Source organism: Oryza brachyantha, chromosome 8 (genome assembly GCF_000231095.2).
Source record: "Oryza brachyantha chromosome 8, ObraRS2, whole genome shotgun sequence".
Lineage (NCBI taxonomy): Eukaryota > Viridiplantae > Streptophyta > Magnoliopsida > Poales > Poaceae > Oryza > Oryza brachyantha.
In genome coordinates, this window is record NC_023170.2 from 5079157 (window position 1) to 5150624 (window position 71468).

The 71468-nt window shown below is 40.6% G+C and overlaps 7 protein-coding genes across 8 annotated transcripts; 2 read left to right on the forward strand and 5 right to left on the reverse strand.

Moving 5' to 3' along the window:
• The first annotated feature begins 8582 nt into the window (after positions 1–8582).
• LOC121055170 (zinc finger protein CONSTANS-LIKE 4-like) lies at positions 8583–9902 on the forward strand. The gene has a single exon (XM_040526973.1). It carries the CDS (start codon positions 8689–8691, stop codon positions 9547–9549), a length of 861 nt encoding a protein of 286 aa, XP_040382907.1. The 5' UTR covers positions 8583–8688; the 3' UTR covers positions 9550–9902.
• Positions 9903–11538: 1636 nt separating this feature from the next.
• Positions 11539–15962, reverse strand: LOC102705550 (probable receptor-like serine/threonine-protein kinase At5g57670). Its single transcript, XM_006659185.3, has 11 exons — positions 15584–15962; positions 15341–15432; positions 14555–14673; positions 14210–14331; positions 13730–14122; positions 13261–13515; positions 13007–13164; positions 12814–12893; positions 12541–12676; positions 12292–12441; positions 11539–12012 (listed from the first exon to the last, which is right to left on the reverse strand). Exons 1-11 carry the CDS (start codon positions 15756–15758, stop codon positions 11893–11895), a joined length of 1800 nt encoding a protein of 599 aa, XP_006659248.1. The 5' UTR covers positions 15759–15962; the 3' UTR covers positions 11539–11892.
• An 8140-nt stretch (positions 15963–24102) lies between these two features.
• LOC102716802 (protein GLUTAMINE DUMPER 5) lies at positions 24103–24731 on the reverse strand. Its single transcript, XM_006659907.3, has one exon. It carries the CDS (start codon positions 24686–24688, stop codon positions 24242–24244), a length of 447 nt encoding a protein of 148 aa, XP_006659970.2. The 5' UTR covers positions 24689–24731; the 3' UTR covers positions 24103–24241.
• A 12402-nt stretch (positions 24732–37133) lies between these two features.
• On the reverse strand, positions 37134–38087 carry LOC102705832 (putative germin-like protein 3-2). Its single transcript, XM_006659186.3, has 2 exons — positions 37933–38087; positions 37134–37856 (listed from the first exon to the last, which is right to left on the reverse strand). The coding sequence occupies exons 1-2, from the start codon at positions 38057–38059 to the stop codon at positions 37306–37308; spliced, it is 678 nt and encodes a 225-aa protein (XP_006659249.1). The 5' UTR covers positions 38060–38087; the 3' UTR covers positions 37134–37305.
• A 10424-nt stretch (positions 38088–48511) lies between these two features.
• Positions 48512–52705, forward strand: LOC102717088 (cell wall integrity protein scw1). Its single transcript, XM_006659908.3, has 8 exons — positions 48512–48835; positions 48906–48981; positions 49803–49935; positions 50024–50135; positions 51015–51106; positions 51218–51287; positions 51379–51461; positions 51572–52705. The coding sequence occupies exons 1-8, from the start codon at positions 48512–48514 to the stop codon at positions 51651–51653; spliced, it is 972 nt and encodes a 323-aa protein (XP_006659971.2). The 3' UTR covers positions 51654–52705.
• Positions 52706–55400: 2695 nt separating this feature from the next.
• LOC102717364 (diacylglycerol kinase 4) lies at positions 55401–64802 on the reverse strand. 2 transcript variants are annotated; one of them, XM_040527208.1, is made up of 12 exons: positions 64170–64802; positions 61226–61348; positions 60842–60979; positions 60671–60756; positions 59677–59779; positions 59197–59272; positions 58636–58718; positions 57435–57505; positions 56888–56965; positions 56483–56570; positions 56227–56343; positions 55401–56058 (listed from the first exon to the last, which is right to left on the reverse strand). In XM_040527208.1, exons 1-12 carry the CDS (start codon positions 64632–64634, stop codon positions 55813–55815), a joined length of 1674 nt encoding a protein of 557 aa, XP_040383142.1. In that variant the 5' UTR covers positions 64635–64802; the 3' UTR covers positions 55401–55812. The 2 variants fall into 2 exon arrangements, with proteins under 2 accessions (XP_040383142.1, XP_015695542.2); XM_015840056.2 differs by having other exon boundaries at positions 55401–55977; positions 64170–64797.
• LOC107304687 (pentatricopeptide repeat-containing protein At5g66520-like) lies at positions 62031–63524 on the reverse strand. Its single transcript, XM_015839961.2, has one exon. It carries the CDS (start codon positions 63494–63496, stop codon positions 62285–62287), a length of 1212 nt encoding a protein of 403 aa, XP_015695447.2. The 5' UTR covers positions 63497–63524; the 3' UTR covers positions 62031–62284.
• Positions 64803–71468: the final 6666 nt, after the last annotated feature.

Below are 71468 nucleotides of genomic sequence, written 5' to 3' on the forward strand. Positions count from 1 at the left end.
ACGTTGCAACAGGCCCAGACCGCTGTCGAACGTTACACCACGTAGCGACAGGGTCAACCCTCTGCCCAACGTTAAACCACATTGCGACGTTACATCACATTGCGCAGGGTCAAACCAGTCCCAAGATTAATAAAATTATTAAAGAGGTTCGACTAATCCCAGTGAGTCTGTCAGTTCGCCCAATAACCGCGGGCACGGCTATTCGAATAGTTTTACTCTGCAGAGGTGTACAACTTTACCCACAAGACATGGCTGCCAAGCATGTTACCATGCCCCAACGTATCACCACGATACCTCAGTACGGAAACCATGATAAGACCTTTCACCCAGCCCTCCCTAGACAATCGCACCACACTTCAGGTTTCACCCCCTCCTTTACACCAAGTCGGGCAGTCCCCTCTTGTGCCTTGGTAGATCCGGAAGCAGGAGAAGCTTTCGTTACACCACGATTGCCCGTCCATACTCCATCACGCCTACCCTTGCCTGGGTATGTCGAATAGGGACAAGCTAGATTACGAGTCTCACCGTTGCCCATTCTGGCTTGTGGTTAGTACGTGTAAGACCTTCAGGGTTTCCTGAGAACCGGTCCTTAATTGCCATGGGCACGACTCTCAAAACCATGCACCCACAGCCCACCATAAGTAATATTTTAGTTGTATTAATCCACATCGGGAGATTAATAATGATCAAAACCATTAAAGGTCTATCAAAGTGTAACAGTAATTAAACAAGAATTGGTGAGCTAGTTGAACTAAGCATGGCTAAGCATTGACTAACCCTAATTCTAGTCAAATTAACCCTGGGGTGACAATAATAAATGGGGATCAACGGATATAATGGTAAATGCCCAATAGATAAATAAAGTAAATACATTGGAATACAATGCTTGTTTGAATGTAAAAGCGGGGGATTTTATAAATATAGGTTCAATATGATCAAAGGAGGGTGCCACTTGCCTTGCTTAGACCCACGAGGAACTTCGGCGACGACTTCGAGAACGAACGGCGCTGCGACGGGGTCAAAACCTACGACAAACAAGGCAAAACAAGAAAAACAGGCTAAAAAACTACTGAAAAAGAGAAAGAAACTATTTTTAATGGATTCTTGGCATTTTTCTGGATTTAATGAAACTTGACTGGACCTAAACGGAGACTAGATGAATTACTTATGAATTTTAGAAGTTTTCTGGGTTTTTTAGCTAAACAGAAAAGTCCTAAATCAATTATTGCGCAATTAATGGGGCTGCTGACGTCAGCGAGGAGAGAGGAAACTGACGGCTGACAGGTGGGGACCACCTGTCGGTGAGAGAAGGGGAGAGGGAGAGACTGACACGCGGGCCTGGGGAGGAGAGAGAGGAAGGGGCTGGCGGGGTGGCGACTAACGAGTGGGTCCCGCTCGTCAGCGAGAGAGGAACAGAGAGGAAGGGAGCAGAGCGCGCGGCTCGCGGCTCGCGGCGCGACGGCGCGGCGGGCGACGACCGGCGGACGGCGGCGTGGACTGGCGGGTATGCAGCAGACGGCGGCGACCCAGTGGGTGGCCACGCGAGAGCTGGCGACGGCGCTAGGAGCGGCGACGCCGAAGGGAGAACCGCGGCGGCTCGGGGAGGACGACGACGACGGCGCGACGGGAGGGCGACGACGGCGTCGGCGAGCGCTGGCGCGAGGCGACGGGGAAGGCGGCGATGGCGAAGGTGGTGACGAGAACGGCGACGACGAGTCAACGCGGAGGAGGCGGAGACAGCGATGGGGTGGCGCGGCTCGGAGCGGCGACGAGCGGCGGGAGGGAAAGACGGTGACGGACGCCGGCAGCGGGACTTGGCGACCGTGCGACGACGGTGACGAAGGGCGGAGATGAAGGTGGTGGTGGGCGGAGGGGCGACGGCGACGCAAAGATGACGATTGCGACGAAGTGGGGAACGACGGCGTGGAGACACGGCCGAGAGGGAGAGGGATCGGGGCGGCGCGGCGGTGAGTCAGCCAGCAGCGCGGCGGGCGGAGGAGCTCAGCGACGGCGTCGCGAGGGAGAGGGGGATGGGATGCGGCGTTCAGCCGGGGAGGCGGCGACGGCGCAGCAACGACGGCGTCGGCGACGACGTCGGGCGGCGACAAGCGGGCGGCGACGGCGACGACGGCGCGACGACGACGACCGGCGTCCGACTACAGCGCGTGGCGCGCGACCGAGCGCGGCGCACGGCGACGACGGCACGGCGGCACGGCGACGGCGGGCGGGCGCGGGAAGCGGCCATGCGGGAAGGCGCGGGTGGCGCGAGGACAGCGTGACGACGGCGGAGCTGGGTGACGGTCTGGCAGGGGCCGCCGGCGACCGGCGGAGTCCGACGACGACGGCGCGGGGGTGAGCTCGGAGGCGATGATAGAGGAAACGGGAGAGGGAGAGGGGAAACGCTCACCGGCGGCGACAAAGAAGGCGGCGCGTCGGCGAGGGTGAGGCGGTGGTGATGACGCAGACGCGCGGCGGCTGGCGACACGCGGTGATGAGATTGGCCGACGGCGTCGAGACGACGGGCACGGCGGCGGGAGGGACGAAGGGGCGGCGACGACGCTCGGGTGCACACCGGTAGCGACGGAGGCCGGCGGGAGATCAGCGAGGTAGGGGCGGCGGTGGTGGCGCGGGTGGGCGGCGACGTCCGACGGCCGACGAGGAGATCGGCGGCTGGCGGCGACGGAGGGAAGCTTCGGGCGGAGGGGGGAAAGTGGTGGCGGGGCGGCGACGCGGGGATTTTATAGGTGCTGGCGCCGGCTAGGGCGGAGCGGCCGGTGGAGACCGAGTCGACGACGCGGCGAACTCGGGGACGGCGGTTGCGGCGGCGGTTGCGGCGCGAGCGGAGGACTCGGGGCGGCGGCGGACTCGGCCGGCGCGGCGCGGCGCGGAGGCGGGGGCGCTGACGAAACCTGGTCGCTGACAGGTGGGCCCCACCTGTCAGTGGCGCGAGGGGAGGAGGGAGGCGAGACGGACTTCGCCGCGAGTGCGGGCGAGCGAGCGGGCGAGCGAGCTGGGCCGACGTCCCAGTCGGAGGGGAGGCGCGCGCGGGAGGGGCGGGAGGCCGGAGCGGAAGGCCGGCTCGGCTGGGCCGGCCGGGCGGGGAAAGGTGGGCCGGCTCGCTGGGCCGGCCCGGGAAGGAGAAAAAGAAAAAGAAAAAGGAAAAAGAAAGAGGGAGGAAAATTGGACTTCGGCCCAATTTGAGAAGGAAGGGAAAAAGAAAGGAAAAAGGAGGGAAAAAGGAAAACCCCACTTTTGCCGAATTTTAAATTAATTTGTTTGGCCAAATTTTATACTTCTGCAATTTGAATTTAAATCCAGTTAGTCGATTTGGAACCTCGATTTAATTGAATTAATTCCTTTTAGAGGGATTTTTCCTGAGTTAATTAAGCCAATTGTTGCTTACGAATTTCTTTTACGATTTTAGGCTTGGGATAAAACTCCGGGCGTGACATATTGTCCAGTGTAAAAACTATAACATGTATATACATGCTGGAATTAGGTGATACCTTCTGGTATGATGTGATATCGCAAAGTAACTACTGATACCAAACTTTATACCGGATGATACTTGATAGTATTATCTGGTATCATATGGTATCTGGCGATACTAAGTGGTAACACATCCTTGCTACGGTTCACATCCTTGTTTCAACTAGAGAAAGTTTTCAATTGTGAACATAATATTATTTTTTGCACATCGATCCCAGACATGTCAGTATGAAAATATATGTGAAAAGACCTAACAATGTCATCTAGTAGTAGTTATTGATGGCTATCGACATGGGGCCCACAAAAACAAATATATCAAGTACTTGTATAGATATGTATGAGGCATATTGTTTCATTCCCTGCTTCGAGTTGTTCACTCTCTATTAAAAACTTAATAATGTATAGTGTAGTGAGATCTGGCAAAGAGAGAGGAGAAACTTCATGTTTGCTGCTGCTCTCACTCTCCTCCTTTCCATGTGCAGCAGCAGCAGCAGACAAAAGCCAAAAGACAATAGCAGACCGGTGCCACCGGGGGGATGCGCTCTGGAGGAGACGTGCGCGGGGATGTGCTTTTTAAGTTTCACTAATCTGTCCCAGGTGCACGTATAACGTGTTATAGTCTCCCTCACGTATACAGTTTGGTCGTCCATCCTGTTGAAAAGTTTTTCTAAATATGTAAGATGGTAAATCATACTTAAAGTTTAAAGTTTATATAGTAATAAGTCTAATTATAATAAAATAATTAACAATAGTATAAATTTTTTAATGAGACGAATGTTCAAACTTATAAAATTCAACCGGTCAAAATGTCAAATAAAAAAGTACCGGAGGTAAGGTCAAAACACTTCCTTTTAGTCACCTTGTGATCACTTTTATTTTTGAAATGATTAGATTATTCAAGCACCTAATTGGGTTTGCACTAACCGGAATGATTGGAATCTTTAAAATCTACCCAATAGTGCACAAACATATTTTACTCATCATCATCACATGACACATATAACGGCTCAAAACATTTGTATACAATTTAACAATCTAGATCATCTTCATTTATGGCAGGTGAAAGTTTTCATTTAGTAGAAACTTTTAATATGGAATGTTAACACCATATCATGGAAGGATTACTAATTGAGATTTTTCCCTTCTTAAGTCTTCTATATTTAATTAATAATCTTTTATATAAGAATCACTAATTTATGATGTATAAAATTTGAGAAACTATTTATCTATCAGTAAGTGTTTATATACAAGACGAACTCTTTTGCGAAATCACTAGGGTTGGCGGATGCTCTCCATATTGTCTGTAACGATAAATGTTGGTAACTAGCTAGCACAACAACACTTCCGTGGCTAACACATTGACACTGTTTGCGGTGTCAATGCACGTTTACAAGCGCTTGGTGCGGCACCACTTCTATAGTCAGAAACACACTGATGTCATATGTAGCAGCAACACATGTTGTCTATAATAGTCTATTTATTTTCTTCACCAATTATATACAAAAAAACATACTAAGCCTGATTAGAGTAGTTATCATGTGTGTATATATGTGCTAAATCATGGAAATATATATACACCTACCGATAAAATAATAAAATGGAAACACAACTAACAAGAAATATCTATATTAATTTCACTTTGTTAAAAACTATCATATTTTTTATAAATTATAAAGAACTCGTGCGATAAATATTTGCTATAAATTATATGATCCCTTAATATTTAATTTAAATATATTGCCATGTAATATAAAAATACACGAGTAAATTTATTTTTAAACTCATAATAGATTTAGACTTTAGAGTTGCCCAACTGGTTTTCATTAAATTTAGCTTTATAGAGTTTAAATTCTATGTTAATATAATATAATGTGAATAAATTATTTAATTAAAATTATCCTTGCAATACGTGAACTTGATATTGTTGTGTTTCTGAAATTGGTGTATCAATTTATTGTTTTAATTTTTCTAAAATTATCATATAAACATGTTCTTACAAGTTTTGCAATTACTATTCAAACTAAAAAACTCTTAATTTATTACAATATGGTCTAACCTACAGTTAATTATGTAAATATGTATTAAGTTACTATTAACTAGTGATTTGCTGGTATTTTTATCGAGAAATTTATGATTATACCACTGTCAACAACTGATTTCACCAAAATACCATTCTCAAATCTCAACAAGGAACACGCTAAAATACCATCATAATCACTCTATATTTGCTCGTTTGGCATTGTGACTTTTTTTTTCAATTTAATTATTTTAACACTTCAAGGGCACGCGAAAAGACTAACGTACCCTTGTTGAACGATCTGTTGTGTTCCGTTCTCTTCGTTCCTCCTCCTTTCATATCTCCCAGCAAGGACGTACAAAGGTTTGATTTATTTGGCATATCAAATGTTACTTTTGAAACAAATCATTTAAGTTATGCTGCCCTGTGTAACCGTGTTTTGTTGGAGCACATGTAAACTATTGTTATTTAAAGTTGCTGTGTTGAAAACTAAAATAATATTAACTAATTGTAGTGTTGTTATGTTGAGGTGGAGCATAAGATTTGTGATTTTTAACTATTGAGATGCTTTGCATAAAAGAGAAAGCCAGACAGCAGATAAATCTGTAAAAAGTAAGATGTGAGGGTTAAAATTGTCTTTTTATAGGGCTATATACAGATTAATCTGTAAATGACTATACCAATGGTAAAAGAACAACCATCCAGTGATTATGATGGTATTTTGGCGTGTCTCATGTTGAAGATGGTATTTTGGCGAATCCTTTTGGCGAATCCAGTTGTTGGCAGTGGTATAATAATAAATTTCCCTTTTTATCATAGTATGTTTAAATAATCAAATTAACAAATGCTTAATAGAGAAACAAATTTGAATGTTTGGTTTATATGTGTTTTCATTAAAAATAATTTATAATATCTTATTTATATTATCAAATCGGATCATAGCGTTAGCACGGGCATATCGTTAGTGAGTGTAGAAATACTTATATTGAGGGTCCTTTCTAGGACTGCTTATATTTTAAAATGGAGAAAATGCATCTTTAATTAATATTTACTTCTCCAAATTATATATTTCTTCCAAGTAAATCTATTTCTACCTAACCACAAAACTTTTTTTTGCTTGTGAAAGAAGAGAGTTATTACTACTACTACACCATCATCACCAGCTCCAAGCTTTTCTAGCTTGTACGGCAGGATTGAACAGTGGAGAAAATAGAAAAAAAAAGATACCATAGCACTCGAATTAAAACCGAGTATTCTGCATTGTTAACCAGCTAAGCCAAAAGGGTTTAACTTTTTCATAAAAAAACTAAACGAAATATTTACAAACGAAAAATAATATATGAATATACATATTCTTAACAATCTAAAAACCCAAGTTTAACATAATTTTCGATGAAAATTTAATAAAGTTAACTCAAAATTTAGAATTAAAAATTTAAATTTTGATCAAACAAGTAAGGCCTTGTTTAATTCCCAAATTATTTTCTAAAAACATCACATCGAATTTTTGGACACCTAAATAAAACATTAAACATAGATGAACCAAAAAACTAATTGCACAGTTATGGAAGAACCTTGGGACGAATCTTTTGAGCCTAATTAGTTCATGATTAGCCATAAATGCTATAGTAACCAACATATGCTAATGATGAATTAATTAGGCTCAAAAGATTCGTCTCGCGGTTTCTAGGCTAGCCGTTGAATTCGTTTTTTCATTCATGTCCGAAAATCTCTTCCGACATCCGATTAAACGTTTGATATGATATTTTTGCCGAAAAATTTTGACAACTAAACATCACCTAAAGCGAAAAGATGGTGTCCACCAGGCGGCCAATCGGATGGCAGTATTATATGCGCGTTGAATTTCCGGTGGGGCCCACCACGAAATAACATCCTGGGCGATTGCACACGCCACGTCATCGTCAGGATCAATTTCCCTCCCTGCTGCGTTTTATTTGTGCGTGGGTGGGCCCTACGTCGGCACAGACCAAAGTGGACAGCTCCCTCCCCCCTCTAATCTCCACCTTCGTCACTTACAGACTTAATCACCCCGGTTTTGATTCAGTGACCAAATGGTACGTCCACCAGGAGTTGTACCCGGATAACTCGGCGGTTGAGTCATTTGAGTGATAGGTCAGCGTTGATCGGCTGCTATTATCTGTGTAGCCGGGTCGAAAGTTCGTGCTGTAAACCTATCCAGGTAACTATGGATATCGTGTTTGATTCTTTTTCATGTAGTAGTAGCTTATGTGGATATTCGTAGAAGTGAGATATAAATTCAAGTTGTGATTAATAGTATGTTTTACTGAATGCGAATACTAAATTGATCATATCAACAATTCTCTTTGTAATTAGACGCATGAACTACATCATTCTTTAAATTCCATGTTGGTCCATATTTCCATCCAACCTAGTAGCAACCTAAACAGAAGCTAAAATATAAGATGACAATTCTATTGGGTTGATATTAATTTTCACTGATCTTAATCATGTTTACCTTGCGTATGAATTCTACACATCTTTGTATGTGCCAATTAAAATACCTCGATTGATTCCTAACAACACTAAGGGTATCTTCGTCTCAAAGAATTTTTATAGGAAAACTGGAGGAATTGAACTGTTTTCTCTGAATTCCTGTAAAATTCCTATGAAACAAAGAGGGCCTAAACAATCACACAATTTCACGATTCGTTAAGACATTTAACATACAATTTTATCGAAAAGTCAAAATAGTCCCATCACACAATTTCACGATGAGCTAAGACATTTGTACTATGCGATTTAATATGGCATATGATCGAAGAAATGATACCAACCATACACTTCCATCGAATCACCGTGTACACTATTCACACCGCGGAAAAAAAAAGAGAGAGAACATGTGTATGTGTGGGTAGGCAAAGAAACAAGGGTACCTACCATAGTACACCTACCATTTTCTCCTGAAATCACACTTGGTGGGCCCAAGTTTAAGCGGCCACTAGAGCTCCACGTGTCCACCCAGGCACTTCACCAACTCCACCTTCACCACGCTCTCTATTTATACAGCTCAGCACCTCACTCCCCTTCTCCCACTCACCCACACACAAAAACACAAACACAATTAGCGCAAGCTTAAGCTGATTGGCGCGAGCTTAATCCCACCATTAGCCAAGGGTAATTAAGCAAGAGAGGAGGAGGAGATGATGGCGAGCGACGGGAGCAGCACGAGCGGCGGGGCGGGGTGCGCGGTGTGCGGGGGCGCGGCGGCGGTGTACTGCGCGGCGGATGCGGCGGCGCTCTGCGTGCCGTGCGACGCGGCGGTGCACGCGGCCAACCCGCTGGCGTCGCGCCACGAGCGGGTGCCGCTCGCAGTCGCCATGGCGGCGGCGAGCTCCGGGGTGTACGACCAGCTGTTCGCGGCCGACGACGACGCCGCCTCGTCCTGGGCGGCGGCGGCGCAGCGCGGGCAGGGGAGCGGGAGCCCCAACAACGATAGCTCGTCGAGCTTCACCACCAACGACAGCGGCGCAGTCGGCGCCGCCGAGAGGAGCCTCTTTGACCTCCTCTCCGACGTCGACGTCATGCCCTGCGGCGCCGGCCTCGCGCCGTCGTTCGACGGCGTCGTGGCCCCGCACGGCGCCGCGCCGCCGCTGTGGCTTCACCCGGGCCAGCTCGCCGCGCTGACCCCGTGGTCCCCGGCCGACGCCGTCGTCGTCGTCCCGACCACCGCGGCCGCGGCCGCGGCGGCGAGGGAGGAGAGGGTGAGGCGCTACCGCGAGAAGCGCAAGAACCGCAAGTTCCAGAAGACCATCCGCTACGCCTCCCGCAAGGCCTACGCCGAGGCGCGGCCGAGGATCAAGGGCCGCTTCGTCAAGCGCGCCTCCACCACCACCGCCTCCTCCTCCTCATCGGAGGACGACAGCACAGCCGCCGCCGCCGCCCTCACCGGCGCCGCCACGGAGGAGGCCAAGTTCTGGCTCTCCTTCTCCGACGACGGCGTAGGGTTCTACATGGACAACGCCGCCGGCGCCGCGGCCTACGGCGTCGTGCCAACCTTCTAGAAAACCAATTCCAAAGAAAACCTCCCCAATGGACGCCATTGGCAATGGCGTTTGCCCGTCTTAAGATTAAGAAAAGGGCAACATGCCATACCTTGCCATCATGCTAATGGTGGCATGGTGTTCATGTCGTCGTCGTTGTCGTCGTCTTCCTCCTCGTCGTTGCTTTCCGCTTCCGTGGTGGAAAACCCGCATCGCTATTTTTAACTGCCGATGCGGGCCGATGGGTGGAATATGAATTTCATTTCCATCGGTTTAAATTAGGGTGATTATTGATGCATTGTACCAATAGCTCGTGTAGTTTGTATGGTCCATTATTCGAAATAATGAAAAAATCCAATGTGATTTTTCTCTTATGAATATTTCACTACAAATTGTGTCGTGTGGTTGTCACATAACTTGCAATCCAAAATTCATGGTGATAAGATGATCTTCCATCGCCGATTTTGTAACTGATGATGCAGGTCTTTGACGGGTATAATCCTTTCTGTGTATATACGTGGCTCCAGGAGTATGAAGTTTCATCGAAAATAAATATGTTTATTATGTTATGTTAGAAAAAGAATACTGGCAAAAATTATGGCTCCCATCGTTTCGCTTTTTATAGGAATAAGCGAAAACACATTTTTGCAAAAGATTAATAATTTGTACGTAAAACTTTTATATACATGTCCATAACGACTTAAAAACGAAACGTGTAAAACAAACCATGATGAAAAAAACCACAAAATCAAGTCCAAAATCAAGTTTTAAAATTCAAATTTTAGCTTATATGTAGTTGCAACCGTAAAATGATGGGAAATTAATGCATAGCTAGGCATGTTCAATATTAATGGCGAAAACCCGCAATCCTGTTGTACTATCCAATGGTAGATCCCCTCATTTCCTTCATGGAATTAGCAGATTAATGTATTGTAAGGTAGCTTGTATAGTTGTTCACCTGTAGTTTTCGTGGTGCAATTATCTGTCCTAAGATAACAAATCCTATGTCATTTCTTATTAACAATAGCATGATGACTGCATCCTTTTTTTTTAAAAAAAAGAAATGGTTTTGAGCTTTGAGGTGATGCCTGATCATGGTGGTTTTGTTTAGGTTTTTGGGTGGTGATGGGATGACGCAAGCAAGGAGTTCTATCTGTTTTGGGCCGGTGGAATGTTTTCCTTATCAGGAACCCTTATTGGGAATATTCAGTTCTTCGGTTCTCTGGTGGATTAATGCTCCACCTCATTCCAGTTGCAACAAAATAATAATATGACAGGATATTGTTTTCCCCTTTGTAAAATCATTTGATTGCTTTCAAGTGCTAAAGTTTTGTATAAATTCGACCCATTTTTTCATCAAAATTGTGATGCCACAGTATTACCATCACTACAAGATTTATAGGATTCTTTTGTTTATTTTTTATATTTTTCAATTCAAATTTGATTGGTTTTGAATCCTCCCTCAGCTTACTGGTTCACGGATTGACAGACTTTGGTCGCATTTTGGAACCCCAAGACGGATAGTTATTGTGGGGAATGAACTGTTTGATGTGAAATTGCTGCTCAGTCCCTTGCTGAAGTGAATTATGGACATCTCTGGTGTCAAACCTGTGTATCTGCAGTTTTGCAAAATTTTATCTACGTAGATCACATCCTCCAATATACAGCATGTTCCTTCTGTTTTATGGCAATACCCAGATACATCCCTGCGGCATAATCTGTTGCATTTGTCATTTGTTCCTTAATTTTGTATGCAAACATACATTCCTGTTGTTTATGAACTGGTCATGATAGCCTTACATCCTTCACTAAGATATTAACTGCATTACTCATGTGACGGATTCAGGATCTGAAGGGAGGGGCTAGTTACATTCTTCCTCCTTTCCTTCCTATTTTTCTTCCTCCCCTCTTCTTCCCCCTCCTCTCTCCTCTATTTTACACAGGGCATCCGGCGTATAGGGGAATGGAGCCCCGCCAGCTCCCCCGGTAAATCCGCCAGTTCTATAATGTGCATGAATATTCCCATAAAGGTGGTTCTACTTGTCACTTTATCAGTGATTGTTTGGAGACAAATTTACAAATGAACATTTTACTGGTGGACATGGTATATGCTTGGATCAACGGCGCCAACTTTTCTCATGGATAATTTACAGGAAAATTTATGTTCGTCCGTACTCTATTTGATCAACTGATACACTCGAACCTGCACTGAATATATATCTTCAAAATCTTCTCTCTAAATTACATGATTACATACCAGAGTCACTAATATTCCAAAACCAAGAGAAGAAACAGATAAGACAGCACATGGCATCACCATGAAGAGAAGCCATGCCAAAGACCAAATAATATTAGAGCCTGTCTTCATGGAGAAAATGATTCAGAAAACATAGGGGAATCATCCATGTCGTCAACCTCATCCTCCGGAATGTTCCAATTCTCCGGCTCCTTCAGACACTCGTCAGTAGACAGAAAATGCAGCACCTGAAATTTTGATAGCAAAGCAGAGAAGGGGAAGGTTGGTCATTACTCGTTAGGTCCTTCCTCCGTTTCATATTGCAAGACTTTTTACCTTTTTAGCTATCTAGATTAATCTATTGATCAATATATATTATCTGTATATATTTCTAGATTCATTAGTATCCAGACGAATCTGGACAATGCCAGAAAGCCTTACATCGTGAAATGGAGGTAGTCGCATTTTAATTTCAGAAACTCTAACAGTTTGATCAGCTCAATATCTACTGAATTGATGAATGGTACCTCAGACATCGAGGGCCGCCACATCGCCGGTCGCATGATGCAGCGTGACGCGACCGCGACCATCCTCTTCAGCTGATCCTTGTCGTAGTCGTTGCCAAGGTTTGGGTCTGCAAGTTCAGTCACTTGTCCAGCTTCAAGAAGAGGTTTTGCCTGTCGACAGGAAGATCAGCTAAGTTATACATGTTAAAACTGCTGCTTTGTAATTGTTATGCTACTTGCATTTTTGCAGTACTATACTCAGTTCCTCACCCACTGAAGAAGGCTCAGCTTGGAGCAGTCAATAGGCCTCCTTCCAGTGACAATCTCCAGCAGAAGAACTCCGAATGCGAATATGTCGGTCTTCTCATCGACAATGCCATGCATGAAGTACTCTGGTGCCAAGTACCTGCTCACAAATCATTGAATTCCTTTAAGGGGAAGAAGCTTTAATTCACATAAACAAAATGTTAACTTTGTACTAGTTAATTGGAATATGTATTTCTACTTCTATAGTGGCTCTTCAGACATTAGTACTGTGCTCACCCAAATGTGCCTTCTATAGGTATGACAGAGTGATGAGTCCACTGCTTGGGGAGCCACTTTGCTAATCCAAAGTCTGATATCTGTCACAGACACAACACTTGTTATTAAATTGCAACATGCTTCATTCAATATGATTGCATTGTTGCACAAAGTGTGGAGAAAATCATTTTTTCAGCATGAAAATGGAGGTTACCTGAGGCTCAAAATCATCACCAAGTAGCACATTGGATGCCTTGATGTCGCGATGGATGATCCGGTGCCTGCAGAACATGTGCAGATACTGCAAGCCCCTCGCGACGCCTACCGCAATCTTGTACCTCAAAGGCCACTCAAGGATCTTCCCACTCTTCCCTGCAAAAAAGTTTCATCTTTTACTTACTGTTCACATGGTTACCGACAATACTTTCAGCACATTTCTGAAAACTACTACTGTTTCAGATTCAGTACCGTGCAGTGCCGATGCAAGTGTGCCGTTTTCGCAGAACTCGAACACTAAGTAGAGTCCATTCTCAACACAGCAGCCAAGCAGGTAAGCCGTGTTTGGGTGGCAAACATGTCCCTGGATCCCTAGTTCTGTCAGGAACTCTTTTTCCTTCTGTTCAGTGGGCTTGCCTTGTGCTAATCTCTTCACAGCTACGCATTGTCCATCAGATAGGATGCCCTTGTATACTTCTGCATAGCCTCCTCTACCAGCCATGTTGTCTGTGAAAAACCATCAACTACATTACAAATCTGAAAATACAATCTCCTCATATTCAAACCTTGCTACTGAATTTTTGTGATCTTCTCATATTCAGACAATATAGTCATTTCATAAAAACACAAACACAACTTTTCATATAATGCGTATGTGAAATACAAATTTTCAGGTGACTTAAATTTAAAAAGCATATACTGAAGTGATACAAATATTGACCTGGATGGAAGTCACTAGTAGCAACTGAAATCTCTTGGTAGCTGAAGCACCTCCAGGCAGGCTTCTGATCTTCAGTATACGTCGAGCAATTGTCGCCGCCTTTGGCGCTCTCATCATCGATGGACCGTAGAAACGGAAGCCAGAGTTTCATGTCAGATAACCTCCTCCAGATGCCACGCCGGCTCACCTCATTGCTGGATGTGCTGTAGCATTCTTCAGTGGCATGGTGCTCCCCTCCTCCCTCTGGTCCATCAAGAACTGCCCTTGGTGAGCTCTTGTTCTCTGTGGCTTCACCCACTGATTGAGCCGGCTTTCGCGCCGAGTTTGATCTGAGTAGCTTCTGAAGTGGAGGAAATCTCCTGCTCCAAGTTGAGCTTGAGAACATGCTACTGTCTGTACTTTTCAGATTCAGAATTAGTACATGAACCAACTTGCTAATTGATCATGAAAATTAGAGAAAAGTGGCCAAAATATCCTCACCATCAAATGATCTTGACTTGAACCGAGCACTGCTCTGGGGTAGACCATCCTTTCCAACTGCAATCACTGAACAGTTTTTTGAAGCATGCATGTAGCAGTAGTTTGCAACCTCATAATGGTTCCTGTTATGGTGACATTTGTAACATTTAGTGCTGCAGGCCTAATTAACAGTGAGGATAAATATTAAAGGACAGTACTTCTACCAGAGTAAAGCATATCCAGAACCAGAATTACATTTGAGATGAATACCAACTAAATGAATATATAATTACATCAAAGAGAATGTGAAGTTAAAAGAAAATACAAGTTCAATTTCTGAACACAGAAGCAGCTTCCTGAGATTACCTACGATATGCATTTCCTGATCTCCCAACAATCAGGAAGTTCGCATCAGTCAATGTAGCTTCCTGGGTAAGGGCTCTCCAAATGCTTGAGCTGCAAATCACCTTGGCCTCCAAATTTACCTGAAAAAATATATAAAAGGTGAACAAAGAAGATAGGCATACTAATTAGTACCTACTAAAAATTCAGTAATCAGGATAACTGTAGCCCTTGGTTTGAGCTTCACTCAAAAGTAAACCTATAAGTTCAAATGACAGTACATCTTCCCAATTCCCCAACAGACAACACTGAAGACAACAGGTACATGAAGAAACATCAGAGACAGAGGAAATTGATGGATTGTTTCTCCAAAAAATAAAAAAAGAGGGAGAAGAGATAGGCTCAAACCACAGTGCTAATCATGACCTGTAGTCACAACTTCACCTAACAGCTGACAAGGGACATGACAAAACCTGAAAGAGAGGGGCACCAAACTAACACTAATGATCACAGACTTTGCTTTCAAGTTCCCACTGCACTGTGTTCTCCAAAAAGAAAAGGAATCTAAGATCAACATAAAAGAAGAAAAGTTTTTTTTGAATTGTTAAAAGAAATAAAAGTACTCAATACTAAGAGAAACCAAGTAAAGAAAGTAAGAACTGAACACTGCTACTATCGTTGCATATCCAATGCACCCCAAAACAAAAGATCATCACAAAATGACCACCTACATATATGAATAAATATAAAGCAAAAACACAGCACAATCCAAACCAAACTGCATTTGCTCTGAATTCGATCAAATTTCACCTGTTTAGCCTCACATGTCTCCACAAACTCCCCAAGCATGTAGATCACAAACGCGTTCGCCTTCTGCAGCCTGTTCTTCCTCCCCCTCCCTCCTGCCACAAAACCACACCATCAACCACACAACTAAACTAAGCAACAACCAAACAATCAATGCATGCAACAACACAAAAAAGCAAGAACAAGAAGAGCTCAAATCATATCATACACACAAGAAACGAAAAAAAAAAAAACTAAAGCACACACCAAGAACATGGACGGCGACGACGGAGTCGTTGGGCCTCGCGACGACCCTGATCGCCCATGACAGCAGCTCGGAGCACCCCCGGGAGTTGTTCGGGACGCCGACCAGTATCCTCGACCCCAGCAGCAGCTGCCGCCGTCCATCGTCGGCGGCGCTGCACTCCTCAATGGTGTCCATCTTGTAGCTCGCTCCAGCTAGCTCAGCTCAGCTCCTCCTCTTAGCTACCGATATGATGCGATATCTAGTGACACCACTGTTGCTGCTTGCTCCGACTAAGACTCCGGCGACGTCGACGGCCACGACAAGGACAGGGATTTGTAGGGGAGGCCGGATGGATATGTACACGCTCATGGTGATAGATATGGGACTGATGATCGAGTCGCTAGTGCAGTGCAGTGCAGTGGAATGGGGGATGGAAAAGGTGGTTGGTTAGTTGGAGGTAGTGATGGCCATTAGCTGAACGTCTATGCCATGTGGGCGACCACCATGGAAGCAGCAGCATCAGCAGCAGAGACACTACTGCCAACAATACTCAGCAAGATCCATGGCCATGGCATGCATTAGAAGAAGAAGAGAGAGGAAAATGGGGTTGCTTAAAACTGAAGATGCGTGCAGGTACAGTGATAGGTAGAGCTTGCATGGGAGATGTAGAGCAGTCTACAACCTAGGACGTGTGCCTGCTTCTGATTGGATCTTGCTGAGTATTGTTACCCTTCAGGTGTACTTGCATTGGTACCCATTTTTTTTTGTGAGGGAACTTGCAATGCTGTTAACTTGATGTGTATCAGGCGTCAGTAATTTCGGTCAGAATTCCGTAAAATTTATTTGATTTTAACACATTAACAAAATATTCCCTCCTTTTCATATTATATACGTGTGTCGATCAACATGTATATAAATCTTGGGAAGACAAAAAGTCTTATAATATGTAACTAAGGTAATAATATTTTGGTTTAAACATATATAGATCATCTGGATTTGGTTGATTTCTTTCCAAAATTTAAATCCATCCAAAATCAAACATTATAATGACATTTTGTCAAAATCACTGAATTTTGTTACCCTCTGAACATAGTTTCTAAGACATGTTTTTGTCTTTCCGGTTGTACCTACATGAAAATGAAAAAAAGAAAACAAATAGATAGCATTGATGTTTTTGTCCAAATCAAGGACCAAGTGAAGTAGTACAACCTGTTGATGTAGTATACAAATCAAAGTTCTTTCAATTCATGGTCCTCTATTTTATCTCGAGTAATTACTAATTAGTATAGAAACACATACATTGATTCCATTCTGTCCACATTGAGTTGGTAGTTTGGTAGTAAAGCATGATGCTGTCCACTGAGAAGAATCTTGACTGGTTTGATGCAATCAACATGTTCTAGAAAAGCAACCGTTTTTCAGTTATGAACCGTTAAATGTTGTTGTTTGACAAGTTGCATCAACAGCTTTTAACACAACTTCTAACCTTGGAGAGAATCACCAAGCATAGTTAAAAAAATGTTGGATTTTGTCTGATTTCCATGGTAATAAAATTGTTTCCTACTGAATTCACTCTGGGTTTCCTGTTAAATTCCTCACAGCACTCCTAACAACTATTTGTGAGAATCAATTGAATGAGCTTTTCACTGACTAATGTTAGTGTATATCATCATAAATTGTTTTCAGTATCCACTGCCCTGTATGTAGCATTGGGGTTTGTTGGTCTCTCTCCATTTTTAGCTCAACATTAAGAAAATCAATTCCCTGGTAAACAAATAACAATTACTCCTACAAGACATTTATCTTTTATCATTCATGATATCTCCCAAGGACCAAAACCAACTGACTAAAGCAAGAACACACATTCAGTCACTAAACCCAAAAGCCATGCCATCCAATCCATTCACAACAAAACATAAGAGCTCAATTATTGGGTTCCAGACATCAGACTGATCTTGTATAATTAAGAAGGATGGCAATTAGCTAGCTAGCTTGGGACTGAGGGAGCTGCCATTGGTTGAGACAGTAATGCTGGTTGGTAGTGACCAAAGAGAAGGTAGCATAGCAGAGGCTTGTTTAGGGTGGAAGCAAAGAAAGAAAGAAAGAGAGAAAGTCAGTGCAGTGATCCCCTGTGTGCTGCTGCTGGCCTCTCTTGGCAGTGAAGTCAGGGGAAACATGAGTGTAGACATACATACTACTAACTCTGTCCCTAAATATTCGACGCCGTTGACTTTTTATAAACATTTGACTATTCGTCTCATTCAAAACTTTTTATCAAATATGTAAAGTTATATATATATATAAAAGTATATTTAACAATAATAAAATGATATAAAAATAATTAATAATTGTGTAAATTTTTTAAATAAGATGTATAGTCAAACATGTATAAAAAAGTCAATGGTGGAAGAAGGAAGTATAATATACCCTATCAACCTTAGCCTGTGATCATGGCCAAGATCCACACACTGTGCATTCTGGTCTGATCTAATCACACCCTGCTGTTGCAGTGGGACACTTGGCTCCCACATAGTAGGGGATCAGAGACCAGGTGATGATTAACTATTGGGGGTGATTTGATCATTTGTGTGTGCGTGCTCCATATTGGAGGTTTCTTAGCTTCTCTCTCACTTAGAAGAAGATGATGATCATTTTTCTTTCTCTTGTTTTGAGATGATGGAGAGATATGATCATTAGTTGCCCTTGCGCAAATGATCTTGTGGGGACTACGTGTGTGTGTGTCCACGAACTGTAGGGTTGTTTGCTGGTAGTGTGTGACGCCTTGCATCACGTACGCATGCAAGTGTAATTTAGCTGTATGCTGTCAAATTTTTTTAAAAAAATTAATTTGGTACCATATATGATACTCTCGTAGCGTTTTTTTTCCGTAGCGTTTTTTTTCGTATGACGCCGTTTGACTTTAATGTATATGTTTGACCATTTTTCTTATTTAAAAAATTATGTAGTTATTAATTATTTTATTATAATTTGATTTATTATTATGATAACTTTAAGTATGACTTCTAGTTTTGCATATTTAGATAAATTTTTTAATAAGACAAATGGTTAAACATAAACATAAAAGTCAACAACGTTATATAAAAAAATATAGAGGAAGTACTTATATAAATGCATGCTATTACTAACATGTTTCCTATGTCGACCTTAGTTTGGTAGGCTCTCTCCCTCTTGGTCATGTGAGTAAAAATCAATTCTACATGGTCTAGTTAGGCATATACCGACACACAATTGTAAAGCGGTAGAAACAATATACGTGTCAATTGACCTTTCAACAGCCTGTCTATTGGAGAAAACAGAGCATATGGTGACCTACAAAATTTGAGAGCTGTGACTTAAAAAAAGGCAGGCTAAAATTTTATAGAATTTTGAAGTAAAAAATACGTAAGAACTGAGGTGGGTTGTGAAAAGACCAATCAGTCTTATCCTATTACCACCACTACACGAGGGTTGACCTCTGGTCTTATTTAAAGTAGCACCATATCCATTCTTAACGCTACGATCTAAATTTAGTAATGTAAATAAGATATTCTAAAATCTTTTAAATATAGTCATATAAACCAAACATTTAAAATTTAGCTGCAAGCTGTCAAAATTAAAAAAAATGATAAGGCATACTTAGATAAATGCATGATATTACTAACATTTTTTTCTATGTCGACCTTAATTTGGTATACTCTCTCCCTCTCGTCCATGTCAGCAAAGATCGATCGGCCATGGTATATGGTAGGCATAGACGAATAGACCATTGTAAAGTAGCAAGAATTATATATGTGTGGAAGGGCAAAAGGGCATGTACTCTAATGGTTACAGTGATCTAAGTAGCACTCTAAGATCATGAGTTCAAATCACTATAGGAATGAATCTTAGATTGGATTGCTTGAGTGGCTAAGATTCCAATTTTAAATGGTTGCATATATCCAGTTGGATATAGAGACCGGGTAAAAAAAGTACCCTTCTATACAAAACAAAGTCTAATGCTAGATCCTCGACGAATTGAGGGAAGCGAAGTGCAGCTAAGTAGCACTCTGAGATCATGAGTTCAAATCTCCGTAGGAGTGAATCTTAGATTGGGTTGCTTGAGTGGCTAAGCTTCCAATTTTAAATGGTTACATATATCCGGTTGGATATAGAGACTGGGTAAAGAAAAAGTACCCTTCTCTACAAAAAAAGTCTGGCGCCAATGCTAGATCCTCGACGAATTGAGGGAGGCGAAGTACAGCTGTGGTGCTCTGGGACTGGCGCTTGGCGATGGTGAGTGAGGGATTCAGGAGGAGGAATGGAGTGGATCGATGGGGATTGCTGGTTTGGGAAGAATTAGGTTTTTCTCCTTTCTATGGTATTGTTTGGGCTGACCATTTTAGTTGGTTAGTCCTAGATGGGCCATACCTAGAATTTATATTTATTAAATTTTGGTGGGCATTCATTGGGTCGTGGGTATGGATACTATATAATTATACCCAAAACTCAATAAAACATTAGGTCAAACATTTCTGTGACCGCTTTCACCTCTAGCTGTAGCCATATCCGGTCATGCCAGTTGAAACTGTTGATAGGTAAAGTAGGAAGCTAATGCCATTTGGCCAGTGGGAGCAAGTATAATAGGTGTAAGTGTGTTAGGTATAAGCGTACCATATAGAATTGAATGTCTATATGGTGGAGAGAAGTGAGGTGAGAGAGATTGAGGCCACTTTCAGCGGTAGGTTAAGTAACCCGCGCGGAAAACATAACAACAAATTAATATATGATTAATTAATTATTAGATATAAAAATATGAAAAATGGATTGATATGAATTTTTAGGATAACTTTCGTATAGAACTTTCTTTTTATAAAAAATACACCGTTTAGCAATTTAGAAAGTGTGCGTGCGGTAAACCAGAGAATATAGTTGGCGAAGGAGGACCGCCGAACGCGGTCTGAGTGAGCTACTAAATAGTAGCCAGCTGCATAGGAGCTACAGGAAAATGATGCCTAACACTAATGTATGTGATATGTCAATATGTGTAATGAAGAGATTATGGTTAAAAATATATTAAAATATGTCTCTTGTTTATTGTGTCAATAGCTATATATCATATAATATGTCTAAATGATTAGCTTTAGATGATGTGGCATATGCACACTGATATTAGTTGGCTATATTATTAAACTTTCTGTGATAGCCACACAGTCCTAAAAATAGCCAAGCAACTCATTCTAAAATATCATAGTCAAATACCATCATATCGTTTGCTTTTTAAGCTTACATGTTGTTGCCAAAATTTAAATTTCATATTTAACTTGTTTTGAAATTTTTTATTGTAGTTTAGTTTTCAGTATTAGCTCTTAAATTCTTAAGAACTTGTACATAAAATTTTCACTCACAAATTATTTTCTAATTGTTGATAAGTTTTTATGGTAATCAATTGTAGATGAAATAATGGGAGTGTGAAGATGACATGTGGGTACAATCACTAATTCGGACAAAGTGTGGAGACATATGTGTCCTCTTAACTATGGTTTTTTCTGTCCATCCTATATCTTCTTGAATTCTCTGGTTCTCCTTGTATCTCACTTAGGACTTACATGGTTCTTCCACAATATCATGGTGGGTTTTAGAGAATATTTTTTCTATTTTGAAGAAACTGTTTCTTTTTTATTATTTTGTGGTATCTTCTTTGTCATGATACTTTTGTAGAAATTTAACTATTTACCACTATTAGGTTTATCAACTCAGCAAATACCACTCTCAGATTCTTCCTTGCAAAATTACCATCAGAAGGTTATTTTCAACTATTTTTTCACTTTTTCCTACATGCATATCATGTTGGCATGCTAAGTTGGCATCTTTTGTTGTCATCTTTTTTCCTACTATGACCATCTCCATCTATCTCGATCGTCTCTCTCAGGGAGAAAAACATCGTGCACAATGAACTTAGGGACGCGACTACACATCAAAGTAAAGGCCGTTGGCATTGGTGAGGTCGCATAGGCATATTAAAGGAAGAACATGAAGAGTGAGCCATAGATATCATGTTTCGCATTCTCCCACCTCAAAGGGAGCAGCAAGCAAAAGGGAGAGGAGGATGTTGCACTCCCCCACGATCCCGGTTCGGTGAGCTTCAACCAGAGAAAAGGACGAGATCGAGGATGTGAGAGCTCGTGGATGCGGGGGAGGGGGGGGTAGGATTCCTCCCTGCCTCCTGACCTCCTCCTCCCTCTTCTCTAGCATGAGTAGCTGACCTCTTGCTCCCCAATGGTGGTGGTTGAAGTTGTTTTGCTCGAGGAAGGTAGTGAGTAGAGCAACGAAAGAAGGGTACCCATCGGTGGCGGCGGAGAAAATAGTGCTTCTCGATATCGTATACGCTGTTAGCCTCCTCAACCATGCTGGAGGCCTGCTGCCCTCCAGGGTTTTTGTTGTCAACTCCCTCTAGGGTGGCCTATGACTGGCCAGTTTTGGTTGCCGCCGACCTCGGTTGTTCTAGATCTAGCTGACGGCAATGGCAAGAGATGGAGGGAGGCAGCAGGCAGCAAGGATGCTGTGGTGGTTTTGGGCTGGCTGGTTCCTTCAGTTCACCGATGGGGAAGAAGAAGTTGATGCGAGGGATTGACCTGTGGAATCTGTGCTTCTTTCCACGTTGGCATGCTTCGGTGACACGTCATGTAGGCAAAAGTAGCTAATAATTAAGAAACAACACTCTCTAATGATAATTTTGTAAGGATAAATCTAAGAGTTGGCAAACTTAATCATGTTAGTTTCCTATGTTTTATTTTCTCCCTGTAGAACTCTGTTCATTTATTCTCATTTGGTTGTTAGTTTTTCTCATCGTGTCTTATAGTACAATCTATTTTTTCTAGAGCCCGCTACAGTGCTCTCTACTGACAGTGGAAATAAATATAAACCATTGATCTATTTTTATCGAACGATTCAAATATATTTCTACTAACATCTTGATCACTCGACGGTAGTATAAATATGAAGGGGCATAATTGTCCCAAAAGTTATGGGCTTAGAGGGGTAAAATTGTACATTTGCTTGCGTGCAGAAAAATGTGTCATCGAATACATACTAGGTATCAATACGATATAATGAATGGATAAACCCTCTCACGAATAATTGGTAAAATCATAAATACAAATATTACCCATAGTCACTGAGCTAGCAAAGTACTAAAATACCCGTATAAACTGACGGTCTAGATCGATTATACTAGTAGTATAATACTACCAGTAGAGAGAACCATAGTATTTCTCTTTTTCATAACCTATATTATTTGTCCTTTTTCTCAATATATAGTCATACACACATTGTTTTAATGGTTTGTGCAACTATTTGTGGTCAATGTGTACAAAAGAATGACTTGATCATTATTCATGCGTCACAATCTAAAACGACCATCATTTTGGCAGGATTTCATCCGGTGTTGCCAACAGCTCTTGTATCATGTCCATCGGACTGCTCTAGAGGGAGCCATGCTGCCCATGCATTTCCTTCCATACTCTTGAGCAGCCATGCATAAACCTGGGATTTTAATTATCTGCTAGTCATTAGCAATCCATTTAACTCATCTCACAACAATCTCCTCGCAAAGTGATAAATTTATTACCACTCGTGTATCAAAAGTGGCAAAAAGTTAACTATTCCGCATAAACCCTACCCGAGTACCCAATGTTTATCTGTCACAATCAACTCAATTTGCAGCAAAATGAACCTGTCGTAGTTACGTACGTATTACAAAGTAAACCAACAAATCACAAAAAACTAACGGGAACATAGATCCAAATTACAAGCAAAATTCGATCAAAATCCGACATTTATATATGTGAACATCCCCAATTAAGCTCCAGAATTGCAATGAATTTGAGCTAGCTAGCTCTAGGCGTCTTCTTTAATTTGACGAGACAATGGTTGTGTACGTAGCAAGGCAAAAAGGTGTCCTCTTGCCAACCAAATAAGTACCTTTATCACCGGAAGCAACCGCTTCCAGCTTTCCCGGCCGGTTTTCCCCTTTACTTTGGACATGCAGCCTAGGACATCTTTTCCATGAAATCCAGACTAAAAATTCACACCGATCCAACACACACAAAAGGCAAAACGGTTAATTAATTGAGTGGACATATAAACATATTTCATGCCAGGATGATTTATCTTGCCCATAATATTTACATAAGTTTGATGTTTCGTATATTAGTAAAAGTTTACCTGAAAAAACCGTTACTTTTCGATCTAGACATAGCTCATTACAGAATATATTTACCGATCGTAAATAAAACAATGATAAAGGTTTAGAATGATTTTATATAGATAGAAGTAGCATACGGCTGGAATATCCAATTAACACTTGGCATAATCTACTAGAATGTATGGTTGTGTGGCGGTGTCGTCGCTCTATATCTGCTATCTGCTAAAAAAATACAGTTCTTTTCTAAGTAAATTGTAAATATCTCACATAATTTTGGTTGATTTGCTCAATAAGAACAAAATACTCGTAGAATTTCCATTCCCAACGAAATATTTGCTTCCATGTAATTCTCACCAAATAGGTTATTTACAATCCCGGTAGTAACGTAAAGGTTTTAAAAAAAACATGCATGCTTTGCAAAGGAGACTAAGAAAATTATCAGAAAGGCCCTCGAAAGGTCTCCTTTTTGCAGTTGGAGATCCACGGCTGAACTAGCTTAGCTCAGCTGTGCACGGCTCGCCTCGCCTCCGCCGCGCAAGTTGCACCGATTCTCCGGCGAGCCCGCCGCCCCATCGGCGGCGGCGGAGGTGTGATCAGTGGACGGTGGTTGACGGACGATCGGTGCGGCCAAGAACGTGGGCATGTTCTCCCCTGCCATGACGACGGCGACGAGGTCCCTGAACAGCGCCGGGGACGCCGGTGCCGCCGTCGCCGGCGACTTGGAGCCGTCATCTCCGTTGCCGGCGGCGGGGGATGAGGAGGAGTGGTCCGTGCCGAGGTAGTTGTTGAGCTTCCAGTAGGAGCACGCGAGGATGAGGAGCGCGAGCGTGATGAGGCCCAGCATGGCGGCCAGCCCGCCGAACAGGTACGGCACCGGCGAGTGCCACGGCGATACGGCCGCCGACACCGCCGGTGGCGGCGCCGCCGTAGCCATCGGCCTCATGCGTACGTGCCCCCTGCCAATTCTTGGCTTGAGATTGAGAGAGAGAGAGGCTTTGGAGGCTTGGAGAAGAGGAAATGGCAATGGAGAGGAGAATGGTGAGAGGCATGCATTTATAGAGGGGTTAATTAGTTGATGCAGGAGGAGCCATGAATTTCTGAACTCCCTTGATTTTAAAATATTGGATGTATTTTTTTTTATTTTCGATGTATTTTATTTTTTTTTGGCTGAGTATAATTCGACAATGCCGAATTTTCTCAATGTATTTTCACACGGGATCATAATACGGATCTTTTGTAGCATATGTATTAAGACGCTTGGCCTGATTTCGAAATTGTCCAGAGTTTGTATTTTGTTTTATTTTCAGCGTATTTTATTGTATCACTTAATCTGTTGCCCATGTTAATGCATAGGAAAAATGTTTAATTTAATATTACTTACATTTTTCTTTGGAAATAAATTAAAGAGAAATGATGGAGGAAAAAACAACGGCAATTAGCCATTGGAAAAAATGTCACACGGATAATTAAAGAAAATGCGACATTTTTCTTTGTTTTAGGTTTGTTTTCTTCTTTGTTTACTTTTTTAATTCTTCTTTATAGAAAACGTAAGGTAAAGTAGGCATTTAAATGCTGATTTTTAATACAAGAATGATATAGCATGTCCACGTGGTATTTCGATGGATGCAAGTACTTATATTAAGCTACATGATAATCTTTTAGGCAGGGATTTATTTAAACAGTACGAAGTACCAATGACTAATTTGACCAAACCAAAAGTTCAAGAACTGTATTGACTATTCACCCTGTACTATTTGTCGATACTCTGCACTTTAACTTTAAAAAAGAGTGTAAAATGTACCTTTTTTTTCTAGGTACATAAGAGGAAGACCTGTGTTGTAACGAAATACTCCCTTCTTCGTCCATGAATGTCCGACGTCGTTGATTTTTTTATACACGTTTAACTATTCGTCTTATTAAAAAAATTACATAATTATTAATTATATTATATCATTTTATTTATTATTAAATATACTTTTATGCATATATATAGCTTTACATATGTGACAAAAAATTAAATAAGATAAATAGTCAAATATGTATAAAAAAGTCAACATCGTCAAACATTTAATGTTTAATCAGTTAATTAATTCGATGAATATGTGCATTGGCAGCACAAGCAGATCGATGAGTTGCTGGTTATCTGTTACTAACGTTAATTAACAGCGATGCAAATAAATGTTCAACCCTCCCGTGATTGCAGTCACGAACACAGCTCCTTTAGTTTCAAAAGTCAAAAAACAAAAGCATCCATTTGAGTTGAAACAACGACTAGTAGTCACGGAATGATGAGCTTTCTAAAATGAATTAACAGGGTCAATAGTCCGTTACCAGCCTTTCACCCGCAAATTAAGTCAACGGCCCAATGTTAGGTTTTCAGGTGCAACCTTGAATTAGGGCCCCAAATTCGGTTTTGCGAATGATTTATTTCCTTAAAATCACACTAATATAACAATAGTAGTATAATTATAATATAGTTATCATATAATTTCAATGTACCTAGCACTAAGATATGGGAGTTTTCTTATTTACATGAGGCTTACATGTTAGATCTATATTAGTTACATTTATAATTACAATGTAATTACTCAAAAAATCAATTGGGTAATTTAGGCACTCTCATTACAATTTTGTCTGAATATATATTAAATTTCATAACTTTTTTTTTGCTCCCTTTGATTTTCTTCATACCTGGAATGTGGAAATGCATGCCACCATCCCAACTTACAACATCACCAACAGAAGCCAAAAAATTTTTAGTCCTAAACTTTTCCCATTTTGTGAAAAAAAATGGCTAATAGTTCTCCGAGAGCTGCCAAAGAATAAATCCTTTTCTCTATTCTCCTATTCTCTATTCTCCTAGATCTATATTTGAAGGGAGAGAGGTTGCGCTCCCAATTTACTCTACTTTTGGGGGAGAGTTCGCGCTCCCAATTCACCATGGGAAATGGAGAGGGGATGTGTGAAAGTATGGGTGAGCAATTTGCATTTTTGTCTTCATTGGGAGTTTGTGCTGAACACACTCTTTTGTTACTCCCTCCATGTTTAAATATATGACGACATCATATAAAATAATAGGAGGGAGTATTAGATGTTAGTTTTTATTTATCTGTTGTAAAGAGTAACATATCCCACACATAAAATTCGGATTTGAAATCCCCACAATAGAATTTTACGGATAAAATTTTGACCAATTATGGGTGATGCTCTTTAGTGGTGATGGAAAAGAAGTGAGACCAGTCGTCAATCCGTGAGTTGCACATATCGTTGTTAATGATTCTATAAATATGATAAATATTCGCTTATAGTTGTTTATTAAAAATATAGCAGTTTAAATTTAAGAAGACTGCAGGTTAGTTTCAAATAGTTTAAATATATTCGGAATTAAATTAATGGCACTCTAGAGGAGAATCCAATACCGATACAGATTCAAATTTTAACACGGTTAAATTTAGAGTCCATAATTTTTGAAATTATATGTTATATTTAATATATATTTTCCATATAATATACAGCAATGATATTATGTCAAAGTTGATTACTGGTTAAATATTTTTCATTGAAGTCGGAGTACCAATTAGTAATTAGTTATAGGTGTGTATATAGATATTTGATAATTTGGATTGAGAGCAATGTAGCTGGCTGGTGTTAGACACGTTGAAAATTTTACTTATGCAGAGCCAGCCATATAATCATCCTTCACAAGAAATTTAAAACTAGCGAGATTCATATATTTCTTTAGATAATGACTAGCGAGATTCATATGCGTTACATGAAAAGAAATTTAACATAGTACGGTCTCTTATGGGTGCTCATCAAAATAGAATATGTGTACGTCAGGTGTATAAGCATCTGTAACTTGTTTCGAAATAGAAATGCATATAGGATTTTAGTTCTAACCGATAATAAATCACTTTCTCATAGTATAATCTTGAGTAATTTAATATTAATTATATATTGGGCTCCATAGATTGCATAGATGATAGTTAATTACCCTTCATGGCAACGTATTGGTGCTGATTATGGGGTCACCTACGCAGGTGTGACTAGGGGTGGATAGAAAGCTCGTGGCTCATTAGCTCGCTCGACTCGTGACAAACTTGGCTCGGCTCGACTCGACTCGTTTTATTTTTCTAACGAGCCGAGCTAGCATTTTAGCTCGTTAGAGATAACGAGCCAGCTCGAGCTGGCTCATGAGCTGCTCGCGAGCCTAACGAGCTAGACCAAAAACACAAAATTCACCGGCGTTCATTGATTTCACCATGAAATGCATGTGTTCAGTATTTCATAGGTTTACCATGTGATTTGTTGGTTTAAACTTTAATATTTAAATACAATTCCATATAATTTATATGTTTGAAATAAAAATTTGTTTGTATAACCTATTAAAAAATTATTTAGATTAACTTTTTATGCATGGCTCATGAGTCTAACGAGCCAGCTCGAGCTTTATAACGAGCTGAGCCGAGCTGGCTTTTTAGCTTGTTACGATAACAAGCTAAGCCGAGCCAGCTCGTTATCTTAATGAGCTGGACCGAGCCGAGCCGAGCCTAGCCGGCTCGTTATCCAGGCCTAGGTGTGACGACGACGACAAGCAGATAATACATAATGCATGCGAGAACTTGAGTCGATGGTTATACAGTTTTTTTTTGCTAACTTTGGACGAAGATTTACAAATAGGATCGAGGCTGCGTTCGGCCATGCGTGGAAGTTATCCGGCACGAAAAACATAGTAGTAGATTAATACATAATCAATTAATTATTAATTATAAAAAATATAACATAGATTAATATGATTTTTAAAGCGATTTTTCTATATAAAATTTTCATAAAAGATACACCGTTTAACCGTTCGAGAAGCGTGAATAAATCTTGGAGGTAAGATATGGAGAGCCGAACGCGGCCTGAATAAGTTATTATTTTCCCTCTTTGTTTCTGAGTGTTCAAGTGTTTCATGTTTTGTGGTCTCGTAAATACTTTTTTAAAGCAAAAGACCAGTTTATCCATCATCTTAAAAACTAAATCTTGATTATCCGCAAATTGCCCTGTTTGCAAAACAGAAAACGAAGTAGTAGTGCCGGCCAGCATGATTGTCAAATGCAGCCTTGATGATTCCATTCCGGGCAGGAGCAAGCATTTGACCGGTAGGCCCGGCAGTGGTCAATACAAGCAAAGCAAAATCTCCATCACTTCATCGGTCGATGCACGCCGGCCGGATTCTACCCGAAATCGCGGCCGACGCCAGCCAGCTTGTCCAAACACCGGGGAATTAATGTTTACGTTATCGATTCTGTTCTAGATGCAGGGTGCGGATCACCAAGACTTCCATCTTTAGAAAGGATAAACGTACACTGAAAAATTAAGTGGGGGCTTAAAAAGGTCCTAAAACCGGTAGTGCGGGATAGGGACCCCCTAAGCCCCGTGGCAGATCCATCACCGTCCACCTCTGCTCCTCGATCAATGCTTGTTAGTTTGAAAATACGCCCGGTAGGAATTTATGATTGGAATCCATCCAAGAAATAGTTATAATTAGGAATTTTACACACACGTTTCAAAAACTCATCCGTATAAGTCGATTCAAGAAAATGATTTTATCTTTTTTTTTTCAATTTTTTCAACAAAATTCGTTCCGTGCTTCACAAGAGGAGTTTTTTTAACCATGTTTGAAAATTTCCAAACAGAAATTATTTCTAATAGTAAAAAATAATATAAATAAAAGTTAAAATATCTCTGTCTATATGTCAAACATGTCTCTCATGGTACGTCGTTCCCGCTACACACATGGGCATTTGATCTGGGTCATGTATGATTGCAGCAGGTAAGCTGCATGCCGTGATTTACCACTAAAACTGATTCAAAATTTCATATGCCTTTTCTTTTATTTTTTTTCTGTATTAACCGATTCAGGTCTACCTCGTTTTGGGATTAGGATGAGTAAGCAATGGAAGTTGGAGAGTATGAGATCAAGCTTAAGGAGGAGAATATCACGATGTTCCTCCTGGCAATATATAGGCGCCAACACCTTTGCTTTCTCCAGTTTACCTACTTTATTCTCCTCTCGAAATTATCTCTTACTAGATCAATTAAGTTTAGATAAACTGAAATTATGTCCAATTTTGGCTCCCTTGCAGCCTGAACGTACGGGGATGGGGAGCCATGTCACGCCCAGAAATTTACACCAAATTTCTGAACAATAGCATGTATTAAATCTCGGTTCAGACATCAGCCCGAGTACACACTATGACAAATCAATACACAGTTCCACGACTTAAAAACAAATAAAAACAATTATCTATCGAAATGCAGCGGAAAAAAAGAAAAACAAGACTAGACCATCTAATCTTCAGCTTCAGCTGGCGAAGACGGCTCCACACCACAGGCATTCTCGACGGCGGACTGAACCTCACTTCAACCTTCGGAACAACCTTCTTCTGACACAGGCTCTGGCACTTGCTCTGGTGGGGGAAAAATTAAGCAAGGCTGAGTATAAACCACCGTACTCAACAAGTAACACCCGAGAGAGGGAGAATAATGAATGCAATAGGGTATCAAGGGATAGACTAAGGTTAAATTGCACAAAGCTGCAGTAATTTAGCAAAACAGTAGATAAAATAGACTGAAATAAAAATAAAGTAGGCATTTAAAATAATCATCCACTGTCCAACGTTACCCCACGTTGCAACAGGCCCAGACCACTGTCGAACGTTACACCACGTAGCGACAGGGTCAACCCTCTGCCCAACGTTAAACCACATTGCGACAAACCCAAACCACTGCCAACGTTACACCACATTGCGCAGAGTCAAACCAGTTCCAAGATTAATTAGGTTATTAATGGTTCAACTAATCCCAGTGAATCTGTCAGTTCGCCCAATAACCGCGGGCACGACTATTCGAATAGTTTTACTCTGCAGAGGTGTACAACTTTACCCACAAGACATAGATGCCAAGCATGTTACCATGCCCCAACGTATCACCACGATACCTCAGTACGGAAACTATGATAAGACCTTTCACCTAACCCTCCCTAGACAATTGCACCGCACTTCAGGTTTCACCCCCTCCTTTACACCAAGTCGGGCAGTCCCCTCTTGTGCCTTGGTAGATCCGGAAGCAGCAGAGGCTTTCGTTACACCACGATTGCCCGTCCGTACTCCATCACGTCTACCCTTGCCTCGATACGTCAAATAGGGACAAACTAGATTACGAGTCTCACCGTTGCCCATTCTGGCTTGTGGTTAGTACGTGTAAGACCTTCAGAGTTTTCTGAGAACCGGTCCTTAATTGCCATGGGCACAACTCTCAAAACCATGCACCCACAGCCCACCATAAGCAATATTTTAGTTATATTAATCCACAACGGGATATTAATAATGATTACAACCATTAAAGGTCTATCAAAGTTTAAAAGATAATTCAATGATAACTGGTGAGCTAGTTGAACTAAGCATGACTAAGCATTGACTAACCCTAATTCTAGTCAAATTAACCCTGGGATGACAATAATAATGAGTGGGAATCAACGGATATAAAGGTAAATGCCCAATAGATAAATAAAGTAAATACCTTTGAATACAATGCATGTTTGAATGTAAAAGCGGGGATTTTATAATCATAGGTTCAATATGATCAAAGAAGGGTGCCACTTGCCTTGCTTAGACCCACGAGGAACTTCGGCGACGACTTCGGGAACGAACGGCGCTGCGACGGGGTCAAAACCTACGACAAACAAGGCGAAACAAGCAAAACAGGCTAAAAAACTACTGAAACAGAGAAAGAAACTATTTTTAATGGATTCTTGGCATTTTTCTGGATTTAATGAAACTTGAATGGACCTAAACGGAGACTAGATGAATTACTTATGAATTTTAGAAGTTTAACTGTGTTTTTAAACTAAACAGAAAACCTTATTGATTTATTGCGCAATTAATACGGCTGCTGACGTCAGCGGAGGAGAGAGGGGCTGACGGCTGACAGGTGGGGGCCACCTATCGGTGGGAGAGAGGGGAGGATGAGGGGCTGACAAGTGGGACCCGGGGAGGAGAGAGAGGAAGGGGGCGGCGGACGGCTGACGAGTGGGACCCACTCGTCAGTGGCCCAGAGCAGAGGAGGGGGAGGCGGTCCCGACTAGAAGGGGAAGACGGCGTTGGCGGCAGAGGGAAGGCGGCGACAAGCGGGCGGCGCGGCGGACGGCGACCGGCAGGCGGCGAAGGAGAAGGTGGTGACGGGCGAAGGGACGGCGACGAGAACGGCGACGACGAGTCGGCGCGGAGGAGGCGGAGATGGCGACGGGGTTGCGCGGCTCGGGGCGGTGACGAGCGGCAGGATCGGGTGGTGGCGGAGGACGTCGGTCGACGGCGAGCGGCGGGGCGCACTCGCGGTGGCACGAAGAAACAGAGGAAGGGAGGAGAGCGGGCTCACCGGGGTGGCGCGGCGACGACGGCCGATGCGACGAGATCGATCAGTGCCGGGCGACGGCGGCGACGGCCGGGCGACGCGCGCACGGAGGAAGAGGAGGGGGATGCAGCGGGGCGGCGGGATTGGCGGCGACCGTTGCGAACGACGGCGCGACCGGGGAAAGCGGAGCTATGGTTGCGCGCGGGAGGAGGTGGCGTTGGCCAAGCAGCGACGCAGCTTGGCGGCCGAGCGGCGGACGCGACCGGAGCGGCGGCGCACGACGACGGCGCAACCGGAGCAGTGGCGCACAGCGGTGACGGCGAACGGCACGACAACGACGGCGTGACGGCGACGACGTCGGGCGACGACCCGGCGGCGGCGGTGCGTGGCTCCTGGCGCTTGCCGACGGCACGGGGAGGTCGGCAGCGGCTTCGAAGAGGAAAGAAAGAGGGAGAGAGGAGAGGAGAGCTCACCAGCGGCGATGGAAGGCGGCAGCACGTCGGCGAGGAGGAGGAACGGGCGATGGCGAACGAAGCGGGGCGGCGACGTTGCGAGCACGGACGGCGACGCGCGGACGACGAAGTCGGGCACGATGGCGAAAAGGGCGAGGAGGCGGCGAGGAAGCTCGGCGACCACCGGTGGCGACGAAGGCCAGCGGAAGGTCGGCGAAGCCGAGGTGGAGGTGGTGATGCGGGTAGGCGGCGACGTCCGACGGCCGACGAGGAGATCGGCGGCTGATGGCGACGGAGGGAAGCTTCGGGCGGAGAGGGGGAAAGTGGCGGCGGGGCAGAGGCACGGGGATTTTATAGGGTGACGGCGCCGGCTAGGGCGGGATGGCCGGTGAAGACCAAGTCGACGATGCGGCGGACCCGGCGGCGGCCGTTGCGGCGGCGGCGCGGCGTCCGGAGGAGTCGGGGCGGAGGCGGACTCGGCCGGCACCCGGGTTCGGTCGCTGACAGGCGGGGCCGCCTGTTAGTGGCGCAAGAGAGGAGGGAGGCGAGGCGGACTTTGCCGCGGCGCGGGCGCGCGAGCGGGCGAGCTGGGCCGAGGCGGCGGCCCAGGCGGAGGGGAGGCGCGTGCGGGGAGGAGGCCGGTCGGCTGGGCCGGCCGAGCGAGGAGAGGTGGGCCGGCTCGGCTGGGCCGGCCCGGGAAGGAGGGAAAAGAAAAGGAGAAAAAAGAAAAAGGAGAAAAAAGAAAAAGGGAGAGGAGGAAAATTGGACTTCGGCCCAATTTGAGAAGGAAGGGAAAAAGAAAGGAAAAAGGAGGGAAAAAGAAAAGCCCCACTTTTCCGAATTTTAAATTAATTTGTTTGGCCAAATTTTATACTTCTGCAATTTGAGTTTAAATCTAGTTAATTGATTTGCGAACCTCGATTTAATTAAATTAATTCCTTTTAGAGGGATTTTTCCTGAGTTAATTAAGCCAATTGTTATTTACGAATTTCTTTTACATATTTAGACTTAGGAGAAAACTCCGGGCGTAACAAGCCAGCTGAAACAATGCGGGGAGGTTCGATTTAAAGTCAACAGTTGATACGAACATTTTCTTGCTAATTAAGAAGCTTTGTAGTTTATGTCGACAGCCTCTTTGTTTGGTCGGAGTGCAAGGGAATTACACGTTGGTGGTTGTGTAATCTTCTGTTTTAGGGGTGATTGGCCTTAGAAGGGCAACTCTTAGCATTTTACTAGTAGTATTATACTACCAGTAGAAAAAGATTTTTTTATTTTGTTAATTACTTGATTAGCAGTATTTGTTAATTTTATTTTTTTTTGCCACAATAAAAAGGACGACATTACCACTTTAAATTTCTACTTACACCTAATATTGTTAGTAGTATTATTTAATCACAGCCGTTCGATAAAAATAGATCATTGGTATGAATTAAATTTTACTATCAGTAAAATGCACAGGAGTCGGCCCTACCTTAGAAATACTTAGCACTAGCATTATAACAAGGTTTGCTATTGCTGCTATGCAGCCCAAATTGTGCACTAATTTACTATAAAATCGGGTCCCTTCAAATCCTTTCAAATGACCAAAAGGAATCAAAGGATCTGTCTAAAAGGGAAAGCAAATTGATATGTGCGTTTAGCTCTAATTTTAATTTCTTTTTCAGTTGCAACACACGTGCATTGTGCTAGTAAATATAAATAGCTTGTAGTCATGCAATCTACTTTTATTACCAGCGATAGGGGCCCAAATGGCCAAATATATTGTGAAATATTCGCTCTTCTCGTGAAGACCACTGCGATTCATCATCCCTTTTAGGAATTATAAACAAACAAACAAAAAAGGCAGACAAAACTAAGAGGCTGAGCAGTACGCGACCCCTACAGATACAACGATTTGAGATAAAAGGAGGAAGACAGGAGAGGGGGCAGAAGTGAACGATCTCTACTACCCATGTCTTTTCGTTTTATCTTATGTTTATACGAAAAATAAATTAATTTATAACCTTAAATTTAGAATAGATTTTAGGATTTTCTTCATCGTAATTTATTTTCAGCCTTAAATTTTAGATCACCAACAACACGTATATGAAAGTTTTATTGATAAATTATTTTTCTTTTAAAAATATGTCATAAAACACGAAACAATCACCCTGTACAATGGACGAGTGACGCTCCAGCTAAATTTATGTTTGAAAAGAGACCCCAATTAGCAGCGATCAAAATGAAGTAGGAGCGACGACGGACGAAAAAATCGATAGAAGTACCATTGCTTATAAATACTCTCTCCGTGAAAAAGAAAAAAAAACCAATTTATGGTTTTACATATGCACTCTGGTCTTTTTCCTTCTGTTTACGTTTATAAGCCAGAATTTAAATTTTCAATCTTAAATTTATAATTAAATTTAGGTTTTTAATTAAAGTTTATTGTCTAGACTTGGCTTTTGGATCGCTAAAAATATATTATAAAATTATTATTCATAAATTATTTTTTATTTACAAATATACTGTTTGACTTTGTTCATAAAAAATAAACACTCAACCACCCTGACATGCTGTATATTTCATCATTAGATTTAAATGTGGAAGCTGTTTTTTTATCATATGGATTGTCTGTGGGACGAAGGGCTTGTTTGGAGAGCTTAATGTTATGAGAAGCATAAGATAAAAAAGTCACTTTCTCATGATCTGGAAAAGCTAGGTTTTCCAATTCTGGCTTAGTTTATTTTCTAGATTATATAACTCCGGATACTCAGAAACTAAGAGCAAACTCAACAGATCATCTATCATATCATCCATCCTAAAAATAGATGATGTGAAAAAAAAGCTCTAACAGGTCATCTATCATATCATCCAAAAATAAAGTCATCATCCATGTTAAAAAAAGAAACTCTAAATATGGATGATCTCTCTCCTCCATCCATATCTCAACACCCAATCACAAGAGTAGAGAGCAATATCAACATGAGAGGATGAAGTTCCAAAACATCAATAAAATATATATGGATGATGCAATATGGATGTTATGTTGGAGTGATGCATGATATGAATAGATAATATATTTTAGATGGTCATACAAATGACAATATGGATAATAAAATTTAGATGAGTTGCTAATACTCTCCTAGAATATACATGGATCCTTCGATCAGTTCTAATTAACTATAGCTTAATAGAGACGTGCCGGTTGATGGATTATGGATTAAATTATATATATATATGGCCAATCTTATCAGTGAAATATGAACTAGAAGCTAGATATGTATATTTGTCTATCTCAGATTCTCAGGTTCGATGCGACTGCGTGGGCTGAGAGAGTGAGATCGAGTAGTGTAACTAACTCGATCCTCGTGTTAATTGTCAATGAAGCACGCACATTTTTTGTTTTATGCAATACCACCTCCGTCCTAAATAACTTTATTTTTCAATTTCTATGTCCAATATTTGACCTTCCGTTACACACATTTTTTGTTTTATGCAATACTACCTCCGTCCTAAATAACTTCATCTTTTCAATTTCTATGTCCAACATTTGACCATCCGTTTTATTTAAAAATTTTCTAAAAAACTTAAAAAATTAGTCATGCATAAAGTGTTGTTCACATACATATTTTGGAGTAATTTTAGTTGTTTAAATGCGGGTGATAAAATTACAAAATAAAGGAAAAGAATAATAAATAGGTAAACATTTATTTATTAATCTATGGGATTTGCTTAGGCGCTTTAGAATTTGTGATTTTCAGTCACATAAACTTACACATTTAATTTTCTTTAGCTAAGTCTGAAAACCCTCACATGTAATTTTCACATTTGTATGAATTGTAAATTTACTTCATGTTTGTTTGGAGTAATTTATTGTTCAACATTTTATATAAGAAAAAATCTTGCTTTAAATAAGTAATATTGTAGTGATGGGACTATTGGATTGTTATCCAAGGGATAAAAGAAATAAATGGAATTTTCATAAGTCACCTTAAACCTAAACACTCCCTTAGCATTAGGCTTTTTAATAGTTTCTGTGTGCCTGACGTCGTGCATATATACTTGCAAGGTTTAATTAGGGATGAGCCAAACACAGTTTAGGCATGTACAGGGTATGTTTGGGGAACTTAAGATTCTAAGAAGTAGATGTTGAGAAGCTAGCTTCTCTGAATATACAAAAGTTGAGTTTTCCAACTTATGGCCTTTAATTTTCCAACTTATGGCTTTTAATTTTCTGTATTTTGTAACTTCAGATTCTCGAAGATTCTGTTTGAGGGAGCTTCTGACTTTTGGATATGGAAAAGTACTCTTTGAGAGAGCTTCTGACTTATGAAAATTCTGTGAGAAATTGTAGCCGCCAGAAGCTTCCCCAAACAAACCCCTAGATGCTACACAACACAATTCCAATTAAGCTGGGTCATGAGCGAGACTAGAATTAAACATGAATCACATGTTCACATTATCATGCCCAATTGTCAGGGGCCGTTAATTATCTGTTATTTACTCTTCATTGTATTCATGCAATTAATATACTAGTCATAACAGAGCAATTAGGTAGCCAAAAACTCATTTATTAGTGCAACAGACAGATACATACGCCTCCCTACGTAGGTAGGGTACGTAGGTCATGAAGAAAATGCAAACTAAAATTTTATGAAGTACGCACTACAGAGACCCAGGACGACGACGATGCATGGTACGTAGCGCGAGCAAGTTCGCCGGTGCCGGCAGCCTAGTGCTTGGGCGGGAACTTGGACTTGATGAGCTCGACCGTGCCGGCGTCGATCTGGAACGCCCTGGCCAGCGTGTCGGACGGCACCGGCGGCGCGGCGCCGAAGAGCGTCTCGGCGACGGACTGCGTGCCGGGGAGCTGGCTGCTGAAGGCGGAGACGACGGCGGCCGGCGAGCCGCCGTTGTTCTTCTGGAAGTGGACGAGGCCGCGGGGGAAGACGAAGACCTCACCCCTGCGGACGGTGCGGGCGAAGAGCGTGTTGTTGCCGCCGCCGGTGGTGATGAAGCCGACGTCGAGGGAGCCCTCGAGGACGAAGATGACCTCGGCGGCGCGCGGGTGGGTGTGCGGCGGGTTCACCCCCCACGGCGCGTAGTCGATCCTCGCCATGGACACCCCCATCGTGTTCAGCCCCGGCAAGTTCTCCACGCTCGCCGGCGTCACCACCGACCCCACGGCGGCGTTCCCGGCCGGGTTCGTCAGCCCGCCGAAGAAGAAGTCGTCCGCCGTCACGTTCTCCGGCCTCTTGCACGGGAACCCGTTCAACCGCAGCGCTGCACGATCTCATGTTTATTTCAATGAACAAATTAATGTACGTGCAAGAGCTAGAGGAAGTGATGGATGACTTACGGCCCTGAAGGGACTTGTAGTCGGCGACGCAGATGTCCTGGAGCATGTCCGGGTCGCCGGCGAGCGTGGTGGCGGCGAGCCCCAGGAAGAAGACGACGACGACGAAGGTGGCGAGGAGCTTGGCCATGGCACTTGAAGCACCTAGCTAGGCTGTAGCTAAGAAGTGAAGTGCATGCAGGTGAGCACGATGAGGATCGAGGACGCCGCTATTTATGCTAGCTGGGGGCTGGGGTGGTTGCTCCATAACCATGTGATTAAGCTGGCTAATTGGAAAACCTAATTAAGATTATGGTGGTGATCGATCTGATCTGAATTTCTCGGGCTAGCCAGCTCGCTCCGGGCATGAGAGAGATCATCAGTCTAATAGTACGTACATGCACGTACTAATGCATTGCATTCATGGAGCAAACGCAACGGCGAGAGAGATCGATGGAGCAGTTGAATTGACCGACAGATAGATACAATTATCAGACGCATGCATGCGTGCCTGCATTATGCGTTCTTCGTTCTGACGATCATATCCAGCCGTCCGTCCATCGACTGTAGCATTGTGTACTGCAGATCGATATATCAGTTTTCAGCTGCTTTTCTCAACGGTAGGGCGTTTGCTTTCCTGTGAATTTGCACGTCAGAAGTACTGCACTATTTTCTGATGAACTTTCGGTTCATTCCCGCAGTCGACAACTAAGGCCTCGTTTACTTTCCAAAATTTTTTTGGATGAAGTGTCATGTCAGACGTTTGACTGGATGGTAGATGGAGTTTTCGAGCACGAATGAAAAAACAAATTTCATAGCTCGTCTGGAAACCACAAGACGAATGTTTTGAGCCTAACCAATCTGTCATTAGCACATCTGGGTGAGAAACGCCCAGGGGTCTTTCGGCTAGCTCCACAAGGTGGTAGGCTAGATGGCCTATGTTCGAAGCCTCACTTCTACCTATTTAATTGATATCAGGTCATTTTCTAATATCTAAGTTTTTTATTAGCACATGAGGGTTATTAACTTACTATAGCACTAATGACTAATTATGTACTAATTAGACTCAAAAGATTCGTCCCATGATTCCTCTAAGGGCACCTCCAATGCATATTGGTTAGTGAGGTGTTTAACAACATGATTAAGGGCACCTCCAATGCATAGCACTAATGACTAAATATAGATTAAGCACCCCATGTACCTAAGAAGTATAGTGCTTAGCTTAATCATATTGTTAAGCATCTCACTAGGCACCATGTATTGGAGTTTTCTCACTGTATAATAGTTTTTATTTTTATCTATATTTAATGCTCCACTTAAGTGTCTAAAGATTCTATATTTACCTACGCCCGGAAGTCGTGAGGACATTGTGGCAGACCAAGAATTAGTTACTGCAGCATGCTTGCTTATAGTTTTGCACCAATAATTAATAGTACGGAGCGTAGTACTCTCCATTTGCATAATATTAGTTGTTTTAATATTTGTTGTTTCGAATAAGGTTGAGTTAAAACTTTAATAACTTTAACTATGAATATGTTTGTGTGTCTGTTAATCTTGAAAGACACCTTAATAAGATCATATATTTATTAGTATTATGTATATATTATAATAAAAAATAATGGTTGAAGTTGTTTTTAGAACATGTTATTGTATAAAAAAACAAGTATTATGAAACTTGAGGAGTAACTGCACGCGGAACACGCCATAACAAATAGATTTGCATATGCACTTAATGAATTAGGGGTATGCATGCTATAAATAAAAGATTTAGAAGTGGACATATTTATTTATTAGGATGATATATATAGTTATTCCCTGTCTCAAAATATAGCAAATTTTAGTTTCTAAATTACATCTCAAAGTCTTCCACGCACCATACTAAAGATTTTCATATGTTTTCTCTTGTTAACAAATTACAATATTTTTCTATTGAATTCCACCAACTTTCTTGAAGCTCATGTTCGACACTGAAACTTCTCATATTATATTTTATGACGGAGGGCTCAGAATAGTACATAATATGAAACCATAAATTAAATCCATACTTGAAGAAATAAAAATAACATAATTAATTTGATACTCCAAGTAAAGGTACATCATATTTAACCATGCATACTTGCATATATACATTTCCAACATCACATGCAATCGCTCTAAACTGCTATCTTCGCATGGTAAATCTTTTTTCAATAACCAGATTTATCTACTGATCATCGCATATTGGTGATATATTTATCTAAATTCATTAGCATTCATATAAATTTAGTCAATGTTATAAAGTCGTATCTTATGAAACCGAGCCGGTACTTTTTTCTAAGATTATTTATGTGTTTAGACTATATGCAATTGTTCGTACCTAGTATATAAAATCAATGTCCCACACGAGAGCTCACAACTAGTAGCTATACCAAGTTGTTAGCTTAATTACCTATTACCTCTGACATTATAAGACTATCTAAACTTAGATAGATTTATTTCTGTGCTAATAAATCTAGACACATATAAAAAAAATATATACATTATGTAATTAATACATAGAAGAATTTAGACACACAAAAAAGAATCTTACTGATGGAATACTTGCCGAGAGGCACCAGGAGTGTACAGTGACGTCGGTGGTGAGTCTGATCGATCGATCATCGATGGCCGTATTTACGTACGTAAGTACGTCTACCTAACCTTGTTAAATCAATTAATATTACTCACGACTATACTTATAACGTCTTACATCGTCCAGCTAGATTGACATATATATATATATATTTGCATATATATCATATCATCCGCGTGAATCGAATCGATCTGCGCATGTTACGTACAAATACTAAACATACGCCGTTAAGCTTGGTTACGTACGTACGAACATGGCTAGGTATACGTACGTACTATATACGTACGTTGCCGGTGGGTAAAGTTGGTTATAATTAGTTGTACTAGTATATCTTTATCAGTTTAATTAACCTATATATGTTCAAGCCGTCGATACAGATATATTACAGTATTGAAGTACGTACTTATATACTAATCCATGTGTTTGTTGTCTCGCTGAAAATTACTGTAACATGGACTATAGAAATAACATAAAACAAACATTTAAATTATTGTGTCAGTTTATTATAATATAGAGCTCTGATTACTGTAATCCGATAAGCTCCTAGTAATCCGATAAGCTCCTACAAAGACACACTACCCTTGTGCACTTTAAATTAATTACATATTTTTGCCATACATTATCTAATTTAGCTTATAATAATCGTAATCAGTCTGGATTGCAATAATCCTAAGTAGAAACAAAAAGAGTCTAATTAAGCAAGCAAGTTAACTAGCTAGCATTGCACCAGCATAGTGATCTCCGTATAAGCATTTTAGCTTGTTTAGTATCATAGAATTAGCAAAAAAGTTAATGTTTACATTATTGTATAAATTTAATACTATATTTTGAAATAAATAGAGAAATTACTATATTTGTATATCCGTCGCTCTTGTGAAAATTATACTGGTCAAAACAGTGAGTTGGCATGTGCTTATCTCGAGCGTTATGATCGGTCCATCCAGAGTGAATTAGTAGTCCTTGCACGTACTGTACATTTTATCACCATTGATATATAATTGCTCTAAACAGTTACTCCCCCTATGTTTTTTATATGACGTCGTTGACTTTTACATCTATGGTTGACATTTCGTTTTATTTAAAAAATTATTTAATTATTAATTATCTTGTTATAATATGATCTATTATTATATGAATTTTAAGTATGCTTTATAATTTTGTATATTTAGGTATTAGTTCTGAATAACATGAACGGTCAAACGTAGATTCAAAAGTCAACGGCGTCATCTAAAAAAATATGGAGTGAGTATTAAGAACTTGTAAAATTTATTTATGGGAAAAGGAGTTTAGAAACCGTTACAAATTAAATTTAATTCTACTTAGTTTCAAAATCTGGTCCTACCTAAAATTTGTAGGAAAATCAGTTCTCAATATAAGCTGGTCGGGTACGTGCTCCTCCTATTTTAAGAAAATGTATACGAAAACCCGCTAATTAATTATTAATTATTTCAGTATGGACTAAATTAAACCGTACTAATCGACAGTGTCGTGGCAACAGCTTTTTCTGAAAAGTCTTCGGTAAGCTGAAAGCTTGAAATGGAGCAAAAACCTTTGGTTTATAAGTACCTAAAGCTTTAATAAATCAATAAAAATAGACAATTATAGCCGTATCTAAACAAGATCAAATGATGCATGCATGTGTTTGTTTAGAACAAATAGACTTTGCATGCACTAATGGCATGAGGCCCATATAGCTTGATAGCACTGTGGTTGCGTTTTTTTTCCTAGATTTTTCTTAGATTATTCACAATTCTTTTGTGCACGCGTCACAAACTGCTAAACGATACATTTTTCTTTTTTAAAAAATCTACAAGTTAACCATCTTACCTTTGAGTAATTTTTAATATTTTAATGATTAATTTATCATTTATGTAATTAAATAGTTATAAAAAAATAGATAATCTTTTCTTTTTAGCAACAAAAGAATGCATCAGCCTATATAATCTTGTTGGATTATTTGTTCAAGTTTATAGATCATTTCGATCTTGACTCATTCGCGTACATTAAAAGTACTGATCAGTTCTCGCTGTTCACTTAGGTCAGTCTCAATGTATAGTTTCATGGCATAATTTAAACTAGGTAACTGAGTCAGGTAACCGAGTCAGATGAGTTTTATGGGGATGAAACTCCTATCTCATCTTATGAAACTCCCTCATTTTATGACCCTGTTTTTGCTGATGTGGTACCTTATTTAATGTGCATGATATCCCCATAAAATATGCATTGAGACTGGCCTTATGCATATTTGTCACCAACACCAATATATTAATTCCTTCGTTTATATTATTAGTCATTTTAGTTTATCCTAAATCAGACCTCTTAAATTTTAACCAAGGTGATATAAAAATGTAACAACATTTATAGCACAAACAAATATAGTAAAAATATATTTAATGGTGGATTTAATAAAATTAATGTGACGATGTATTAACTTTTTTCTATAATTTTAGTTAAACTTAAAATATTTGACTTAAGATGGTGAAACGGAGAGAGAGTATTAACTAAAAAATGAAGCTAAGCTAGCTAGGGCAAGACAGACGTAGTTCCTTGACATAAAGTTAAAGAGGAATGATCACTGATATATATGGGCAGATCATTTATAGACTCACATGTCAGCCACAGAGTCTCTAACTTTTACGTAAGAGAATCTAGTTCTACCCAACACAAGGGCAAAAGCTGTCTGCTCCAGAGCTATATGCTATATTTAGGGTTAATTAGATATAAGCCATTGTAACTTTCACGGATTAGAAAAATGCCACTATAATTCGTTTATTTGGATCGATGCCATCGATACTTCCTTGAAATTAGATCCATGACGTTCCGTCATCAGTTTTTCCATAAAAGTTAGAATGGCATAGATCTAATTAACTCTATAATTTAAGGGTTAATTAGATCCATGCCATTATAAATTTGCTAGTTTTGAAATATATCATTACTATTCGACTAATTGTAAGGATGCCATTAGAATTTCAGAGTTATTTGAAATATGACACTCTATACCCTTTCAGTGTATTTTTTTTAAAAAATAAACCAAATTTTCCTTCTGATGTTCACTGCACCCTTTGTAAGCGAAAAGGGTAATTTGGTCTAAAATTTTTTATAGTGGCATATCTTAAATAGTTCTAAAACTATAATAGCATCCTTATAATTGGTTAAATAGTAATGATATATTTCAAAACTGACAAACTTATAATGGTATGGATCTAATTAACACTATATTTAAAGGCTAATCTAAGCTACTATTGTCCGCGGGTGGTTATTAATTATAATTGATCGTTAGTGCACATGTAATTGGTACAGCAGCAGTTTGTACTGCACTGTTTAATTGATTCGTTGGTACTATAAATTCCACTGTTGCCTTAATTCATTGGGGGGAGTATCTTGTGATGACCGGTGATCATCACAAGTTTAAGCCGTATTAATTAGAATAGAGCATTGATCATTGGGTTAATTCGTTCCATGCCACTGCAAATATGATTATTCAGAAAAATATCATTACAATTCGCATATGTGGATGGGTGCCACCACTATTTTCTCAAATTAGATCTATTCCACTGTCATGACTTTTTTCATCCACTCTATTATCTTCCCTACTTTCGGCCGCCACCAAAGTCGTCGTCAGGCCACCGCCGAAGTTGTCGTCCGGCCGTCGCCGAAGCCGCCGTCTGGCCACCGCCCGGCTAGGCCACCGTCGCCGCCGTGTCGAGCCAGGCCGCCGCTTTCGCCGTCCAGATCTAGCCGGAAGTCGGTCGCCGCCACTATCCGAGAGTCGTTGTCCGGGAGTACGTTAGTCGCCATCCAAACCTCCAGTTCGTCGTCGCCGGCCTTCGCCCCGCCCCGCACGCCCGCCGTCAGCCTCCGCTCCGTACGCTATCGGCCTCCGCTCCGCACGTCGTCGGCCTCCGCACGCCTAGTCCGCCCCCGCTGACGGCCTTCCGCTCGTCCCGCACGCTCGCCGCCGACCTCCCGCCCTTGCTGCTCACCGTCGCCGCTCTCCCCGCCGCTCGCTGTCGCTGCCCTCCCGACTCTATCATCGTCTTCACCTCCACGTCCGACGGATAAGGAGAAGGAAGAAAACGGAAGGAAGAAGGCAGATGGATGAAAAAAGTCACGTCAGCGGCATGGATCCAATTTGAGAAAATAGTGGTGGCACACATCCAAATATGCGAATTGCAATAACATTTTTCTGAATAGTCTTATTTGCAGTGGCATGAACGAATTAACCCTTGATGATTCTCGTGAGATATAAATCTTGTATGACTCAAATTATAGGATTTTTTAAAGATATCATCAAATAATTATGAGTCATACATTGCTTTAGATCCAACGGATCTGATTTTATTATACTACATTGAAGTTTGTGTAGTAGAAATTCTATAAAGATAAAATTAGAACTAAAACATATAACTTCATGATAAATTTGTGGATCATATGTCATATAAAAATAGATAAATTGGTAAATATATCTTTAACATGGGGGCTGCGACGTAGGTGCAACTGTAGGCCGCGTAGCGTGCAAGCATGTGCCGAGGCCTAAGGCACAGTCGAGTGCTCGAGATGTCGAGCAGGAGGCAGGGCGGCAAGTCATAGGGGGTAGTTGCGTTAGGGGTAGAGGAATCAGGTAAATAAATAACAAAAGCAGGAATTTATTTTCTGTTACTATATTTGTGATTTTTACGGATCTTTTTTACTTGTGATTCCATTTACAGATTCATGATTTTGATTTAGTAATTGCTAGTTTGACAATTGAGAAAGATAGAAAATGGATAAGAAAGGGAAAGGAAAGACAACAATGTAAAATGGTAAAAATATGACTTGTGATTATTGATAGATGTAGATACTGTTATTATTTGACTGAATTTGAAGACCTTTTACCGTAGGGGTTCTAGTAGTACAAACCCAAGTACTCGTGCAAGTGGTAATGCTGCAGCAGTGGTGGAATATGTTACCAGAGAAGTGGAAGTACAAATGAGAACTACTGGTATGGTAACGCTGTAGTGGGATGCAAGTACTCTTACTATTTCTTTTAAGTCAATATATCTATCTCAATTGTGAATTTACTAATATATATATTGTTGATTTTTTTTTTCGCTATAGGTAGTGGTAAATTATTCATATATTTATCATCTATGTACTATGCTCCTCTCCTCTACCTCTAGTGTTCAATCTTTATTTTTGAGGCACATTTTAATTTCCAACATTTACTTTTATGTTTTGTGTTTGCAAGTTATATGTTTTCTTAGTCTAAATATAGTCCCACATCATCATGTAATTAAAAGAATCTCCATTCCAATATACCCCTCCGTTTTTTTCTTATTTGATGTTGTTATTTTCTGAGGCTGTTTGTCTTATTTACAAATTTATCAAAATATGCAAAACTATATGTCATGCTTAAAGTTTCCATAGTAATAAGTCAAATCATAATAAAATAATTATTAATTATATTTTTTAATAAAACAAATGATCAAATGCAAACCTAAAAATCAACAACATCAAATAAAAAAAGTGAAATGAGTAGGTGTAGTTCTATTACGGTAGAGGCAAATTAGTTGTAAGCAAAAATACTTAAATGTTTCTCAATAAATAAAGATAATGTGGAACGAGGGATAGACAATGATAAAATAGATAACGATTTAAATATGAAATGATCGATGAGATAGCTAGTACTCCACAAATGCAAAATTAAATTTGATAACTGTATTTATTATAAAACAGAGTTACCAAGTATCATACCTATTAAGGTTGCATTCGGTTGGTCGTTTGTTAACCAACGCGAAAAACATTATATTAATACATGATTAATTAACTATTAACTATAAGAAAATATAAAAATAGATTAATCTAAATTTTATAATAACTTTTCTATATAATTTTTTTAAAAAAATACATCGTTTGGTAGTTCAGGATGCGTGCGCGTAAAAATGAGGGAGTGTAGGGTTATTAGTGGAAGAAGTAACCAATGGGGCCTAAGGCAGAGTCAAAAGATACATTTTAATCAATTACCACTTAAGAATTTTGAATGATTTAAATTCTCTCCCCAAACTTCAGATTGGTCATAGCTTTCTTTACACATGAGAAACACAGGAATAAGGAGTTGTTTAGATGGGGCTAAACTTTTTAGCCCCATGTCACATCAAATATTTGGACACTAATTTAAAGTATTAAATATAGACTAATTAAAAAACTAATTTCATAAATGAGTGGTAATCCGCGAGACGAATTTTTTAAGCATAATTAATCCATAATTAGAGCAAGTTTACTATAGCATCACATAGGCTAATCATGGATTATTTAGGCTGATTCGTCTCACGAATTCACCCAAGATTATGGATGTGTTTTATTAATACTCTATGTTTACTATTTATAATAAGCGCCCAAACATTCGATGAGACAAGGGACTAAAAATAAGTCTCTTCTCCCAAACACCACGTAAGCACATGGATCCAAGAAATGATTATACTTTAGAATGGATTGGGTAGTTGCATTTTAGAACGGAGAAAAGTAGCGTTTAAGAAAACTTATAGAGTAAAGTATTGTTTGGAAGAGTTTCTGATTTCTGAAGATTCTGGAAGAAGCCGTAGCCGCAGAAGCCCCCAAAACATGCCCGAAGACCACGTACCATGGGTATGAGCTCGTTTAGTTCGTGAAAATTTTTGGGTTGGTGTCAAATCAGATGTTTGACCGGATGTCAAGCAACTATTTTGGTGACTAATTAAAAAAACTAATTACATGAGGTGTTAGGAAACTACGAGACGAATTATTTAAGTCTAATTAATCTATCATTAACACATGTGAGTTAATGTAGCAGCCATGGCTAATCATGGACTAATTAGGCTCAAAAAGTTTGTTTTCCAAAAATACTTCTAAACTGTACAACTAGTTATTTTTTAACTATATTTAATACTCTATACGTATGTCTAAAGATTCGACGCGACCTATCAATCTGAAAATTTTTGGGAAGTAAGGTGGTTTTCAGTTGCCAAAATTTTTTGGTAAAAAGATCACATCGAATGTTTGACCGGATGTTGGAAGGGATTTTTGGACACGAATGAAAAAACGAATTTCACGACTAGCCTAGAAACCGCGAGATGAATCTTTTGAGCCTAATTAATCCGTCATTAGCATATGTTAGTTACTTTAGCACTTATGGCTAATCATGGACTAATTAGGCTCAAAAGATTCGTCTCAAGATTTCTTCATAAATGTGCAATTAGTTTTTTAATTCATCTATGTTTAATGCTTTATTTAGGTATCCAAAAATTCGATGTGATGTTTTTGGAAAAAAATTTAGGAACTAAACAAGACCTAAACATGGCATATACTAAGTAACAGTATAGATCCCAGGGACTTTTTTTAAAAAATAATATTATTTTAATAAAAATCGTAAGATTAAAGACCATCCGTGAAAAATCACAATTCTAGTGGCCCGTCGAACTACGGGCAATTCGATGTGCCTTGGACATGGGCCTATCGAACTGGTGATGTTCGACAGGCCCGAGCGGAGGTGAGACGACATGCAGGGCGGCCAAGGTTCTGCGTGTCAGGGGGCTGAGCCACCACCACGACAGCACTGACGCGAACACGTAGGGGCTGGCCAAGGTGGTGATTCAGTGTTTGCTAGGCATGTAGCTTCCTGTACGTTCGGAGGAATAAATGAAAGAGCGCCTCTTTTGCAGCCTGTGGGGCCTGTCGACGGTCAGCGGTTCGACAGGCCTCTCACGGTCAGGTGGTGGATCCTATCGAATGGTGGATGTTTGATGGGGCCTAATCGAACACCAGCCGTTCGATACGGTATTAGAATTACGATTTTGCATGAATTATCTCTAATGTTGTGATTTTCTATTAAAATAATTTTATTTCTTAAAAAAATTCGATCCCAGGGGCTGTCTCTCACGTGTCCACCTGATTTGCCTCTCTCTCTCGGCCCCCCAGACCCAATCTCTCTGTGTGTTTCTCTCTCTACGGTTAGGGTTAGGGTTCGCGCCGCCCTCGATGGCCGGAGCCGGCATCCACCCGTTCCACCAGCAGTGGGCGCCGGCGCCGGGGGCGCCCGCCCCGGCCGCGGCCGTCCCGCCGCCTCCCCCCGTGCCTGGCGCGCCCGACGCCGCCGCCCGCCCCGGCGGCCCGCCCGACGAGGTCCGCACCATCTTCATCACGGGGCTCCCCGCCGACGTCAAGGAGCGGGAGCTCCACAACCTGCTCCGCTGGCTCCCCGGCTTCGAGGCCTCCCAGATCAACTTCAAGGGCGACCAGCCCATGGGCTTCGCACTCTTCTCCTCCGCCCACCACGCCGTCGCCGCCAAGGCCGCGCTGCAGGTCGCTCTCCTCGTCCCCCGATTTGCCGGATGATGTGGTGTTGTGAACCGACCGACCCTCTCCTCTGCAGGATCTCGTCTTCGATGCGGAGACCAAGACGGCGCTGCACACCGAGATGGCCAAGAAGAACCTCTTCGTCAAGAGAGGTGCCGTTCCCTTTCTCAATGTGTTGTTGCGTACGGAGTACTATGGATATCTGCAGTGCGTGTATTGCTTTGCAGAGCAATCAGATATGCTCCCTCCGATTCATATTATAAGAAGTTTTGGCTCTATGGAAATTCATCCATGGATTAGTATCTATGTTTTATTTATGTGTCTATGTCTAGATTCATTAGCATCCATATGAATCTAGAGAGGACCAGAGTTTATCTTATATATTGTGAAACAGAGGTAATGCAAATTTGGGCCCATCTTACACACCTCACAGTGCCGCGGTATTGAAATCTTTGGTTGGATGGAGAGGATCCATATGAATGTACTAACTTGTGATGTTTGGTGTATATACTGCTTTGAATCATGGAACCTTTCACCTTTTATCAATTATTAAAGGTTAGAAGAGAGTGGCAACCAATCGATCTGCTTATTAGTTGTCTGGTAAACCAATGTGTCGATATCTTGATGGTTTTCATATGGACTTTATAAACAAAAAATTACAGTATATAGTAGTTCTGTGTTGTGAGATCTAGGGTTAGGGTTAGGGCTGTTTTTGTTTTAACAGAGCTTTGTGTTGATGAAGTTTAATATTTGAAAATGCTATTATAGCATTTCTTTACGGAGGATGGGAAATAACCATGGCTTGTATAGATTGTTATAAAATTACCGTAACTTGGTGCAAAAACCTGTTGACAAATTATGTCTCCGTGTACTCCCTGTACTGGGTGTTGTTTATTTCCATTTACTCCATGAAATGGTTAGTACAATGTTTCACATTTTCATTATGTGTTGATATATTGAATGCTTATGTTAGGTGTGGGAAACGATGCAAATGCTATGGACCAAAGTAAACGTTTGCGGACTGGTGGAGATTATACTCATTCTCCTTATGCTGCTCCCCCATATCATCCACCCCCACCAGCTGTTTCCATGTGGGGAACGCCAGGGTAAATTTCTTAATATTTTTACTCTTTCTTTCATCTGATTCCGCATGGTTATGGAGTTCTATAATCCTTATTTTTGGGTGTGATTCAGTTATATCGCGGCACCACCCCCGTACAATCATTATGCAGCCTATCCAGTGCCTCCGGTAGCAATGACTTCACCTTCTCCTGTACCAGGTCCAACTGCCTATGCTCCTGTTCAGGTACTTTGGAGTTATGTTCGCAGATTGCATTATGGGAAATAATTTGTTACATATCTCAGCTTTGTTTTGACCTTATTTTTAAGAAGGGTAAATATTATTTCCTAATTAAATTTGACATAGCTCATGGGATGCTCAGTAGTGTTCTATAGCTTCTCTACTTATGTGTTGTTTTCTGTTATCTAAGATCAAAACACGATGAATTCATAGAAAAGTCAAAATCGATGACCCCTGCAGTTTACAACCTATGCATCGAAACAACTCCCCTCTTGTGTTCTCTGCATATATGTTATATCTAGTTCCTCTTTCTGTTAATGGTGGTAGAGATGGTTTACTGTTCCTTCAGTCCTTGTACTCAAATCACTTATGTTAATACCAACTGCCTTTGCTTTTTCTTGTCCTGTTAGATCATAGAACCAGGAATTCAATGAAAAACATCAAATTGCTTATGTAGTCTAGACATGTTAACCAATACGACAGTAATCTTGGCAATTACATCGTTCACAGACCACCAGTCACCTGCATCCTTCTTCATTCAATTGAATCAAAATTTTGACTATGAGCACTGATAAAAATAAATTAAGCTCTCTTGCCTTTGCCTATCCTCTACTTGTTCTCAAGTTCCCTTAAAAAAATGAAGAGGTCATATGTGCATAAATGTGTATGTAAAATATTGTTTGCAAATACACTTTTAGTCTTCTTGATGGAACAATATGCTTTTGTCATGATTTGGGTTTATAAACTGTGGTGCTATTGAAAAAAAGGTCGTTTCTGCATTACTAATGCAAAATACATTGTTTGTTGCCAAATATTTTGACTGCTCTAAATTGTTCAGTTTTCTGAAGTCTAGTATTGATGGTATCTTTTAATTTACTTTTGCAGAACACAAAAGATAACCCTCCCTGCAACACCCTTTTCATTGGTAATCTTGGTGAAACTGTTATTGAAGAGGAATTGCGGAGCCTTTTCAGCGTGTAAGAGTTGGCGATGCTTAATATTGTTATCCATTTTGTGCTCTGGTGTTGCATGGTTTAATTCTAGATACAACAGTTTTAACTGATTATGATTATTTATTTTTCTTTCAGGCAACCTGGTTACAAACAAATGAAAGTGTTGCGGCAAGACAGGAACACTGTTTGTTTCATTGAATTCGAGGTATGTACATACAGTGGAGCCATTGTGTCTTAGCTTGTCACTACCTTATCCTGCATTCTTACTTTTAATCTCAATGTTTTTTAAACTTTAGGATGTGAATGCTGCTTCAGCTGTACACCATAATCTACAGGGTGCTGTTATTCCTAGCTCTGGCCGTGGTGGAATGCGAATTCAATATCCTTTATCTGCTCACTAAAATAAAATAATCGCTTACATTAGCATTTAATATTTATGTTTCCCCTTGCAGACTTTATATGTTTTTTTAAGTCCTTAACATTTTCAACATTTTCGAAAAATCCCTATGGCCGAAGGAAGGATTCCATTGGTGGAATTGGGGGCCCTCTGAATGGAGCTCCCTCAAACTGAGACCACTTGAAGGGGACGTAACTTGAACTTTAGCATGCCATCATGGATTTCATGCTAGTCCATCCTACTAAATTATCATCTGCATATTTCTGCTAAATGCTTGTTTCTGTCATGTGGCATCACCATCTCCATTAGGTTGAATTTCTGGGCATCATCTTCATTAGATGGAGTTTCTTGGACATGATCATCATCTTCATTAGGTGGAGTTTCTGGGACATGATCATCTGATAAACTTTGCATTGTCACCATTATCATCGCTGGTGGTGTGGACTCCTTTACATTGTCTATGTAGTTTGAGAAGCACATGTCGAGCATCGTGTAGATGTGCATTTGCTCTGTTATGGATATTGTTCTGTAGTACTGTTTAGTTTCTTGTGTGTAGTCGCTACATTTCATGTGTTCATTTCATTGTCACTTTGCAAACTGGACATTCTGTAATAGTATTGCTGAGTTTTCTTACTAGAAGTTTGGTACTGTGGCATAATGGGATGATTCATACAATCATGGCATGGCATGTTCATCAGGGAAGGACACAGTTGATAGACATCATGGCATGGCATACCCCATTTAAGGAAACCTTGGAGCATTGTTGTTCGCACCAGGAAGCATAACCATCCATGATCCATCCATCCATTGATATTTAACATAAATTATTTTTTAGTATGTTTTAGGTCCAAGCAGAGAGTACTAACACTTGACAATAAAATAAAACCAGCTGCAAGCCTTTTTGTTTTCTGTAGCAGATGGTGAATGATCTAAGAGTGGCTGCAACCAGCTGCAGGCCTTTTTTGTTTTTCTGTAGCAGATGGTGAATGATCTAAAGAGTGGTTGGAAGTCGTTTGGTAAAGAGAAGATCATGGATGCGGGCATGAGGTAAGCTGCTCAGCAGAGGTGCTGTAAAGTAAAAAAAAAGGAAAAGAAAAAGGAAGAAAGATAGTCTCAGGTTTTAGCATTGCCGTGAGGCGAACTTGTAGCCAGAAGCCGCATTGTATGAGCGAGCTAGTTCGTTCAAAGCTACTAGTCACTTACTCCCCTAAAAAAATTTGCTGAAACTGTGTTTGCAATGATGTGGTAACTGGTAAGTGGTACATTATGAATGTGTGGGTTATTAATGCCTGATTAGTAAATTTGCTTGAAAAATAAAACGCAGGTCTGACCAAGATCCCTTGGGAAATTTATTGTTGGGTTTCAACAACATTTCTTGATTCGTCTGTCAGAGTGCACAAGTGCAACAGTAAAAGTTGTCTTTTTAGCTATAAAAAAATGAACCATTTTTTGCGCTAGCTTACGAACGAATGAACGATCCTACCGGATGCTGCGTTCATTGAAAGCACCCTTTGCTCGGTACATAATGAGAGCATCTTGCTTTACTTTGATGTCTTAACAATGGAGCGTGTTATAGAGAGAATATATCATGTGTATATTAAGCTTTATGTGCATATACTTTACAACAACTAAAAGAAATTCTTAGAAAATGTACACGCAAGTCTCATCTTTTAACTTCATTATATTTTAGCTCTAAAAAAGAAAAACCCAATAGTCTTTAGAGCATAAATCTATTAGAATTTTGCTTTCTTTTTTGCTCTCTGTTATATAATGAATTCAAATGTGAATATAAATAGGTATAGTACTATTGGAAGTATGTGTACATTTTTTCTAGAATTTCCGATAATATTTGAGAGTTGATGTGTGCTGTGTGCGCACGACAAACTTTAAACATAGGGTATGTTTCCTGTTATCAAAGGTCATCACTATCTGTGCCGTGCTTTCAAAGCACGATTTCTCCACCATTCGTCATTTATCTAAACTGGACCTTGGATAGTGGATGTATCGACCTCTGGGGTGCAAGACGAAGGCTGGTTTTTTTATTGATAAAACATTTAAAGAGGAAAGATTATCTGATATCTTATAGCTATTTCATAGTATAAAGGATAAAATTAGCTGCTATACAATTAAAATTATAACCTATATAGAAATTAAAAAAATCATTTAGCATTTCGGGACGCATGCTAAAAATCACGGAATAATCTGGTATAAAAGAATGCAACCTAGTTTATGATAAGGTAGAAGCTCCATTATGTATTATGTATAAGATACCATAGCTCTCCCTTATGGGTCAAACCAGAAGGAATACATAAAGTGAATTATTCTCATACGAGTAAAACCATATTTTTATTAAATGATAGGGAATTCAAACATATGTTAAGGAAAGTAAAATGAAAATATATTTTATATATTATGTATTTCATACCTAGCAAAATATGCAGCAATTCTCATTTAGACAGAAAACAGTTCTATTCTTCATCGCACGTAGATTATATATCATTATACATCTTTTATTATAATCACTGACATGCGAGTATCCTAATACTGTCCCTATAATAAAGGATGAGAAACCTTTCCGATCCTGCTGTCCTACCTAGGCTGAGGCTCTCCATTTCGTTCACTGTTTCCGTAATAATGCCAGTTAAAAGCTTATACTATGCACCTACAAGGGTACAACGTTGAACGTTCATTATTCAGACCACGACATGGATTAACAGTAGGCAATTAGTTAAAATTATGATTAATAGCCGCTCCGTTTCATCTGACAAGTCATTTTTAGTTTGGTTAAGTTTATAGTTTAATGTAATGCTATCATTAGTTTCATCAAAGGAAAAGTTTATTTAACCCCTACAATACTGGTGTTGGTCCATTTAACCCACTAAAATATGAAAACTAGTATTCTACCCCATAAAATATTCAAACCAATTCCAGTAAACATTTATGGCCTCTTCGTTTCAAAGGATTTTTACAGGAAAATTGGAAAAATTGAACTGTTTCTTCTAAAATTCCTATAAAATTCCCGTGAAACAAAGAGACCCTTAGAAAGTTTTCATAAATGTTTTTGGATATGTGAACTATGATGCACATAATGATATATTAATAGAGTGTGTTAAGTATTATTTTAATATTACCAACTTGGAAAATAGGTACATTGACTTGACAATCAACGAGAGAAATGTATCTACTTATACCATTGGGGAGAGTATTGGGAAACCCTATAGCCATACTTAATCTTACCTATATCCATTTTTAAAAATATAACCAATACCCAAACTAAATGGACATTAACCAATGGGTATGAACCAAAATTTATTCAAATTTGCTCTTCAATATAACAAATAATCCCTCCAAATTTCAATCAAATTTGATAATTTTTTATAACGTGAATACGAGTTTAAAAATTTTAGATCTGAGTTTATACGTACTAAATAGCTATGAATAAAGTGGTTACAATGAGTAATACCCACTCTATACCAAAAATTTAAATTGAAAATTATTCTTACCCAGACCCCACCCAAATAGTGTGCATGTGGATATGGAATGGATAATGGATACTTGGTGGTAGCCCTAAATGTATCAATTGGGTTAACTTATACCAAATGGACTAATGTGTTTGTCTCATAAGTAATACCACCTGCCACATAGGCAATAATGCAGCCACATCATCATTCACATGGCCAAAATCACTTATAAAATCATCCTAGCGGTTAAACTGGTTTTGATACTTCAGGCGCAAAATCACTTATAGTTTCATATTTAGCGGATTAAGTAGAACAAAACCACACTTCAGGGGGTTAATTAGCTTTCCTTCACTAAATTCATCATTGAACATATTCTTATAGTATATTATTTTTTATGTTCAAAATGTTGCTTTATTTTTTATAAAATTTATCAAACTTATTAGATGAAAAGGAGGGGCAGTATGCAATTAGTTAACGTGATGCAGATTTATCGAAACATATTGGACACCAACACCGTGCTGACCATCTGGAAACAAGAAAAATAAAAATGTGGAATAGAGTCCGGAAGTTTTTCGTTTTCACCTCTACAACAATCAGAAGAACGTCAACTTCATCTCACGCCTACCTACACATCATCAGGTATCATCCTCAAATCGCTGGACAAATATGCACGCAGCTACCAATTACCACATGCAATGTATGCAGCGTTAATTCGAGAATCCGGATCAAAGCACAGGGGCATGGCTCTGTCCCCTGCAAATATCATATCCTCAAATTCCATATACAGCGAGAAAATAATCGTCAGGGTTAAATCTGGCTTCCAAGCTGGACGCTGAAGGCCAGGGCAAAGCAAATCTGGGGCTCTCCTGTTACTAACGATCCCCGCCATTGATGATGAGAGATGGGTACGGGACCTTCTTGATGTCAACAAATGTCGAGTACTCGGGGTTCAATGGTTGCTTCCATGGCTCCCCATCCATTTGCATGTACGCATCCCTCCATTGCCCGCCTTTTATCTCCAACCGTATTGCTGCTGCCTGAAAAATAGTACAATAGGGGGGATTTGCTGATATGGTTTTCTTCCACAAGATTTTGACGATATGAATGTCTCCTGCGATCTGGAGTTGCAAAGCAGTTGTTTATTGAAATTTCCTCAGTGTGATGTTTGTTTGCAGGTTATGTGACAAAAATTTTACTGCATCGCGTTTCTAGCCTTTTCGCTTCAAGTTGAACAGTAATGCATTGAATACCTTATGCTATTCACAGCTTGTGCAGGGAGCAAGTACCTGAGCTATGTGTTTTGCAGATATTAGTTCAACCATCACAAGGGATGCATGCCACCCTTGCTTCAATCCAAATATTTCAAGAAGACCATCATCTGATTGGGCTTCGACAAATCCTCTCTGTTGACATACAGAAAATATAAGTTTCCTTAATGATATTCCAGAAAAAGAAAAGGGTACGCTTGTTAGTATTTGTGAGAAAGTTCATCCGTTGCACTTTCCAAGCAAAACAAGTGACAAAGCAATTCACTTAGCACACCTTTTCCAAGTATTCAGGCTTCAAGTTTCCCCATGGATTCCTTCCACTCGCATAGTTGTGAAGGTTTAACGCAACAATAGCCCTGACACTGAATTACAGCATGTTTGCTCAATATAATTGAATCTTGTATTCATGTTCCTAGAATAATTTCTAGCTCTTCCCTGAGGCTGCATTACTTAGTGTCCCATATAGTAATACTCCCTCCTATCTTTTTTACATGATGTTGGTTAGTTCAAATGGAGGTAGTACTAAAGTAATCTGTTTACAATAGTACTCTGCAGACTTTTCAAACTGGAAAAGAGTGATTGATGCAAAATGTAATCATCATTATTTTTTCTGAAATTAAATTTCAGATCTAGAACTAGGATAATACAACGACATAAAGGAAACAAAATGTCAACTTGCCTTGATGGTACAGGGATGTTCTCCCACTCAGAGCTGTCCATCTTCTTTATAGATAAACGGATAATGTTCCTCAATCCCCTGATATATGAAATAAAAATCAAAATAAGAGTCTGTTATCAGTCTCTGTCATTCTAACCTGAGTTATCCAAATCAGTATCTGGAAGCTTATAACAGAAAAAGAAAGAGAAACATTTATATCTATGAATTAGTATGGCTTATAGATGAGTTTGAGCGGAATGAAAAAATAGTAAATAAAAATTAGAGAAAGTAATAATTTTTTAAATAACATTAAATCATTACTAATTGATAAAACATAAACAATTAACCATAATTGATACTTGGTTGAAAGGAAATCTTGAGTGTGTTTGCTCTTTATAAGGAGAATACATTGTAATTGGGTCATTTATTCCAAAAAAAGGTAGAAATCATAAAACATTAAAAAAAAAGGGGATCACATGATGGACGATGTTTCCAGATTTCTAGATGTCCGTAAAATAGTAATACAGTATGCATTAAAGGCTTAAACTAAATCAAGGGGATACAATACCTCAGTTCAGGGTCACTGATACACTGTGTAAAAAACCATCCCTGCTTGCAGGTATATCCTGCGTAAATTAACTGTCATAAAATCAGCCAATCAGTATTTTAGTTAGCAAAAGAATTCTGTTACAATGTTATTTATATATTCATGAACAGAAAACAAAAGGGTTATCACGACAAAGTCAAAACATCGAATCTGTGCCTGACCAACAATAGAACTTATAAGAACCTTCATTCAATATGTACTTTAACCGTTGTATCATTCAATATGTACTTCAACCTATGTATCATTCAATATGTACTTCAACCTATGTATCATTCATATGTACTTCAACCTATGTATCAAACCCTATTTGGCTGCATACATCCACTTGGATGTAGAGGTCGGGTTTTAATCCATTTTCTTAAAAAAAAATCAAACCCTATATAAACTATACATGCTTGCAGTGAGAATATGCGAACCATTATGTTGGGAGTTTTTTCTATGTTACTGCAGTTCAAAATTAGTAGCTTGGGAGCAATGTTGACAAAGGTAATGTCATGTGTGGCCATACCTACGGCAGCCATGTGAAGATCAGGAGCAACGCACCACTGAACACATCCAATTAGTTCCCAATTAGCATCCTTTGCTTAGGGTTAAAGCAAGTTAATGTATCATCCACATTATATTTATATTTTGTATGGTCCATTATCTTTACACTATTCCTTTATTAGGACCTTTCATTTAGGGCAATGTATCATTACAGAAAGGCAAGGAAAAAGTTATTTGATCTCCTATTCCCCTTTGTCCTTTCCCAGTCTCCTATACGCCCCTCCTGCACGAGCATTCTTCTTGTTAATCAGTCACAGTACATGCTGATATTGTCAGGAATTCCTTTTAGCTAGCAGAAAATACACTGGATACCCGAAAGAAAATAATTCATTAAAAACAATGGGCCCAGTGTTCTTCAGCAGTCTACCCCCTCCCCCGTTAACCAATTTTTTTTAAAAAAAAACTGTACCATTGTTAGTTTATTTTTAAAAGAAAATTAAGACACACAAGAGATCTCCTATTGACAGTAATCTTGATCACATTCACAGGTTAACTTTATGAGCATACAAAGAAGAGAAGGCAGACAACTTGCATATGCTAATTCAATATCAGGAGTTTGGGCTGAGAAGCATTTGAAATGCCATAAACGAGGGAAAGCTCATCCATGAGTACATACTTTATTAGATAAAGGACCACTAGCAAGGAATGGCTTTTCATCCCGTAGATGGTGAAATCCATAAGCCACTTGAGCATCCATGCCTGCATTACAAAGGAATTTGCATCCTCAATGTCCCTTCAGAACATATGTAATATGCATATTGAAAATGTCAACATATAGTAACAACAAAGAAAGGTCTACCACAGATAAGTTCTAGACTAATAATAAATGTAAGGGGTGACAACTAACTGAGATAAGCATATAGAAGATCACCACAAACAATACAACCATATATGGTAGGTAAAAACTATATGAGAATGTAATAACTAAAGGGGATTTTTTCAAAAACCTAGTTAAAAGGTACTTAGCTTAAGTGCACAGTAGTCTCGAAGATACTTCCTCTTGATGAGATGCAGAATTGGAAGACATAATAGATAGATAGATACAGATGTAGAATATGATGATATAAATGATTTACATGTGGCCACGAATATAATATAGCTAGGCCTTTGGAATGCATTATAAACGCACTATTGAACACTCAACTGAAATATAAATTATCATGTAAAAAAAGTGCACCTATGCTGAAGTAATTATAGAATACACCATTAAAGCAAGAAACTGTTTCAGGCAACTCCCCTTCAGCAGTTCCGTCCTGCAGGTAGACTTCTATTAATCAAGCAGAATGCATTTGTACAACATTTGAAGAAGATATTATAAATAATTACTCTCGGATCATAAAATATTTTATGTTTAGCACAAGATTTGGTCATACTTTTGAAACTTTAACCATCTATATAATATATCAAATGCTTAGTTCAAAAACAAAAATGTAGTATCGTAGATTTGCCTTGAAAAATCTATCCTAATATGATAAACTTATTTGATTCTATAAATTTATTCTCACATAAAATTAATTGTGAAAGCTTCACAAATTTGATCAATTTTATCTTAAATGTCAAATATTTATCATTGGAGGGAGTACAGTGTAAAAAGTACACGGGGCAGACTTCTAATGCATTTGTATAACATTTGAATAATATAGTACAAAATAATTACATCGTAAAAGGTACACTCTCCGAGATTCCTGAGGGAGTGAGGAAGATTCAGTTCTTCCTCTTCTTCTTCATCTCGTGCTGGCATAGAAACAACAACATGCCAACTGCAGAAAGAACTAGATTAATCAGCAATTGGAAGTGGTTATATTGGGTGTGTGAGTGTTACATACTGAAGAAGGAACATGGTCATTAATGCAACTATATTGGGACAATATGCCGAATAAGCAAATAACAAGTTAATTGGGAAACTATACTGAAAGATCAAATCATTTACATGCCGTCTCTCATATAAAGAAGTCTTTAGAAGTCATTAACATGTACAAGAAAACCTCCAGGATTCAATCATGTTGTAGTTATTCAATATTCACATGTCAAGTCACAAAAGCAATATCCCTAAATCCAACTTTGTGTTATGAACAGTAGCAAATGTCATCATTAACAGGATAAACATGTTTCCAGGTAACAGGATGTTATTAGCATGGGAAATCCTATTAAGAACATAGTGAAGCTTCGATTATATGGATTCTCAGTCGTATAGATAAAGTCACGTATATCACAAGTTGATAGAGCTGTGAAGCTAGATTTTGGTAACCATATTAATCATGTATGCATGTTATTCATCTATTTCCATACAGTTGACATTTTAGAATTTGCACAGTAGAATGTGAGAATTTTCTTTAAATACTATTAGTAGGTTTATCATCAAAAGTGCATTGGTGTGGCTATTTTTTTAATGATCTACTAGTGTATATTTAGAAAAATGTAATGGTTTTATGTGTGTCTGAGATCATGTTAATGTCTAAAATGAGATATACTTGGAAACAGAGGGAGCACATTGCTGGAGCATGGTAATCTTCATTCAAGTGATACCTCTGCAGACTTAATAACCTCAAATAAAATCCATTTAATATAGCAAGGCATGGAAGTATCACCATTAAACAGCACCAGCATGCACAGAAGATTAAAATAACTGGTCTACAAAGTAATCAAGTCACCTGTCTAAACAAGAAACTGAACCGAAAATAGCCTTGTACAGAGATCGTTTAGCAGCTGCTTTCCATCCGAAAGGAAAGGAAGCACCCTGAAAATAACTGTGAGGTCATGAAAACTTGCAGTAAGTAGCTTCATAAGAAGACAGGAAGAGTGCAAGAAAGAGATCTTTTTACCCAGCCATAACTCCTGGAAAGATCATTTCCTGTCCCAAGTGGTATAACAGCAACTGGAGGAACCGGTTCCCTGTTTTGAACATAAAGGTCTCCTAAACATCCCAACACCCAACCTACTGTACCATCACCTCCTGCAACCTAGGTAGGTCACAAACTGTAAGTATTTATGAGAAGGATTCCTCTGACTAGTACAATTTGTGCCATTATAGGGAAATAAAAAACTCTAAAAAAACATTTTTAGAATTTAGCATTTTTGTTGTTAAACTAGAATATTGACTGTAATCTTGTAACAGATGATGCTATTAGCATCTAGCACCTCAGGAGAAACACAAAATAACAATGTGTTCTTTACAGCTATGGAAGCTAAGAAAGATGCATACATACCATGACCCTTAAATTATGGCGAATGAACTTTGCACTGTGGTCACCAGCGTCAGCGAGTTGTTCCAAACAAGCCAAAGCATATTCCACAAAGTCAGAAGGCTTCACAATAGTAAGATCAAAAACCTGGTGACAGAAGGTTGTTGTTAATAATAAAGAAGTTATCCCATAAATAATTATTTTTTCAAGAACAAGAAAGGCCCAGGGCTCTTCCGGCTAGCACCACAAGGTGATGGGCTAGCCAGCTGGCCCGGGTTCAAGCCTCATCCCCCTTAATAAGTCCCGATATGAGAGTCCATTCTCTCATACCAACGTTTAATTTTTCAAGAACAACAGTCCCAGTAATTGAAGATATTGCATGATGCTCAAACATTCTTTAACAGAGCAAGTATACATACGAAATCAAGTGATTTGGTGTATGATGCTCAAATTTTCTTTAACAGAGCAAGTACATATAAATAATCAAGTGATTTGGATCGAGAATTAACCCATTCTAGTTCTTTTGCTTCAGTCTTGGAAAATAATTCAAGGGCATGTAAACGAAGTGGAGCAATTTGCCGGCATAAGCAAATTAACTGTTCTACTCTGTTCCATAGGGTTCGGTGATGTGTTTCCCTAGCATTTCATCATCCTCTTATTCCACATCACCATAAACAAAGTTTGACATATCCCCATATTTTGTTTGTAGTGTTATCATTGTATGAGCATGGTAGCAATGGACCAATAGCACATCCAGATTAATATACCAGATTCATACATGATGATGGATTTAAAAATTGCAGTGTCCTTGGTTCGTAACTGTATTTTGCATGCAACTAGTGCAGATTTATATTATTGTTTCTGGAACCATCAAATCAATAATATCCATGGAAATTAGCTTAGTGGCAGCATGACTACATATGCAGATAAGAATTAGCAGGGAATTTTATCCCTTAATCACCCGGACATCCTTCATTCATGAAGCCTGATGTGTACTTCAAGATGAAAGATATTTTTTTTATTTGATGACTGAAACACCTCACGAAATCAAGTACTGATGCTATTCTACAGATTTGTTAATTACTACCAATAGTCCTTGCACGAACAACTGCCATCTTTGAACAAATGGAAACGTGTTCGATCTCTAACAATTATTTCTCTACCATATACTTTAGATATAAGTTTGGTGACATGATGGCAATCATGACAAACTCTGAGATTCTTGACTATCCGAATGGGCATATCATCACTTGTGTTAATAAAAGCAAATGCAATTGCCATCTTCTCGCTATGGCGGCTGAGTGCATCTTCCTTTTCCTCTTCTTCAATATCAAGCAAAACTTCCTTCTTGTCAGGGACATAACCTTCCTCCAACCTTATCCTACTATCAATCTCATCCCATTTTGCCAAAATCTCTTCTATCAAAGGATGGGACAGATCTCCAACAATAAATTGGTGAATAACTCCTCTAATCTCTACAGTGCTGCATCCTGGTGTCTTCTCAACTCCCTTCTCACGCATTAGGTGCCTAATTTCCCTTGCAGAAGCATGCCTACCGGAAGCAGCATATATGTTACTCAGAAGTACATAAGCACCACTTTTATCAGGCTCCAGTTCGATCCAATGCTTGACAACATACTCAGCCAACTCCACGCTCTTGTGAAACCTACAGCCAGCCATCAAAGCTCCCCAGATCAAGGCATCAGGTTTCATGGGCATTTTCTCAACCATCTCTCTGGCTTCGTTAAGCAAGCCATTTCGTGCCAAAAGGTCCACCATGCATCCATAATGCTCGATCTTTGGTCTGATACCATACTTCCTCACCATAGAATTGAAAAGCTCCCGACCCTTGTCAACCAACCCGGTGTGTGTGCATGCGCACAATGCACCAATGAAGGCAATGTCATCTGGCTTGACACCTAAGCTCTCCATCTGGGCGAATAACATCAATGCCTCTGATCCTCGACCGTGCATCGCCAGTCCTTTTATCATAGTAGTCCAAGCCAGCACATTCTTTTCCTTCATCCCCTTGAAAACCTCCATGCCAAGCTGCAGCTCACCACATTTGGCATACATGTCCACTAATGCAGTGCCCAAAAACACGGAGATCCTTTTGTTATTGGCCTTCAGGTAACCGTGTACCCATTTGCCCTGCTCCAGCACCCCAAGCTGAGCACACGCGGCGAGCACACCCACGAGGACAGTGTCATCCGGGGAGACACCTTCAGCCTGCATTCGTGTGAACAATCCCAGTGCCTCCCTCCCATCCCCAGCCTGCACGTAGGCATTCACCATGGCGCTCCACGACACAGTATTCCTCGCAGGCATTTCGTCGAACAGAGCGCGGGCGTCGGCGACCCGACCGGCCCTCGCGTAGGCCGTGATGAGCGTGTTGAACGTAGAGGCGTCGACGCAATCCGCCGTGCGCAGCAGCTTGAGGGCGTCGGACAGACGGCCGATGAGGCCTGCGTGGACGCGGATGAGCGCGTTGCTCACAAGGAGGAACCCCACGAGGCCGAGCTTGACAGCATGGGCGTGGACGGCGAGCGCGAGGCCCGACGCGCCTGGGGTGGCGGGGGAGAGGGCCAGCGCCTTCAGGAGGGATGGGAGGGTGTGCTGGGTGGGGAGGAGGCCGGCGCGGAGGAGGCCCGCGTAGAGCGGCAGCGCGAGGTGCGGCCGCGCGGAGCCGGCGAGCGCCCGGATGAGCGCGCCGTGGAGCTCGGCGCTCCGCCGCAGCCACCCCGACGTGACCAGCGCCGCCTGGATCCGCGCGATCGCGCGCACGTCGCCGCCGCACCGCGACAGGTGCTCGACGTAACGCCCGACGCCGACCATCTCATCCCACCTCAACTCGTCACGTCGTGCTCTCCAATCGCTCGCGAAAATGCCTCACCCGCACGTCATGTCATGCCACGCCGCGCACCAAAAGATGGCCATGCATTACAAGAGAGAGGGACGAGGTGTTGACCTGGTCCTCGCCGATGAGCTCCTGGAGGCGGGATTTGAGGACGGGGCCGAGACGGCCGCCGCTGCGCGGGTTGACGAACGCGATGAGGGGGGACTCGGGAGCGTCGTCGTGCGCGGCGCCGAACCACGGGTTGACCGACACCGACACGCCTCTTCCTCCTCCTCCTCCCCCAGCGCCGGCCTCGTAGGTGTAGGCGTACCCGGGGACGTAAGCGAACGCCCCCGCGGAGGGGTCCCTGGCCCGCAGCGCCGCGTGCACGGCGGCCCGGAGCCGCTGCGGCAGCGCGGCGCGGGCGCGGAGGTCCTCCTTCTCGAACGCCGAGGCGGCGGCGCGGCCGAACCCGCAGCTCCGGAACGAGAGCGACTCGATGAGCGCGCCCACCAGCGGCGGCTGCGGCAGGGGCGGCGGGGTCGGCGACCGCGGCGGCGACTGGTCCCCGCGCTCCCCGGGCGACGACGACGACATGGACGCCACGTCGGAGCACGACCGCGACCGCGCCCGCGATCGCGATCGGAGGTAGGGCACCGGGGAAAACGTCTTGGGAGGTGAGGGGATGGCCGGTTGGGGCGGAGGAGGAGGAGGAGGTCGTGGTGGTGGTGGTGGAGGCGGAGGCGGAGGCGGAGGAGTTTTGTAAGGTCGTTTTGTTTTTTGTTTTTTTCCTTCACGCGGGAGGGAGGACGATCGAATCAGCTCTTCTTTTAAACCGAAACGAGAGGAACAACCAGCTTTGGGGGCCGCGGTCTCATGCGCGGAAGTTCGCACGCTTCCACCAGCGAATACATGTGCTCTTATCCATATAAACTTTATACCTGAAATATTATACATAAACTTTATATACTAAATATTATGGATAAATTTTATACATTAAATATTATATGCACATACTTTATACGCTATAATATATTATAGAGAAAATCTAAAAAATATCATTGACAAACGTCTAGGTCTAAGAAATACTACTGACGAATGCGAGTTATAAGAAATATCATCTTACAAACGAATTTGTCTGAGAAATGACATTGCCGTTAGGGTTCCGTCTATTTCCGATATTAAATACATTGTTCGTACTATAGCACTTAGCGGAAAAAGTTCGTGGAACCTAACGGCGTTAACATTTCTTAAACAAATTTGTTTGTGCGTGGCATTTTGTAGAACTCGTATTTTCGATAGCATTTCTTAGAATTAAGTATTTGTCAATGGCATTGGTTAGATTTCTCTATATTATCTACATGTTTTATATGTAAAATGTTATACATATAAGTTTCATACACTAAATATTATACATGTAAATGGTATACACTAGGGATTATATCATATGTACAGATTTAGTATATATAATGTTATAATATAAACTTCATAAATAAAAAATATACACATAATTTTATAAGGACAAACTTTATATATTAAAATATTCGATACACGAATATCTCGTATATACATTTTTTGGATTTAAATATTCTATACCCGATAAAAAGGTATTCATGTGAAAAGAGAAAAAAAACACCCCACCACTTCTGCAGACCGATTCGCACATACGTGTCCCACGCGTGCGTTCTTGCTTCAGACTTGCAGGAAGTTTGAAGCCAGACAGTAGAGATAGGAGATGATCATACATGCGACTATTTGAACCAACCCACTAGTTTTGAAGATTTTGTGGCATTTAGCCATAACTGCTTGTAGAAAATATTCGTATTTTAATAGATAACGCCATTAATTTTTATGGCATGTTTGATCCTTTATTTTATTTAAAAAAGTTTACAAATATTAAAAAAACTAAGCTATAACTAAAATGTATAGTTGTAAATCCAATCAAAACAAAATAAATGATATTTACACAAGTTTTTAAATAAAACAAATGATCAAACATATGATAAAAAGTCAATAGTATGTGTCATCTATTAAACTAGATGATACCCCGCGCGTTGTTGCGGAAAACTGTGTGATAATGCAGTAGATATGAATTTTAAATTTTGTTTCTTACCTACTATATATTTTTTATGTATTTATATATTTTGGTGTCATAATCAATTATCCATAAGTTATAAATGATTGGATTGTACAGTGTGCCTATAGTAGAAGAGATGTAATTTACGCTCTTGATGAATCATCAAAAGGCTAAAAACAATTGAGGTGATGTGAAGAGATACAATTTACACCTTTGATATATCATGCTAAGACAAAAAACAATTGAGATGATGTGGCTTAATTTATACCCTTGATGTATTATCCTCGGCTAAAAACAATGAGATGGTGTGGCTTAATTTACACCTTTGATGTATCATCCTAAGGCTAAAATAATTAAGATGATGTGGATTAATTTATACCCTTGATGTATTATCCTAAGGCTAAAAATAATTGAGGTGATGTGGCTTTATAAGAGAAGAGATAATGACATTAACATTACAGAAAGTAGGGATAATACGAAAGGAATACTGTGCACTTGATGTTTGCTTATTTTGGTACAATAAAACAATGTGATGTCCGTGTGAGAGAGGAATCCTTTTTATGTGGTACCGAAACCTATAATCGGTGATAAACAGGAGATGTATGCATAGTGGTGGTCATAGAATAGCAGTGCAGCATACAAGTAGGGATTACTAATAGTCACTTTCTTTAATTAACATGATTTAAATAAACATAAACACGTGAAATTAGATATCAGGTCTTACAAATTTATTAAAACATGAGATATCATAAAGTAGTCATTTAAATGACATGCAAGAAATCATTAAAGGTTGTTCATCGTAGGCCCCTCCACTAAAAGGATTTTAGACTAGTGGTGCTTATTTGGCATCTAGGTTAAGAAAAATAGTATCACATGTTCTTGCCAACACAGTTTATCACAATGCCCCTGGAATGAGATACTCTTAAGTCAAAGGGACTCAAGGGCTAGCCCATAGGCAGCCCCTAGATCTCCTCACTTTATGTCTGAGAAACCACGTCCATGCCCCCTTACATGCATTCATGCCCTCTCCTACATGCTTACGTCCTCGGTGTGTCCTTTAAGGCTATGATACAACAACTATAATGGTCCTTAATTCCTCACACTATTAAATTATTTTTTGTTTGTAAATATATTTTTTTTTCTATAAAATAAAAAAGCCAATCAATCAACCCAATGAAAGTACCCATTTATTACCTTAATTGTGGTCTTGGACTGATTTTGGTTGATCAGCCATAAAACTGGCCATTATTAACCCCCCCCCCCCTCTTTTAATACCATTCATGTTTCCTCCCTACTCAAATAAGGGTGATTTTTGTTGATTTTGTTCCGCATGTCACATTCTAATCAGCAAATAAAATTTTATCAAAAATGTAGAGTGTGGGTATGAGAGGAAAATGAGATATGGTCGAAAATTGGGTCCTAATTCCTTTTTAAATTTTTATTGATTTCTGTAATGGTGTCATCGTTCTTTATCTCAGAAGGTTCCATGTTGACACTATATCAAAATAATTCACATCCAGAAAAGAATTAAACAAAATAGATAATGGTCACTCAACTACCAGAGTTCAAGTCATTGATTGAGTGCAGCAGGAGAAGCTAGCAGCGATAATAACATTGTATCCAAAACAGATCCACTGTCACAGAAAAAATTTATTTTTCAGCGTTGACCACAAAATCCAGCCAGATAACAGCAAGTTTCAGGTACAGCAGCTCGCAAGAAAGGCAAGAACAATTTAAAACATCTGTAGGAAGAACTATGTCACCATGGCACCAGATCTTTATTCATCATCAGTGCGGACAGCTGCACACATGAAAAAACCAGATATTAGTTTCATAATGATGAAAAATAATGAATGTATATTACCATAATTTAATACATATTTTCCATTAATATTCTGATGGAACAAATATACTAAGCACTAATATAGAAAACAGACAAAAAATGTTCGCTTGTATTAAGCTCATACAGATGTACAATAAATAACCAAGGGAAAGCAAATAGTGTGATCAGGGAGAGAATAGATATATTATAAGCATTTTTTGAATCATCAAAAAAATCACTAAAGATCAGCACTGTATGCAAATAGTTGTGAGCAAACAACAGCCACATGATCCTTCTGCATTTTATGCACTCTTCCTGACTGGAGTAACGTGGACGGCACTAACAATCACTATGCTGGTTCAGTTTTCACAATGCAATCATATAGTTAAACATGCCAGCGGCCATCATGCTATCAAGGGTCAAGTTCAGTATTACAGGAATATGGCCAAAGCCGTATGACACAACTTGAGGCATCCAACAAGCTGGAAAGACCTCAAATCCCTCTAGTAAAGTGAAGAAAAACTTTCTTATGCTTTTTATAGAACTCAAATCCCTCCAGTAAAAAACATAAATAATCAAATTTCATGGTCACACCTTTTTCCTCAGCTTTTGTGCGCACGCTTCCTGAACTACTAAACTGTGTATTTTTTATAAAAAGTTTCTATACAAAAGTTTATCATCTCATCTTTGTAGAGTAGATTTTTAATTTTACAGTAGTTAATTTCATCATTTATACTATTAAATGACTATCAAATAATCAAATAATCTTTCATCTTTGTCCTCTAATGAAACACAAAGATTCAGATTTTTTGAAATTATTGGTTCTTTTTACATGCGCATGTGTTCAACAATCATTGGCTTGTTGATTTGTTTTTATGACTATACTATTATCACCCCTGCCATTCCATCTTGAAGAATGTAAACACAAGATGTATTTGCATTACGGACAGTAGATGCTGTATAAAATAAGCTCACAGAGAATGACCGATTGTTTCTTCATTTTGGTAAACTATTTTTTTTCTTTCAAGGTAGAATTGTGAAATATTTTTATGGTCTGATTTCTTTTTTATTTCAAAATGTGGTTCTGAAATAAGATTAATAGAGTGCATAACTTCCATTATTTCCACCAGCTTTTGAATATGTAGTATATTCTAAGGTTATTATTCAGCATAGTATCATGATTACTTTGAGATTATGAATCCCCACTGTTTCCAGAAAAGTAGTACCACTAAAACTTAGTTCCTACTTCCTACAAATTTTAGATTGTAGACTGATTTCGTCATATAATCCAGGTGTTGATTCCATAGTACATGTCAATCAATCTTGTATCATATAGTACACTAACATTCACGGATGGCCCAGAGAGGGAAAACAATTCTAGATTTTTCAAGTTTCTTCTCCAATAAGCTAGAGAATTTAATTTGATATTGTTATGGTTCAAAACTTCAAGTCTCTTGGAAATTTCGTTTGGAACCACATGTTGTGACTTTAGCTTTATACCATTGAAAGTTTCGAGTACACTTTGACACCACCAAAAAATGACACCATTTAGCCTTTTGCCATTCCATCTATTTATGTTTGGCTAACTTTCGATGGTATTAAAGTGTACTAAAATCATTTTTTTTCAATGCCAACGAGGCAACAGGACTACCCACAAACACATTTGACTCCAGAGGTGCTCAGATTTAGGGATAAGAAAGGTGTGATGAGACAGGTGTGGGCTAAATAAGCCTCATGCGCATCTCGGACCCTAATATCCTACATCCAAACATAATTTACTTCCATTCCATCTAACATTCCCCATCCACAAGGTCTCCTAGTGCAACATTAACAAATTTCGGAAATGTGGGTTCTTGGCTCTGCTGAGATCTCCCAGAATAACATTCCGGACATTCTTGGCTATCAGATTCGATGCACCCATCAATCACCCCACAGCTGACCCGCGGATCCAGTCTCTGGCCAGGTCCATTCGATGCGAGAGGGGACGCGCCAAACTAGCATCGCTACAAATCTTAGATCAACCTAGACGAAGATCAGCGCCCAGCCTCACCATCCCCAAATCCACGAACCCTAGGATCCACCCCCCATCGCCCCCCACGAGCGGGACCAGTAGGAACACAAGGCAAAACCGAATCAAGAGCACGGAAACCCTAGGGATCCGGCGAGGAGGAGGAGGCGGAGGGGAGGGAAGGCGGCTTACTCGGCTTCTCCTGCTTGCCGTCGGCCCACTTGGAGATGGCGAAGTGGACCTTCTCGCGGGAGGCGGCCTCGGACTTGTAGGGCTCCCTGAGGCACCTCCGCACCAGCGCGGCGCAGACGTTGGAGTAGCCGATGTAGGTCATCCCCGCCGCGCGCCAGAAGGGCACCGCCGCCGTCGTCGCCGACATCGCCGCTCGCTCCCGGTTCCTGCCTCTGCGCGCCGCCGGTGGGGAATGGGGGTAAGGGATTGCGGGGGGTGGGGGGTGGGGGCGTCTGGTGCTGGTGCTCCTCCTGGGGGTGCCTACTTGTGTTTTCCTTGGCGATGGGCCGCGCTGGGCTGGGCCGTGTCATGCTTTTCGTCGTCCTTTTTATATGGATCAAGTCTATTTTGTGTCCTCCAACCATAGCCCAAAATCACGTTCGCACCTCTCAACTGGAAAAGGGAGCTTCATTTTGCCTCTCCAAGCGGTTAGAACAACTCCAACAGTTTTCTATCATAACCTATCATTTCTGTTTTTTTAGTAAATTAAAAAAAACTATCTCCAGCGGTGTCATCCGGCTTCCCAAAAGTTAGCAATTTCTCATATCCTCTCGTTTACGCGCATATTGAGGAGTCGGTGTTTTACTTGGCATCCAGAAACGTACGACGCTGGGTTTCTCCCATACGTCGGCCTGAAAAATTCATCATCATGCCGATCTCTACCTCCTACAGAAAAGTGTGATCTCTACCTCCTACCGATGCCATCCCCTCGCCGCCCGGCGTCGTGCCCGGCACGCGCGCCTCGCCGCCGCCACTGGCCACCAAGATCAATGGCTTGGTCTACCTTGGCCGGAAGGAAGACGCTACCGATGGTTGTGCTGGCCATTCTGAGCATGGCAGTGAATTCTCTGAGCGAGCGACGGTAGCTCCAGCTGATGCAGGACCCAATCGGCAACGGCTCTTGTACCACGGCAGCGCGGTGCTTAGCGACAACATCCTCGTGTCGGTCGTCTGGTATGGAAAGTTCATGCCGCAGCAGAAGGACGTCGTCATGGACTTCGTGTGGTCGCTCACGCCCATGTCGTGGCAGGTCGTGACGCCGTCGACCGTGCAGTGGTGGAGCACCCTCTCGGCGTTCTACCTGTCGAACGCAACCATGGGCACGCGGCACTAGGCGGTGTGAGGAAGGCGACGACGCGGCTCCGGGCTTGCTGGATGCAATCTCTATCGTCAAGACTTCAACTACCAACAGTTTTGAGGCCTATTTCTGTTTTTGGCAAGTGAATTATCCCAAACTCTTGGAGATAAAATTATTTTTTTGCCATATTGTTTACAAACTTGCCAAAACACAGG

What these genes read in the sequence shown, in the direction of transcription:
- LOC102705550 (XM_006659185.3), bottom strand. Translation starts at nt 15,758, where the DNA reads ATGGACACCATTGAGGAGTGCAGCGCCGCCGACGATGGACGGCGGCAG. An exon ending in TACTAGTGACTTCCATCCAG is followed by an intron (nt 13,516 to 13,729) that starts GTCAATATTTGT and finishes GGTTTTTCACAG; the next exon opens with ACAACATGGCTGGTAGAGGA. An exon ending in AGCTGAGCCTTCTTCAGTGG is followed by an intron (nt 12,442 to 12,540) that starts GTGAGGAACTGA and finishes TCCTGTCGACAG; the next exon opens with GCAAAACCTCTTCTTGAAGC.
- LOC102717364 (XM_040527208.1), bottom strand. Translation starts at nt 64,634, where the DNA reads ATGTCGTCGTCGTCGCCCGGGGAGCGCGGGGACCAGTCGCCGCCGCGG. An exon ending in TCAGTTTCTTGTTTAGACAG is followed by an intron (nt 59,780 to 60,670) that starts GTGACTTGATTA and finishes TTCTTTCTGCAG; the next exon opens with TTGGCATGTTGTTGTTTCTA. An exon ending in CTATAATTACTTCAGCATAG is followed by an intron (nt 58,719 to 59,196) that starts GTGCACTTTTTT and finishes TTTGTAATGCAG; the next exon opens with GCATGGATGCTCAAGTGGCT.
- LOC102716802 (XM_006659907.3), bottom strand. Translation starts at nt 24,688, where the DNA reads ATGAGGCCGATGGCTACGGCGGCGCCGCCACCGGCGGTGTCGGCGGCC.
- LOC102717088 (XM_006659908.3), top strand. Translation starts at nt 48,512, where the DNA reads ATGGCCGGAGCCGGCATCCACCCGTTCCACCAGCAGTGGGCGCCGGCG. An exon ending in TCCATGTGGGGAACGCCAGG is followed by an intron (nt 49,936 to 50,023) that starts GTAAATTTCTTA and finishes GGTGTGATTCAG; the next exon opens with TTATATCGCGGCACCACCCC. An exon ending in CTGCCTATGCTCCTGTTCAG is followed by an intron (nt 50,136 to 51,014) that starts GTACTTTGGAGT and finishes TTACTTTTGCAG; the next exon opens with AACACAAAAGATAACCCTCC.
- LOC121055170 (XM_040526973.1), top strand. Translation starts at nt 8,689, where the DNA reads ATGATGGCGAGCGACGGGAGCAGCACGAGCGGCGGGGCGGGGTGCGCG.
- LOC107304687 (XM_015839961.2), bottom strand. Translation starts at nt 63,496, where the DNA reads ATGGTGAATGCCTACGTGCAGGCTGGGGATGGGAGGGAGGCACTGGGA.
- LOC102705832 (XM_006659186.3), bottom strand. Translation starts at nt 38,059, where the DNA reads ATGGCCAAGCTCCTCGCCACCTTCGTCGTCGTCGTCTTCTTCCTGGGG. An exon ending in CTACAAGTCCCTTCAGGGCC is followed by an intron (nt 37,857 to 37,932) that starts GTAAGTCATCCA and finishes GAGATCGTGCAG; the next exon opens with CGCTGCGGTTGAACGGGTTC.